A 64,709-nucleotide genomic window follows, 5' to 3' on the forward strand; every position below is an offset into this window, starting at 1 on the left:
CCTCCCTGTACCTGAAGAGAAATAAAGCATTGCACGTCTGACTTCATAAGTACCTGCGTAATATTGACATATTTCCTCTTGCCCTGGCGCTGTTCTGCTGAAATGTGAGATTCTGTCCCAGTACGGGATGTAGCACGCTGGACATTCCAGACGAGTTCCATGGAAGCGATACTAATAATACTGCATCTTATTATTATTATTATTTGACACAATAATGATGATAATAATAATAATAATAATAATAATAATAATAATACGATATGTATAACAGTTATGGCTGTAGTATTATTTATTTATTTATTTATTATCCAGGGAGACTTACAAAACATAAGAGTTATTAAAGTGCAATACAGCCTAGAATTACAGATCAAAGCATAGTACAATTTACAAGTTCAAAATGACATCAGTGCACTAGAGGACAGGCATGAACGGGGGAATTCAAGTGAAATCACCAGGTATCCCATTTCAAATGTGTTTCAAAACTTGGGTAATCAGATTAAACTCAATTAATTAATTAATTATATATCCCTCAACACCTGGGCCCCACTAACTGGTTAAAGATAACCATATTTCACAAACCCATGAATTCAATTAACAATTCAATACAATCGTTTCCAAGAATAATTCATACAACATTGACACATTTTAAATCTATTATCTTTATAAAAAATGTTGTTTCTCATGGTGTATCATGGTGTTTCCGTGTTGCAGTGTAATAAAGCACAGGAAACCATAGGAAACCATTGTAACTCTATGGTTGAACTCGAACAAACTCATGTTAAATCAATTCTATGGCACATTTACCAGGGTCAACTATGGCTGGGTAACTTAGTTCTGCAGAGTAATCTGTAAGGTACAGTGTTCCCATGATAACAGCACAATATACAGACACAATCAGGATTGACATGGTGGAGACGTGCTCACACAGCTCTGGCATCCGAGAGAGGGTAACTGCATCAATAATAAAATCAAATTAAACAAAACCCTTACAGATTTCTGGCTGCTGTTTAATAGTGGATGGAACCCTTGCTCTCCTGTAATGACACACACAACACACACATACACACATTTGTTTTTCTATCCTTGTGGGGACTTGCCATAGACATAATGATTTTTATACTGTACAAACTATAGATTCTATCCCCTAACCCTAACCCTAAACCTTACCCTCACACAAAACTTTCTGCATTTTTACATTTTCACTAAAACATAATTCAGTATGTTTTTTAAGCAATTTGACTCATGGGGACTCTAGACAAAGTCCTCACATTTCACATTTATAGGATAATAACCTAGTAATTACCAGTTTGTAACCTAAAAAAAAGTCCCCATATATCACGAAAACCTGTACACACACACACACACATGCTCACACACGCACATGCACATGCACACACACACACACAGCTCCATTACTGCACTGTCAGACTGGCTCCATAGTCAGATGGGTTAATGTTAGTAATGTTGCTTTAGTAATATTACTCATTTTGAAGTCCTGCATCCCCTCAGTACAGTAGGGGCTCAGGGATTTAATCCAAACAGCACTTTCTATTCAAACCTTATCTTGACTGTGGAAGGCTTATGTCCTAGATTTGTACATACTTGAAAACACCCCTCACATGCTTGATGGATGTCTTTACAAGGCACTCACCCTCACAACCACACCAGAAAAGTACAAGGAGCCATGCAACAAGCAGAACACTGGACATGTACTTACACTGTTGAGATGCATTGGAGGCATCAATACATATTGCCCTATACAGATAAGACCTTACCTGTTTTAGAGGTACATTAAATGGCACTGATTAGACGAGTCACCAAGCAACCATGTTTTAAGTGAAGGGTGTGAATATTTCTGACCATAAATGGATAAAAGTTTCAGAATATAAAAAAAACTGAACCGTTTGTAGTAACAAGGATTGTACAGTGATTTTAACAGGCAGTGTTGGATTTCCACATTAATAGAAGTTTACCATCTAGTGGTTTGACACTGTACTGCGGCTATATGTCATTTCTACTGTAGGCTTATTTCGTTTTCAGATGTAGTTTTCCTGGGAAACATTTTCATACAATACATACATATATACAATATACAATAAGCATACCTTCCTGTATAAGACAGCTAACAAGTGCAGACATAATACCGTTAAGTCCCAGGTACCTGCTAAATGGTGGTGCAGCCATTAGAGAAGTAACAGTGAAAATGACAATGCCACCTTTCAGAATTCAGTATTTTATTTAATGCTGTATGAGTACTGTTTCAAACATTTATGCTGGTTAATAGTTAGTGTTTTATAAAGCTTAACAAGCATAACTACAACAGATGCCATGCCACATGCCACAGCTTTAAGAAATTTTAGATCTTCTTTGCTGCTGCATCATACAGTTACACTACCTGGAGGAGAGGCAACCAGTAAGCCTAGGCCTTAAGTCATGGACACCCAGAGATTTATTTTCTACTATAACAATCTGCCATCCATATGAATTTTAGTTTTAGTTTTTTGGTTTACTTAACTTAATTAAATTTATTGATGGTTTATTTATTTATTTAGTTTTTTGTTTGTTCTCAAACTGTAAAGTGTCTGTGGCTACCCAGCGAAGGGCACTATACTAAATTAGAACATAAGAACATAAGAAAGTGTACAAACGAGAGGAGGCCATTCGACCCATCATGCTCGTTTCGTGTCCATTAATATCTAAGTGATCCAAGGATCCTATCCAGTCTATTTTTAAATGTTCCCAAATTTTCAGCTTCTACCACATCGCTGGGGAGTTTGTTCAGATTGTGACAACTCTCTGTGTGAAGAAGTGTCTCCTGTTTTCCATTGAATGCCTTGAAGCTCAATTTCCATTTGTGTCCCCGGGTGCGTGTGTCCCTGCTGATCTGGAAAAGCTCCTCTGGTTTGATGTGGTCGATTTCTTTCATGATTTTGAAGACTTGAATCAAGTCCCCACGTAGTCTCCTCTGTTCCAGGGTGAAAAGGTTCAGTTCCTCAGTCTCTCAGTAGGACGTTCCCTTCAGACCTGGAATAAGTCTGGTTGCTCTCCTCTCAACTGCCTCTAGAGCAGCGATATCCTTGAAGCCAAATAGATTGATTGATTGATTGATGTACTTGTCTATCTATTATCATATTATTACTATCAGTGTGGTTATTATTGTATTACTAGTTCAGCCACATAACTTCTGCCACTTCTACAAATGGTAATACAATTTCTGCTACTATTAATACAGTAATGTAAGAGCAAGGCCAATTAAAATTCCACACTGAGGGTAAGAGAATATCAAAGTGTGCACAAGGGGTCAATTGCAACGAACTTGCAGTTAGTACGGAGCTGCTTATTATTGATCTTGAGATCATCCCGAGCTGCGCATGAATTCAGTATCCATTGCATTGAAAAAATAAGCGGAACAAGGTTGGAGACTAGCTGATCCATAGTTTATTATGCTACCAAACAGGAAGTGAAATCAATTAAGAGGGCGCGTCTCAACTAGGAAATCTGAGCGATTGTTTGCAGTGTATTATAATTTTAAAGTACATTTATTAGCAAAGTCAATAACACTTTTTCTTCAGAATTATCTTTTTTTTTTTTTTTTAACTCAAGACAATTGTGTACGGCACAAAAATACACAGTTAAAGCTAAATTGCATTTCCCATTACATTACATACGACACTGATCTGAATTATAACCAATGCGCATGGGGAGCTTCGGACCTGGCACCTCCAACATTGCAGCCCAACAATCCTCCCCTGTACAAGAGGTGTGGTCTCGAATTGGAGCTCAATGCTGAACCACAGCCCTGCCCTGGGCACGGTATACTAATATTCACTGAACAAAAATATATATACAACATGCGACATTTTCAAAGATTTTACTGAGTTACAGTTCATATAAGGACATCAGTCATGTAATGAGTTCACTAGGCCCTAATCTATGGATTTCAAGTCTCAGGTTTTGAGGGAGCATGCAACTGACATGCTGACTGCAGGAATGTACACCAGAGCTGCAGGCGGGTCAAGACCCTGGTGAGGACAACGAGATGAGCTTCCCTGAGAAGCTTTCTGACAGTTTGTGCAGAAATTCTCATCAGCTGTCTAGTGGCTGGTCTCAGACGATCCTGGAGAGAAAAGAAGCTGGATGTGGAGTCCTGGGCTGCCGTGGTACACGTGGTCTGCGGTTGTGAGGCCGGTTGGACGTACTTGCCAAATTCTCATAAAAGATGTTGGCTTATGGTAGAGAAATGAACATTCAATTCTCTGGGAACAGCTCTGACATTCGGGCAGTCAGCAGCTGATTGCAGACTACCTCAACACTCGAGACATCTTTGGCATTGTGTTGTGTGACAAAAGTGAACATTTGAATATGTGGCCTTTTATTGTCCCTATGTAATTACACAAGCACCTGTGTAATGCTTGGGCTGTTTAATCAGCTTCTTGATGCCATACCTGTCAGGTGGATGGATTTTCATGGCCAAGGAAAAATGCTCACTAACAGGGATGTAAACGAATTTGTGCACGAATTTTGAGAATAAAAGAATAATAAATTTATTATACGAGTGGAAAATTTCTGGGATCTTTCATTTCAGCTCATGAAACATGGGACCAACACTTTACATGTTACATATAGTTTTGTTCAGTATACTATATGCAGAAGTGGGCTATAGGCTACATACAGCCCATTATAATGTATCATTTCAAATATATTATTCATATAATATTGTGTTAAAATAAATGTACAGTTTACAATATATTCTCAGTTATTTCATAATATTGAATACATTTCCACTGGTTATTTAAAAAAAAAAAAAAGTTAGCTGTGGTGTTAATTTGATCCATGTACACCAGAGCATTCGCTACTCATTACAAATATGTTGTCAATGTTAAAAACTAAAATGCAAATTATTTTATATGTAAAAAAACAAAGATTTGTGATTTTGAATAAAACATTTTGTAATTTTTCACATTTAGTTCCCTTTAGTACGGTACTATCCATATTAAGTCCGTATCTGGAGCAGGACTAAGTTAGTCGCGTACATCGTCTCCTCTAGAGGCAGCAGCAGTGATTTTGGGGCTCGTTGCAATGCAGACCTTGTTTAGTCCACAGCTGGATACGAACTTCAGTCGCCGACTTTGTTGCAATGGGTATTAAATGTGAACAAGTTTAGTACGGAGCTGCGCACTAACCACGGGATAATCTACACTTAGTACGCAGCTTTCAGTTCGTTGCAATTGACCCTGGAAGATTATCTGTGTGTTCAGTGTATCAGCTGTCAGACTGGCTTCAGTCACTGATCTGTTTCATCTACAGAGACAACAGGAGGCAGAATCACAAGGTCCTTATTCTCATTCCAGGTGCAGAAGAAAGGATAGATCTTCTCTCCCTCAGTGAAGTGCATGTCAGTGAAGGTGTAGATATGAGCCCTGGACTCCACTCTGTAAAAGGAGACCTGCCTCTCCTCAATATCCACACACACCCCCAGCTTCCTGGGCAGCAGATTCTGAGGGAGGGGGGTCTTAGGGTCAGTGCGAGCAAAGAAAGAAGAGGAGTCAAGGAGTTCCAGACCCCAGTAGCCCTGTTGGGGAGTGAATTTGAGGTCTCCTTTCCTCTGGTTAGACCCTCTTATGACTCCTATTACCCACTGTGTAATCACTTCCACCACCCAGTAGTGTCTCCCTGAGGTGAAGCTCTCTCTGCTCACAACACAGTCCCAGGAATCAAATCTCTGTGGATTGTCAGGGAGATCCTGCCTCTTTCCATATCTCACTCTCTTCCCATCCTCAGACAGGGTCAGGTCACAGCGTGCTGTATCAGGGTCCAGAGTCACATCAGCTGTGGGAAAACAATAGAAAACATTGGGAGTACAGACACAATTCCAGCACACTGTGCTTTTAAAGCTGCTTCTGCTCTGTGAACAACCTAAACACAGACATGAGCTGTGTGTGCTGCTCCTGCAAGGGCTCTGAGCGACTCTACAGCACTGTCTCAGTGACAGGGGGTCAGTGAGGATTATTAAGGGCTCTGAGCGGCTCTACAGCACTGTCTCAGTGACAGGGGGTCAGTGAGGATTATTAAGGGCTCTGAGCGACTCTACAGCACTGTCTCAGTGACAGGGGGTCAGTGAGGATTATTAAGGGCTCTGAGTGGCTCTAGAGCACTGTCTCAGTGACAGGGGGTCAGTGAGGATTATTAAGGGCTCTGAGCGACTCTACAGCACTGTCTCAGTGACAGGGGGTCAGTGAGGATTATTAAGGGCTCTGAGCGGCTCTACAGCACTGTCTCAGTGACAGGGGGTCAGTGAGGATTATTTAGGGCTCTGAGCGGCTCTACAGCACTGTCTCAGTGACAGGGGGTCAGTGAGGATTATTAAGGGCTCTGAGCGACTCTACAGCACTGTCTCAGTGACAGGGGGTCAGTGAGGATTATTAAGGGCTCTGAGCGACTCTACAGCACTGTCTCAGTGACAGGGGGTCAGTGAGGATTATTAAGGGCTCTGAGCGACTCTACAGCACTGTCTCAGTGACAGGGGGTCAGTGAGGATTATTAAGGGCTCTGAGTGACTCTACAGCACTGTCTCAGTGACAGGGGGTCAGTGAGGATTATTAAGGGCTCTGATCTGAGGGAACAGAGTCAGAGATGATCCTCCTGAAAAGAGACTCTCAGCAACAGACTTCAGGAGTCGTGACTGTTAGAGACACAATCACTGTTGGGTATTCAGTGCTGGAGAAGGGAGACCTCATCTGGACAGAGAGGGAAACTACAGTCTGTCCATTCAAGACAACATCTTAATAGTCAATAGAGCAGGATTGCTTAAAAAAAAGAAAATATAATATTACAGAATCTTAATGCTAGTAAGATGTTTGTGTGTCATAGTATGGTGTGGAGACATAGAGAGAGAGGGTGGGGAGAGGTGCAGTGAAAGAAACAATTCTTCAGTGGGGCTTCATCAAAGCAGACAGAGTCAGTGGAGATGTGTTAATGTATTAATCAGTAAAAGGAGAGCTGCACAAAGTCATGCAGCACACAATCACTACACACATCTTTAAAAAACTACACCATGGGCTCCCTTACATCGGCACAACTTGGTCTATTTAGGAACCTAAAAGCTGCCACATTAGAGATGAGCATCATACCCACTAAGAGACTATACCACCCTGTAGACCCAGAGAAGATATGAATATGTATTTTGTGATTTATCAATTTCCACACTGCGTGAAGTACAGTCACAATTTTCTACTTTATTATTACCATTACCACTATATCACCATTTCTCCACCCAGATACACCCCTTGGGTGGTACCCTAATAATGAGGAACCATGTTTGTTATCATATAATTATCAAATTGGTAACTCTTTACAATAAGTTCCCCTTATGCTGCCATCTTCCTCTGCAAACCAGGCTGAGAAGGGTGGGTACCATCCAGGTCATCTGTGTGTGTGTGGCGTGCTTTACATTTATGATTTATACCTTATTCATGGCTTAAGAGTTTTCATCACACATTACGTAAGCTAATTAGTGAATTAGTTGACCCTTGGAAGTGCCCGATATAGTAGAAACTGTTCATGACTTACCAACGCATTACTAGTGCTCCTTATGCATTAGTTAACAGTAATAGGGTCTTGTTAACACATTTTGGCATACCTGTGGAAACTTGGAAACTGTCCATTCCAACCAATGGTTTGCAAATGCTTATTAGGCAGTGTTTTTAATGTTTTAATTTAGTTTAAATGTTTTAATTTATATTTAATTTATTTAACTATACTGGTATAAATAATGCAACCCAGTCTCACGGGAGAAACATCAACAGGCTAAGGTTATGTGCCGATAAAATACTACATAAACCTAACGAACAAAATAATAATAATAATAATAATAATAATAATAATAATAATAAAGCTATGTCTTCAACAATCTATCAATGAGGGTAATTATTTCCTAATTTATTTTTTAATAATTATATTCAAATGCAAGATTATGCCATGCAGTAAGATCGGCAAATATGATGATGATGATAATAATAATAATAATATGAAGATGATGATGATGTTAGGTGGGTAGGTATATAGCCTAATATTAGAGAATATAGGGAGCATGTCAATCCAACAATTGGCCCCCGGCGACAATTTGCCCTCATCATTATACGTTCTCCACTTGAGCATTTGGCATTAACAATCGTACATATTGCATTTCCATTGTATTTTTGTAGTTCCAATGTACATTTTTATTACATAAAACATGATCAGATATACATACACTACCAGTAAAATGTTTTAGACCATCCCCATTTTGCCAGTTTTTATTGAAATGTAAGCAGTACAAGTCCAGTTAATAACCTGAAATGGTACAAAGGTAAGCAGTAAATTGCCAGAGGTTTTAAAAAAAAGTTTGTTACCAAAAACTGAAAAATAATGTACATTTCAGAGTGATATACTGTGTTACTACACCCTCTTAAGCATTATTTGGCTGTGTTATGTGCAGCTCCTGTGCATAGAAGTGACACTGTATTCCTACAATGCGCACATCGTTTGAAAGCTTATTCTCTTGGCTACTAGCGCGTTTCATTCTCAAACACATCCGATTTATAGTTTAGGTGTCGCCAGGGTGTGTGTTGCTTCTACCAAAATGTGGATGGTCTTGTTTTGATCAGTAGACTGTCTAGTTACAGAATATGTCATAATTGTCAATATTTTAGGAGATTTTGTATTCCTACTGTGGGGTGGGGTATAAAAAAACAATTTTTCACATGAGAGACTGCTTCACATTGTTAGAAAGCTGAGAGTCTCAGCTTTCAAGGGATACCAAACACTTGGCAAACAACACAACAGTGAAGAGTACACATGGGATTAAAGAGAAGCACACGGATTTGGTGCCCTTTTAAGGGGACCAGAGGGGTTTGTCAGCTTAAGGGGTACAATTCCATGATTTATTCCATGATCTCCAATTGTTTATTTGTTCTATACTTTAATTTCAGAGTACATTGAAACATTAAACTGCATACATTTAAATAAAAACTGGAAAGATTGAGGTGTTCTAAAACTTTTGAACGGTAGTGTATATATGCTCTAATATTAGCCTATATACCTACCCACCTAACATCATTATCATATTATTATATTATTATTATTATTATTATTATTATTATTATTATTATTATCATCATATTTACCAATCTTACTGCATGGCATAATCTTGCATTTGAATATGACTATTAAAAAATACGTAAGGAAATAAATTACCCTTATTGATAGATTATCCAAGAAATAGCTTTATTATTATTATTATTATTATTATTATTATTATTATTATTGTGTTTGGTAGGTTTATGTAGCTTTTTATTGGCACATTTATTCCTTCTCTGTGGACCAGGAAGAGGGTCCAGAAAACAGTGCAGTGCCTAAACCTTAGCCTGTTGATGTTTCTCCCATGAGACTGGGTTGGATTGGTTGGAATGGACAGTTTCCAAGTTTCCACAGGTACGCCAAAATGTGTTAACAAGACCCTATTACTGTTAACTAATGCATAAAGAGCACTAGTAATGCGTTGGTAAGTCATGAACAGTTTCTACTACATCAGGCACTTCCAAGGGTCAACTAATTCACTAATTAGCTTACGTAATGTGTGATGAAAACTCTTAAGCCATCAATAAGGCATAAATCATAAATGTAAAGCAAGCCACACACACACAGATGAATCGGATGGTACCCACCCTTGTCAGCCTGGTTTGCAGAGGAAGATGGCAGCATGGAGTTCAGCAAGTAAGTAAGTAAGTCATACATCCATTACAGCCCTGTTCACTCATCTCAACACTTACTACTACAACTTTGTTGTGAGAATATAATAATTCCTGTTAAATATTTGGGCTAAGTCATTGCCCCACAAATTAATAATGATCTCATTAACCATGATGCACACATTTCCCAGAAAACATCTAATACACCATTTGCTGATTAATTAGTTAACATGAATAAGCACTGAACATGTTTAAAAAATTAATTATCCATCCATCCATCCATCCATTCTTGAAACCGCTTATCCTGGTGAGGGTCGCAGGAAGCCGGAGCCGATCTCAGGATTTACAAACATCTAAATACACTCACCTAAAGGATTATTAGGAACACCTGTTCAATTTCTCATTAATGCAATTATCTAACCAACCAATCACATGGCAGTTGCTTCAATGCATTTAGGGGTGTGGTCCTGGTCAAGACAATCTCCTGAACTCCAAACTGAATGTCTGAATGGGAAAGAAAGGTGATTTAAGCAATTTTGAGCGTGGCATGGTTGTTGGTGCCAGACGGGCCGGTCTGAGTATTTCACAATCTGCTCAGTTACTGGGATTTTCACGCACAACCATTTCTAGGGTTTACAAAGAATGGTGTGAAAAGGGAAAAACATCCAGTATGCGGCAGTCCTGTGGGTGAAAATGCCTTGTTGATGCTAGAGGTCAGAGGAGAATGGGCCGACTGATTCAAGCTGATAGAAGAGCAACTTTGACTGAAATAACCACTCGTTACAACCGAGGTATGCAGCAAAGCATTTGTGAAGCCACAACACGTACAACCTTGAGGCGGATGGGCTACAACAGCAGAAGACCCCACCGGGTACCACTCATCTCCACTACAAATAGGAAAAAGAGGCTACAATTTGCACAAGCTCACCAAAATTGGACAGTTGAAGACTGGAAAAATGTTGCCTGGTCTGATGAGTCTCGATTTCTGTTGAGACATTCAGATGGTAGAGTCAGAATTTGGCATAAACAGAATGAGAACATGGATCCATCATGCCTTGTTACCACTGTGCAGGCTGGTGGTGGTGGTGTAATGGTGTGGGGGATGTTTTCTTGGCACACTTTAGGCCCCTTAGTGCCAGTTGGGCATCGTTTAAATGCCACGGCCTACCTGAGCATTGTTTCTGACCATGTCCATCCCTTTATGACCACCATGTACCCATCCTCTGATGGCTACTTCCAGCAGGATAATGCACCATGTCACAAAGGTCGAATCATTTCAAATTGGTTTCTTGAACATGACAATGAGTTCACTGTACTAAACTGGCCCCCACAGTCACCAGATCTCAACCCAATAGAGCATCTTTGGGATGTGGTGGAACGGGAGCTTCGTGCCCTGGATGTGCATCCCACAAATCTCCATCAACTGCAAGATGCTATCCTATCAATATGGGCCAACATTTCTAAAGAATGCTTTCAGCACCTTGTTGAATCAATGCCACGTAGAATTAAGGCAGTTCTGAAGGCGAAAGGGGGTCAAACACAGTATTAATATGGTGTTCCTAATAATCCTTTAGGTGAGTGTATGTCGTCCTTGAAATGAGTCATGTTTACTGCCTGTTAGTTACATGCAGAAAAACCAACCAAAACATTAATTCATGTAGAAGTTAATTCATTAGTTACCATTACTGAATTACTTTTCATGACTTGTTGATGCATTAGTTACTGGCTTGTTCATGTTAACTAAAATATTAGTTAATGTCTGATAAGGGGTATTTATTGTAAAGTGTTACCAATTTGATTATATATATATATATATATATATACACAGTGAGGGAAAAAAGTATTTGATCTCCTGCTGATTTTGTAAGTTTGCCCACTGACAAAGAAATGATCAGTCTATAATTTTAATGGTAGGTGTATTTTAACAGTGAGAGACAGAATAACACCAAAAAAATCCAGAAAAACGCATTTCAAAAAAGTTATACATTGATTTGCATGTTAATGAGTGAAATAAGTATTTGAGCCCCTATCAATCAGCAAGATTTCTGGCTCCCAGGTGTCTTTTATACAGGTAACGAGCTGAGATTAGGAGCACTCTCTTAAAGGGAGCGCTCCTAATCTCAGCTCGTTACCTGTATAAAAGACACCTGTCCACAGAAGCAATCAATCAATCAGATTCCAAACTCTCCACCATGGCCAAGACCAAAGAGCTGTCCAAGGATGTCAGGGACAAGACTGTAGATCTACACAAGGCTGGAATGGGCTACAAGACCATCGCCAAGCAGCTTGGTGAGAAGGTGACAACAGTTGGTGCGATTATTCGCAAATGGAAGACACACAAAATAACTGTCAGTCTCCCTTGGTCTGGGGCTCCATGCAAGATCTCACCTCGTGGAGTTTCAATGATCATGAGAACGGTGAGGAATCAGCCCAGAACTACACGGGAGGATCTTGTTCATGATCTCAAGGCAGCTGGGACCATAGTCACCAAGAAAACAATTGGTAACACACTACGCCGTGAAGGACTGAAATCCTGCAGCGCCCGCAAGGTCCCCCTGCTCAAGAAAGCACATGTACAGGCCCGTCTGAAGTTTGCCAATGAACATCTGAATGATTCAGAGGAGAACTGGGTGAAAGTGTTGTGGTCAGATGAGACCAAAATCGAGCTCTTTGGCATCAACTCAACTCGCCGTGTTTGGAGGAGGATTAATGACCCCAAGAACACCATCCCCACCGTCAAACATGGAGGTGGAAACATTATGCTTTGGGGGTGTTTTTCTGCTAAGGGGACAGGATAACTGCACCGCATCAAAGGGACGATGGACGGGGCCATGTACCGTCAAATCTTGGGTGAGAACCTCCTTCCCTCAGCCAGGGCATTGAAAATGGGTCGTGGATGGGTATTCCAGCATGACAATGACCCAAAACACACAGCCAAGGCAACAAAGGAGTGGCTCAAGAAGAAGCACATTAAGGTCCTGGAGTGGCCTAGCCAGTCTCCAGACCTTAATCCCATAGAAAATCTGTGGAGGGAGCTGAAGGTTCAAGTTGCCAAACGTCAGCCTCGAAACCTTAATGACTTGGAGAGGATCTGCAAAGAGGAGTGGGACAAAATCCCTCCTGAGATGTGTGCACACCTGGTGGCCAACTACAAGTACGTCTGACCTCTGTGATTGCCAACAAGGGTTTTGCCAGCAAGTACAAAGTCGAAGGGGTCAAATACTTATTTCCCTCATTAACATGCAAATCAATTTATAACTTTTTTGAAATGTGTTTTTCTGGATTTTTTTTGTTGTTATTCTGTCTCTCACTGTTAAAATACACCTACCATTAAAATTATAGACTGATCATTTCTTTGTCAGTGGGCAAAGGTACAAAATCAGCAGGGGATCAAATACTTTTTTCCCTCACTGTATAAACACTCACCTAAAGGATTATTAGGAACACCATACTAATACTGTGTTTGACCCCCTTTCGCCTTCTGAACTGCCTTAATTCTACGTGGCATTGATTCAACAAGGTGCTGAAAGCATTCTTTAGAAATGTTGGCCCATATTGATAGGATAGCATCTTGCAGTTGATGGAGATTTGTGGGATGCACATCCAGGGCACGAAGCTCCCGTTCCACCACATCCCAAAGATGCTCTATTGGGTTGAGATCTGGTGACTGTGGGGGCCAGTTTAGTACAGTGAACTCATTGTCATGTTCAAGAAACCAATTTGAAATGATTCGACCTTTGTGACATGGTGCATTATCCTGCTGGAAGTAGCCATCAGAGGATGGGTACATGGTGGTCATAAAGGGATGGACATGGTCAGAAACAATGCTCAGGTAGGCCATGGCATTTAAACGATGCCCAATTGGCACTAAGGGGCCTAAAGTGTGCCAAGAAAACATCCCCCACACCCTTACACCACCACCACCAGCCTGCACAGTGGTAACAAGGCATGATGGATCCATGTTCTCATTCTGTTTACGCCAAATTCTGACTCTACCATCTGAATGTCTCAACAGAAATCAAGACTCATCAGACCAGGCAACATTTTTCCCCGTCTTCAACTGTCCAATTTTGGTGAGCTTGTGCAAATTGTAGCCTCTTTTTCCTATTTGTAGTGGAGATGAGTGGTACCTGGTGGGGTCTTCTGCTGTTGTAGCCCATCCGCCTCAAGGTTGTACGTGTTGTGGCTTCACAAATGCTTTGCTGCATACCTCGGTTGTAACGAGTGGTTATTTCAGTCAAAGTTGCTCTTCTATCAGCTTGAATCAGTCGGCCCATTCTCCTCTGACCTCTAGCATCAACAAGGCATTTTCGCCCACAGGACTGCCGCATACTGGATGTTTTTCCCTTTTCACACCATTCTTTGTAAACCCTAGAAATGGTTGTGCGTGAAAATCCCAGTAACTGAGCAGATTGTGAAATACTCAGACCGGCCCGTCTGGCACCAACAACCATGCCACTCTCAAAATTGCTTAAATCACCTTTCTTTCCCATTCAGACATACAGTTTGGAGTTCAGTTGATTGTCTTGACCAGGACCACACCCCTAAATGCATTGAAGCAACTGCCATGTGATTGGTTGGTTAGATAATTGCATTAATGAGAAATTGAACAGGTGTTCCTAATAATCCTTTAGGTGAGTGTATATATATATGATAAAAAAACTAGGTTCCTCACTATTAGGGTACCACCCTCATTTAAAACTAAATTTTGCTTACAAAATAAACACTGACCACCTTGCAATTCATACATCTTAATTTATTCCATGATTAGATGGTGTCATTCAGCACAATAACAATAGGTTGCGTATGCAACCATGGTTATCTGAGAAAATAAACACTGCCTAAGGGGGAGGGGTTACAGAATTACCAAACCATCGCATGGGAGGAGGCAGTGAGCTGGTAAGATGGCCTGCCCTGAGGCGTACCTACTAGGAGCCATACCAACTCTATGATAGAAGCCACAGGTGCCCCTTGTGGCCAAATCCGGGCTACCCAAATGCGAAGACTGCAGTCACACTGAACTGAGAAGAAATAACAAATGGTGTTTCCACGTGGCAACAAGAAAACTTGTGCCTACCGCAAAGCCTAGTAATAGCGGCCTACTACTCTACTAGCAGGGCTGGGAGCGGGGCCAATACCAAGTCCACACCATAAAAGCACAGGGTGCAGTCTCACACCCTGTGCTCAACATACAGCGGGCTAACCAGACTGGATAGCCACTGCGGGATAGTTCAATTAAATAATGGAACTATATACACAGCGGGGCAACAAGAGCCAACTCAAGTGCCTTCCACTGGACACCGCAGCAGTGGCCCCCTGCACATCTAGCATAGCTAGAGCAGGGCCACAGACTGCTGCAAAGGAACTATATAGATAGCGAGGCACAACGTGCCCTCATAAACAACAGGAGCAGTCGTCCACGCTCAACTTAATAAGGAGCGGACAAGCTCAACTGTCTATACCAGGGGTAGTCAATAGGCGGCCCATGGGTCAAATCCGGCACACCAGACACTTTTGACTGGACTGCAAGAATAATTTTATATATTTATTTTAAGTAATGTTACGGAGGCTGCAGACGACGCACTAGCCGATATAGTATGACGGGCACAAGGGTCAATGGCAGCTTTGATAGACAAATGTCTTCGATACGTTCCAGCGCACGTGCTGAAAATCCCTCCCCCTTGGGCAGTGCTTCTAACTCGAAAGATAGCCAATGTTAACAAAGTAACACACACAGCAATTTAGCATTAACAATTAACTTAAGCAGCATGTCTTTGGGATGTGGGAAGAAACCAGATACCCGACAGCAAACCCACAAGGCAACAAGGAGAACAGGCCCTCTCCACACAGGCAGACACCTGTGGACAGTTGCATAAACATAGACTAAGTCTTTGTCTAAGTATAATTATAAGTCATACTAACGATAGACACTCGGTTAAAACCGGGATCCCATCTTTTCATCACACACTTTTCATCACAAACATTTAACCACCCCACACAGGTCCCCTTGGTTAAAGGAAGAATATTGACGTACAATTCAAAAAGATGCACCAAAGAGCAGTTTATTCACACAACAGAATATAATTAATAAGTTTAAAACCGACAGTTTAAAAGCCCCTTTTAGTGTGGCTTTTGCAATTCAGAAGTAAACATCTCTGCATATGTGAATTTCTCCCACATATCCAATCTTATGTGTTACTAAATATTTTAATTAAATACATCAGTGGCGAACTGTCAGGGCCTTCAAAGTATTCAGAGAAGGCCCTGGAATCCTCAGATGAAAAAAAAAAAAACCGTAATGAATTCTATAAATAAAATAAAATAAAATTCCGCAAACTTGTTTCTTGTTTTCTGTCCATGCACTGTGCATTTGAATGTTTTTTTGTTGGGAAAAAATACAACAAATCAGATATTTTTCTACGGACTCTCTGGGGAGAATATCGTTCATCCAGGGTATTTTATTTCCTCAATAGAATGCCCGGCCCATTAAACTGAATGAGAGGGCATGTTTGGATTGACAACTTGATCAACCAATCATATTTGGATTTGTAGCCAATGGGCGTATTATTTCAGATTTCCCACAGCTCCAGGGTATTCTAGAAGACCTGCTTACGTTAAGACACCTAGCTTAGTGCTGCTAACTAGCGATTGATAGCGGACATTGAAAATGGCAACAGGTGGAGATGATATTGACGCAGTAGGGGGATATGATATTGTCACGGATTTATTATGAAAAGATGGACATGGATTTCGTCTTCAAGTGAACGTCATTGGTGAGTGAAACTGATTTTGTATTGCTTGTTTTGTTACAATGTTGCATCTCGTTGAACTGGTTGCATTTTGTTTCCACACACTTGTTGAATGATTGTTGTTCATAACCACCGTGACCGTGACGTCCGATAGTGTGTGTGTGTGTGTGTGTGTGTGTGTGTGTGTGTGTGTGTGCGCACGTAACTAGAACAACGCGATTTTCGAAGATGGAGCAGTAAAATTATATTTTGCCTAAAGTGGAAAAATGGCCAGGGACGCCCCTTATTTTTTGTTAGTGATTTATTTTTTTTGAGGGGGGTGGAGGTATAGAAGGCCCAGTCCTGAAAGGCATGGTTCGCCACTGAAATACATCTAGGGCATATGTAAACTCTTCAAAATTAATAAGTTATAAATACTTTCTCGTCCAACTGCTGGACCCGCAGTGTATTCATTAGGCTATTCTGAATATAATAGAGCCAACAATCTGGGCTTTCTAATATCATTAGTCATTGTGAAAGATTTATAATCATGATGATTCCTGAAACTCATGATTTTCTACACATCATTTATTCATATATTATTAGCATATCATTTTAAATTTTATTAGTAGATTTGGCTGCCTATCCTGAAAGTTTGGAATTTGTTTGGAATTAAATATTTTGTATTAGGTGTAGGGCTGACAGCAGTCTTGTTGGTGTTAGAATTAAGACTGCTGTTGGCACTACAATTCAGCATCTATACAGGACTGAAGGTGCCCTTCACCCTTCAGCCAGCTGTCCACGGGCACACGGAATAAAGACACTGCCAGGTTGCGAAATGTAACACAAACAGCCCTGTTGAAAAGCAAGTTTTTGCTTTTTTCCAAACAAAAGGGGTGTGATAAAATAAAGTTAACCACATCAATATGCGTCAATTGTGCAATCTGTAAAAGATGGGCAGAAACAATAAAGGAATATGATCAATTACATTTTAGGAAACATCCGGGTACTGGTGGAAGACTTCCCTCAAAACTCAAATGGACAACAGGATTGGATATTGAAATCATTGGGGAGGAGACTACATGTTTTGGGGATTGCCAGTGGGCGGGGCAGCGGAACAGCCATCAGACTGGCTTCAGGATTCACTGATCTCTTTCATCTACAGAGTCAAAAGGAGGCACAATCACAAGGTCTCCATCTGTATCCCAAGTCCTGAAGACTGGATAGATCTTCTCTCCCTCAGTGAACTGCATGTCAGTGAAGGTGTAGATATGAGCCCTGGACTCCACTCTGTAAAAGGAGACCTGCCTCTCCTCAATATCCACACACACCCCCAGCATCCTGGGCAGCAGAGTCTGAGGGAGGGGGGTCTCAGGGTCAGTGAGAGCAGAGAGAGCAGAGGAGTCACATTTTAGACCCCAGTAGCCGTGCTGGGGAGTGAAGCTGAAACCTCCTCTCCTCTGGGCAGACTCTCTGGTGACTCCTATTCTACACTTTCCATTCACCTCCACCACCCAGTAGTGTCTCCCTGAGGTGAAGCTCTCTCTGCTCACAACACAGTACCAGTAATCAAATCTCTGTGGATTGTCAAGGATATCCTCTCTTTCTCCATATTTCACTCTCTTCCCATCCTCAGACAGGAACAGTCTACAGTGTGCTGTATCAGGGTCCAGAGTCACATCAGCTGTGGGAATACAATAGAAAACATTGGGAGTACAGACACAATTCCAGCACACTGTGCTTTTAAAGCTGCCTTCTGCTTTGTGAACAACCTAAACACTGACATGAGCTGTGTGTGCTGCTCCCTGCAAGGGCTTTGACAGACTCTACAGCACTGTTTTAGCTGAAATAGGAGCATTTACACTGCCATTTCTGACCCAGAAGGGTGGACACCAGTAGTGGAGCCAAAGAGGGGGCGGTCACCCACCCTGGCCCCAAATATTAAGGTTAGAGTGCCCTTCAAGTGGATATCAACTCAGTAGAAAGGGCAAATAAAATGGTGTATTTTTACATTGAGCATTTAGTAGCGAACTATGTGGCTGATGAATACTCGTCTTTTGTAGTACTTTACAGTCATCTACCGACTTACGTCTACTCGTCGGGTCCAGGATAATTCGTCCCCGACAATTCGTCCACGACAATTCACCCTGGCATCAATTCATCCCGACGACAATTCGCCCCCATCATTATATGTTCTCCATTTGAGCATTTGTAACCATGAGTGCATTCACTTATTACAGAGCCACAGAACACACACATATAGCAGGCAGGCTATATATATATATATAAATACACACAGACACACAGCTATTTTGTGTGGGTGTTCTATGGCTCTGTAATAAGTGAATGCACTCATGGTTACAAATGCTCAAGTGGAGAACGTATAATGATGGGGACGAATTGTCGTCGGGGACAAATTGTTATGGGGCGAATTGATGTAGAGACCAATTATTGCGGGGACGAATTGTTGCCAGGACCAATTATCGTTGGAACGAATTGTCGCAGGGGCGAATTGACGAGGATGAATTGTCATGGACCTGACGTCTTCAGTGAAGCCACCTTCTTTTTGCCACAATATACAGGATGGCTGAAGCTGCCATAACTAAATATGCCTATACAGGTAGTATTTACACTCAATCTTCTTTCTTGCTTTTTTCTTTCAAACTCCTAACTTCCCCACGTGGTCTCGCTCCCAAACGCCCTTTATATAGTGTGCGATTGCGTCACAATTTAATCTGATTTCACGCATTCGGATTTAATGAAATCCAACGAAATCGAACACAATCGGATTTCATGAAATCGGATTTCATGGAAATTTAAGTTTATTGTGGCCTTTATAAACAAATAAATAATTGAATCTACAGTGTTAAAAAAGATTTTGGAAAAAAGACTGGGATACACTGAAAGAGATACAGAAATGTAGGAAGTACATTCATTTTAACCAAGTTAGTATGACCAATTAGCGAAAGAGGCAATGTAGACCAGCGTATAAAATCTTGTTTTACCTGTTCTAATAAAAAGGAAAACATTAATTTAAAAACATCAGCAAATGACTTTGTAACAGTAATTCCAAGGTATGTTAATTTGTTTTTCACAATCTTAAAGGGCAAATCTGAATATTGCAAATGTACAGCAGCCAGGTAAACTGGGAATAATTCACTTTACACGGATCACTCCCTGCACCTGTTGGCTACAACAGAATAAAGCTGCAAATAGCAAAAAGAAGCAGAGATAAAGGACAACCTTGCCTAGTACCACGGTATAGAGAAAAATATTTAGATTTTATATTATTAGTGTGCACCGAGGCAACTGGCGATTCATAAAGCAATTTGATCCAAGTAATAAATTACTCCCCAAAACCAAACCTTTAAGTGTATAAAATAAATAGCCCCACTCCACCCAATCAAAGCCCTTCTCTGCATCTAACGAAATAAGAACCTCAGGCACAGGTTGTGAATATGATATATATCAAATATTAAATTAACGTCTTATATTTAAAAAGGAATGTCTTGATAAAACCAGTCAAAAGAGATGATGGAAGCTAGGACCGATTCAAGTCTGCGGGCCAAGGCTTTCACCAGAATCGTGACATCGGTGTTATGTCATGATAGGAACTCCATTGAAATGGATCCTTATTTCTTTTCAGTAACAAAGATGTTGATGCCAGATAAAAAGTATGGGGGAGAGAATATGCCTCAAATGATTCAGAAAACACTGAGACTAAAAAAAAGGAAAGTGCTAGGATTTCTTTAAAAAATCAGCTGGGAACCCTTCCGGACCAGGGGATTTTCCACTCTACATTGATTTAATTGCCTCCACTATCTCCTCAAGAGATAGAGGCTTCTCAAAGTCATTTAATAATTCAGGTGTTACAGATGGGATGTCAAGGTTGTGAAAAAACATATCTATAAGTGATTGTTCAGTCACAAATTCAGAGGTATATACATTTAAATAATATTTTTGGAACTGCTCATTAATATCTGTCTGGTCAGTTGAAACAGAACCTGATTCAGTCCAGAGTCCAGTAATTAGATAAGAGGCATTAGATCAGCGCAGTTGATGAGCTAGGAGTTTGCTAGCCTCTTCAGCATGTTCATATAAGGACGTTCGGTATCTAATCAGTTGTTTCTCAACTTGATGAGTAGAGAGCAGATCAAATTCAGTTTTAAATTTCAACCTCTCCTTGAACAGACTGGGACTGGGAGACATGGCATACTGTTGATCTAGCTGGAGAATGAGATCAGTTAACTCCAGCTGTCTCTCCTTGCAAATGCTTATTGTTATGGGCAGAAAAAGCAATGAACCGACCACACAAATAAGCCTTAAAAGACCATAAGAACATAAAAAGTTTACAAACGGGAGGAGGCCATTCAACCCATCGTGCTCGTTTGGTGTCCATTAATAACTGAGTGATCCAAGGATCCTATCCAGTCTATTTTTAAATGTTCCCAAACTTTCAGCTTCTACCACATCGCTGGGGAGTTTTTTCAGATTGTGACAACTCTCTGTGTGAAGAAGCGTCTCCTGTTTCATGTCTTGAATGCCTTGAAGCCCAATTTCCATTTGTGTCCCCGGGTGCGTGTGTCCCTGCTGATCTGGAAAAGCTCCTCTGGTTTGATGTGGTCTATGCCTTTCATAATTTTGAAGACTTGGATCAAGTCCCCACGTAGTCTCCTCTGTTCCAGGGTGAAAAGGTTCAGGTCCTCAGTCTCTCAGTAGGACGTTCCCTTCAGACCTGGAATAAGTCTGGTTGCTCTCCTCTGAACTGCCTCTAGAGCAACGATATCTTTCTTGAAGTGTGGAGCCCAGAACTGTACACAGTATCCAGATGAGCTCTAACTAGTGCATTGTACAGTCTGAACATCACTGCCCTTGTTCTCAGTTCTACACTTTTGACAATATACCCTAGCATTCGGTTTGCCTATTTTATTGCTTCCCCACATTGTTTGGATGGAGAAAGTGAGGAGACCTAGGAGTCTACGTGGACTTTCCCATCCATTACTTCATCTAGTTCTATTCCTCCCATAGTGTAATTATAGTGGACATTTCTGTTACCTGCATCCATTAACTTGCACTTGTCCACATTGAATTTCATCTGCCAGGTGTCGGCCCACACCTGAATATTATCTAAGTCCCTTTGAATAGCCTGTGCTGCCGAGATTGTATCTGCTGGGCCACCTAATTTAGTATCATCTGCAAATTTGACAAGTTTGCTAACTATCCCAGAGTCCAGATCATTAATATAGATTAGAAAAAGCAAAGGCCCTTGTACTGATCCCTGTGGAACTCCACTAACAACCTCACTCCAGTTAGAAGTGACTCCTCTAATCGACACCCTCTGTTTCCTATACATCAACCAGTTCATAATCCATCTACTTACATTACCCTGAATGCCTACAGCTTCCAATTTGAGGATCAGTCTTTGGTGTGGAACCTTATCAAAAGCTTTCTGAAAATCTAAGTATATCATATCATATGCTTTCACATGATCTACAGCTGCAGTTGCATGTTCAAAAAATTCTAATTAGTAAGACATGATCTGCCTCATCTAAACCCATGTTGACTATCTCCAAGAATATGGTTTTCATTAAGATGCTCCTCTATTTTCTGTCTAATAATTGTATCCAACATTTTACAATTTCCTGGCTCAGTTTTGTCCCCTTTCTTCTGGATTGGTATGACATTTGCTGTCTTCCAGTCAGTTGGCACATCCCCTGTTCTAAGCGTCATTTGGAATATTTGAGTTAGTGGCCTAAAAATATTTTCCCTCATTTTCCCTCATACTATTGGTTAGTGTTTGTATATAGTTTAGATCGATTTTATAATCATGCATCACCTTTATTATAAGTTTGGTATTTTGATGTAAACCTATTTGGGAATATGTTCAGGGATGTATGTTTTTAATGTTTCTTTTGTCACCTTTATTCTCTAATGGTTGGGTCTATTGGGTGGGGCTAATCTTACAACAGAGCTGTGTGGTGGTTAACAGCTGCCAGTTTGTGGTCCTGTTTCAAGGATTTGTTTATTTTTGTTTGTCTGAAATTAGTGACCAAAAGACAATAAATGTCCCTGTTTTTGAAGCCTTGTTTGTAACTGTCTGACTTTGGGACCACCACACTTCTATTAAACCATTTTGGCCAATGTTTTTGGTCCTCAATTTGCTAAGTTTTGGTACAAAGTAGTATATTCTTAAAATATAACCATCCGTTTTCAACTGACTCTGTATCCAATGGGCTCCAGTCTAACTCTTCTAAGTGCCGCCTCATACCTTCAAGGTTTGCTTTTCTAACATTGTAGACCATTGTTTTAGACTTGGACCTTGTTTTTTGAAAGAATGCCTCAAAGCTAACAATATTGTGGTCACAGTTTATCATTGGTTCTCTAACTACTGTCCCTCTGACTCGATCTTGGTCATTTGAAAAGATCAAGTCAATACATGCACTCTTCCTGGTTGGTTCCCTGACAAATTGAGTTAGAAAGCAGTCATTTACCATCTTAACCATTTCTATTTCTGCTTCTGTAGTCCCGACTGGGCTTTCCCCGTCTATGTTTGGGAAATTGAAATCCCCCATCATAACACCCACTTCCTTGTTACATGCAGTCCTGATTACACTGTACAATGCAACATCTTTCTGAATATCTGAGTTGGGTGGTCTGTAACACACTCCTACCACTAATCCTCCAGATCTCTTGTTCAAGAGTTTGACCCACAAAGATTCTGTTCCGTTACTGGGATCTAATTCCAGTTCTTCTGCCTCAATGTAATTTTTCACATATAATGCTACCTCCTCTTCGATTTTGCCTGTCTATCCTAAACTGTGTGTATCCTTTCAACTTGTATTCACAGACCATCGTTTTCTGTAAGCCATGTTTCCGTCACTCCTACAACAACATCATAGTCACACGCCAGCACTGTGGGTTCTAGGTTTATCATCTTGTTCCTTATACTCCTGGCATCGAGGTAAAAACATTTCAGGACTTTCTTACTAGCAGTTTCCCTTGGTTTTCTTTCCTCAGTGGAACATCTCCCATTGTCAGAGCTCCCTGCCCCCCTGGTCCCTAGTTTAAAAGATTCTCAATTTCACTGCACATACACTCTCACAATGCATTAGCCCCCCATCTGTTTCGATGTAGACCATCTGATTTGTACAGGTCCCATCTATCCCAGAAGAAAGACCAATGCTCCATAAACCTAAACCCCTCTTCCCTACACCACGATTTCAACCACCTGTTAAATTTTCTAATCTCTGTCTGTCTCTCTGGACATGGACGTGGTACCGGAGCTATTTCAGAGAAAACTACTGTGGAGGTTCTGCTCTTTAGTTTTGTTCCTAACTCTTTTGTCTTGCAGAACCTCTGCCTTACCTTTTCTTATGTCATTGGTTCCAATGTGGACCATGACCATTGGATTCCCCTGGCCTTGGCCAGTAGCCCATCTACTAGTTTAGGGAGATCTGCAACCTGAGCACCAAGCAGGCAAGATACCATGGTGGGTCTCCTTATCACTAGAACACATTGTGTCATCTACGCCTCTAAGAATTGAATCTCCTACTATAACTACCTCCCTGTTCTGTGGGTGAGTGGGCACCATGGTGCTTTGGTGCTCAACTGCCCTCCCATCACCCTCTGAGCTGTCACTGTCAAATTCAGTGTCCAGCAGTTGGAACCTGTTGGGCATTTCCAGCTCTTGGGATGTCTCCAGGGGTTGTGCATGCCCTTTTCTGTGTTTACAACCTACTGTAACCCAGCAGTTCTGTCCACTTTCCTGCTTCTATATCCCTAATACAGCACAGATCAACAAGCTGAGCCTCAAGATCACAAACTCTGATCTCTAGGATTTCAACACGCTGACAACGTTCACAAATGAAACCTTCTTGGATGAGTTCATCCAGGAAGGCAATCAATCTGCCACCCTGACACTGTAGTGGCCACATGCTTCTAAATGTTAGTGTTTTTTTTTGTTTTTTTTTCCCTAAGTCTCTTGGTTTCAGATCCCTAGTCAACTGCTTAACTTTTTGTGACCGAGAAACAGAGCAGCTCTTTCTCAACAGCTGCTTTAAGTAACTTTTGTCTACCTGCCCCCAACTCACACCTAACTGGCCCCACCTGGCTCCTCCTGCAACAGAATTCCTGCTAGTCCTAGACAAAATCTCCTTTCTACAACCTATTTACTTTCACCAACTCAGCAGCTGAACTGAACTTGACTTCAATTTAGGCAAACAATGCAAAAAAAACATTCCTGTTGGCAGCGGTGGGATTTGAATACACACCTCTAAAGAGAGTGGAGCCTTAATCTAGCACCTTAGACCGCTCGGCCACTACCTCCCACACAGTAGAATGAGGTACCTCTTCCAACCTATTAGTCTTAAAAAAATATCTGACCAGAAATGAATTATACAAATGTATCATCCGACAGTAACAAGGTGTTGAAATGCCATGGGGATCCAGGTAGCACTTGAGAGGAACAGTTCCAGAATTACAGGAGCGTGATCAGATAACTATACTATGATATGTGCAAATAAAAACAATCTATACATGAGTATGTATGGTGGACAAAAATAATATTCTTTACCCAGTTGGATACAAAAACAGCCATGGGTCAGATACACCATAATCAGAAAGTAAGGATTTTATCCATAGAGCTGATTTGGAGGGCGAAGCAGGTTTTAAAGAGGAGAGATCTAAAGTAGGATCTAACCAACAATTAAAATCCCCACCCAAAATTAAATGATGCATGTTGAAATCAGGGAGGACAAAAACTGAAAAAAAAAATTACTATCACCCAAATTCATTGCGTATGCAGATTGAAAAATGGACAAAGTCGACCAAAATGTTCCTTAACTTGTAAAACAAAACAATAAAGTAATGCTACCAGTTTCATTTGGGATTATTTCAGTTTCTTGTGCACTGAAGAGGGCCAGGCAGATGACAACTGCAGAACTGCAGAAAATGTCTAAAAGATATTCAGGAAAAAGAAGCCAATGCATCCAATTTGTTTAAACATGTATCAGACGACTTTCGGACCTGTCAAACGGATTGTAAAATTATTAAGCTTTCTACTTTATTTAAATAACAATAAAAACTAAAACATTATTGCCATTTATTTTATTTGTATAGATGATGCTAGTGAATTATAATGTTTTGTTATTTAGATTACATACTGCACCACTAGCAGGATCTGGGTTGAAAGAAGATGGAAAGGGTAACACTAACTACTGTACTAGTTTTCTGTAGTTTAACTCTGAGCACATTATTAAATCACCTACTGCACTTGCAGAACACAGCACAAGAGCACGGTGCTTAGTTATACAGCACTGTAGCAGTTGCAGGACAGAAGCACTAAATAATTAGTGTTTGGGTTGAGTATACCTGAAAAGCATGCAGTTGGAATGCAAAGGAATGTTTTAAAATCCACTGAAATTAAATCAATATAATGTAAAAATGTCCTTACACATTTAGGATCATGTCAAAGTCCCAGACACAGCCAGCAAAACAAACAAACAAAACAAAGTGGACATGCCTGTGTGTCTACCACCATTTAAACAATTGCAGCTTATTTTATATCTTTTGAAAATTATTTCTCTCTCTCATATACATATATTTTCCTACTGGCAATTTCAAAGAACTTGTTGGATTCCTCCGATATTTTGTATTCCGTGTATAAATCTGCTGCTCGTAGATTCAATGGTATTGGTGGGGTTTAGCTGAGCATGAGTGAGAGTCTGGAAGAGCGCTACTGCATCTGCTATGTCTGCCTGCTGTGATTGTAACATGATTCAGTTTTCAAAGTTCTCTCTTGTCGGCTAATTGAACATACACTCACCTAAAGGATTATTAGGAACACCTGTTCAATTTCTCATTAATGCAATTATCTAACCAACCAATCACATGGCAGTTGCTTCAATGCATTTAGGGGTGTGGTCCTGGTCAAGACAATCTCCTGAACTCCAAACTGAATGTCTGAATGGGAAAGAAAGGTGATTTAAGCAATTTTGAGCGTGGCATGGTTGTTGGTGCCAGACGGGCTGGTATTTCACAATCTGGGATTTTCACGCACAACCATTTCTAGGGTTTACAAAGAATGGTGTGAAAAGGGAAAAACATCCAGTATGCGGCAGTCCTGTGGGCGAAAATGCCTTGTTGATGCTAGAGGTCAGAGGAGAATGGGCCGACTGATTCAAGCTGATAGAAGAGCAACTTTGACTGAAATAACCACTCGTTACAACCGAGGTATGCAGCAAAGCATTTGTGAAGCCACAACACGTACAACCTTGAGGCGGATGGGCTACAACAGCAGAAGACCCCACCGGGTACCACTCATCTCCACTACAAATAGGAAAAAGAGGCTACAATTTGCACAAGCTCACCAAAATTGGACAGTTGAAGACTGGAAAAATGTTGCCTGGTCTGATGAGTCTCGATTTCTGTTGAGACATTCAGATGGTAGAGTCAGAATTTGGCGTAAACAGAATGACAACATGGATCCATCATGCCTTGTTACCACTGTGCAGGCTGGTGGTGGTGGTGTAATGGTGTGGGGGATGTTTTCTTGGCACACTTTAGGCCCCTTAGTGCCAATTGGGCATCGTTTAAATGCCACGGCCTACCTGAGCATTGTTTCTGACCATGTCCATCCCTTTATGACCACCATGTACCCCTCCTCTGATGGCTACTTCCAGCAGGATAATGCACCATGTCACAAAGGTCGAATCATTTCAAATTGGTTTCTTGAACATGACAATGAGTTCACTGTACTAAACTGGCCCCCACAGTCACCAGATCTCAACCCAATAGAGCATCTTTGGGATGTGGTGGAACGGGAGCTTCGTGCCCTGGATGTGCATCCCACAAATCTCCATCAACTGCAAGATGCTATCCTATCAATATGGGCCAACATTTCTAAAGAATGCTTTCAGCACCTTGTTGAATCAATGCCACGTAGAATTAAGGCAGTTCTGAAGGCGAAAGGGGGTCAAACACAGTATTAGTATGGTGTTCCTAATAATCCTTTAGGTGAGTGTATATTCCACTGCATTCATACTTTCAAATTACGATTTCTCATTTCTTTCTTCTCTCATCACCATAAATGTTGTATTGTTGAATAAAAAAATTATCCTAAACTTTAGTTATTAATTATGTCTAAATATATACACAAACACGTTTCTTTCTAGACTCCACCATATTCTCCTGTCCTTTTCACTAATCTCGTGATATCAACTGTACTACAGTAAACGTACTGCTGTAAAAATGTTTTAAAAAATCCAGGTGAACATATTGTTGTAAAAGTATGTTTTACATTCTGGAATCAGACCAATGATTACGGTGACCGACTCGCTGTCAATACTGGGCTAGAAACAGTGTGTCTATGTCAGAGAAGGGAATTGAAAACTGAAGAGCAGGAAAATGTATTCCAAAAGGCGTGGTGAGTTATTTGCTAATTCTGCTGTGTTTCTCTGTCACGTACCACAGAACACGGGAACTGGGGGACCCAGTTGCGGTGCGTGGTGGAGGTGGTCAGACAGGCATGGGTCGAATACCGGCAGGATAGGGCAAACAAGGGCAAGGCAAAGACGTGGTCATGGTCACGGGCAAGGGTTGGGCGATTAGGCAAACAAAGTATCAGGGGAAGTCCAAAGTCATGTTCATGGTCGTGAGCGACTCCAGTCAGTCTGGGACGTGCTGCAGTAGGTGCGCAGAAACCTACCGATTTCCTGGATCGCGAGGCTGACATTCATGTTTAGTGCCTTGAAAAAGGCAGACCAGACACAGGAGGTGAACTGGGGACCTCTGTCGGAAACAATGTCCTCTGGCGGCCCGTAGATGCAGCACATCTGGTTGAACAGCATCTCTGCCATCTCGAGAGCAGTGGGGAGTCCCTTCAGAGGAATGAGACGGCAGCCTTTGGAGAATCGATCGATTGCTACTAGGATGGTGGTGTAGCCCTGTGATTTGGGGAGATAGGAGATGAAATCCACGGCTACATGTGATCACGGACAGTGAGGGACAGAAAGCGGCTCAAGCAGACCTGCAGAGATGTCTGGAGGCTTTGGGCTGTGCGCAGGTGGAGCAGGCACCGACGAACCTGGTGACGTCATGCATAAAACCGGGCCACCAGAATTTTCCCCAAACCAAGGCAACAGTGCGACTGACACCTGGGTGACTGGAGGCAGGAGTCGAGTGGATCCACCGCAGCAAGTGGGGATGCACTGATGACAGGACATAGGTCCGGTTTGCTGGACAGGTGGAAGGAGCCGGATCAGAGGCGAGTCCGTGGTCCTAGATGCTCCACTGAATGGGAGCCAGAATGCAGGAGGGAGACAGAATGGATTCTATGAACTGAGGAGCAGGAGAGGAGTCGAACTGGCAAGAGAGGGAGTCCGCCTTGACGTTCTTCGATTCCGGGCAGTAGGTGAGCGTGAACTAGAATCTGGTGAAGAAGATCACCAATCGCATCTGAAAGGTGTTAAGTAGTTTTGCTGACTGGATGTACTCCAAGTTCTGGTGGTCAGTCAGAACCAGGAAGGGATGCGCGGTGCCCTCCAGCCAGTGTCTCCACTCCTCAAAAGCCAGCTTGACAGTGAGGAGCTCATGGTTGCCGATGTCATAGTTGCACTCCGCCAGTGACAGCTTTCAGAACACAGCGCAGGGGTGAACCTTTTTCGGCTGTCCATGTTGCTGGGAAAGCACAGCGCCTTGTCTTGAGGACAGTGACGGAGTCCGTCCAATTGAAAGTCCAGGGGGATCCCTTTAACAAAGAAGTTAGTGGAGAGGCAACAGAACTGAAGTTGCAGTTAAACCGCCGATAAAAGTTGGCAAAGCCCAGGAAGTGCTGCAGCTCCTTCACGGTGCGGGGCTGCGGCCAGTCGGTGACAGCGCTCACCTTATCTAGGTCCATGTGCACGCAGCTGGAAACTCAGGAAACCCACTGCTGGTGGTGGAACTCGCACTTCTCTGCCTTGACGTAAAGCCCGTTGTGTAGCAGAAACTGGAGCACCTGGCGCACCTCGGAAACATGTTCAGAGAGGGAGGCAGAGTAAATCAAGATGTCGTCAATATAAACGATGATGAAGCATTGCAGGAAGGATCTCAGAGCCTCATTCACAAATGCCTGGAAGACAGAAGAAGCATTGGCAAGACCGAACGGCATGACCAAACCAGCCTTCTTCCATTCATCCCCCTCTTGAATCCGGATGAGGTTGTATGCATTGTGCAGGTCCCCTGCGCTTTCTTCTCCAGAAAGTTGTCACCGGCAGAGCGCAACTATGACATCGGCTGGAGAAACTGTGGATTAATAAGGGCTCTGACCTGAGTGAACAGAGTCAAAAATGATCCTCCTGAAAAGAGACTCTCAGCAACAGTCTTCAGGAGTCTTTGACTGTTAGTAATACAATCATTGGCATCATCTTGTTAGCCTCTTTTTAAAAGCTTCACTCACTTAAATAAACCTCTTTTACCATTGATACTTCAACTGGAATTCAGAAACTCCTAAAATATGAAAGCTCAGTTTAGAGAACCCACAGGTGTCTCTCCTGTCATTCCCTAACCCTGGGGTGACTGGCTCTGCCACACTCAGTCTGCAGCCCTCAAAAACACACTCACAGAAGCATAGCTGTGCTGAACAGGGCCTGGTCCAATATCTACAGTTCACTGACAAGGCCTGAAGTAGACCATCCAGGACAGTCCCCATCACAGCGTCCAAAAGAACAGACACTGCAGCCTCTGGTCTCTCTCTGTAGCTTTAAGGTGGCAGTGCTGGCTGTTTGCCATGGCCACTGGAGTGGAGGAGCAGATGACACCAGATTTTTTATTGTTATTACTCAATTTCTTAGCAGACACCCTTATCCAGTGTAACTTACAGTTGTTACAGTACATTGTTTTTGCATTTTACCCATTTATGCAGCTGGGAATTTACTGGAGCAATCTAGGTAAAGAACCTTGCTCAATGATACAACAGCAGTGTCCCACACCTGTGATTGAAGCCACGACTCTCCGCTCCAGAGTCTAGAGCCCTATCCACTACTCCACATTACTGCTTTATTTATGCTTCTGTGTCTGTCTCTCTGTGAATGTCCATGGGTGTCATACGCAGACGTATAGGTGTCTGCCAACATACTTGCAAGTAACATTAATGTGTGCATAGAAGGCAGTTTCGCATTTACCAAATCAGAATCTATAGAAAAAACAAACAAACATAGAAATGGAAACCTGTTTACTATGAAACACTTTTTGTGTCATACATAATTTCGTGCAAGAACGCTCTTCTGTGCACAAAAAACACATACCCAAAGGAACAATATCTGTAATTCATTGCATGGAATAAATTAAATTACAAAATGAAATGCAACTTTTATATTTTGTGCACAAAATGTATTTTTCCTTACATCATTTTGTGGACATAATGCATACTCGGGTGTTCATTCCATCCATGGAAGGCAAAGAACATTTTACTTTTTTGTAGGACAAAATACTCATTGTGTGCACAAAACGGGCATATTTCGTGGGACAAAATGAATTATGTGCACGAAATTGTGTAGGACACAAATGGCATCCCATAGTTTTGCGAGACCTCTGCACATGTCCAGGCCAGGTGAGGGGAGTACAGTCTGTTAGTGCAACAAATGAGCGATTGGCCCTGGCTCTCAGAATCTCCCTACTCAACCAATCAGCGTTTGTTTGACACACAGCGTAGTTGAGATTTTCAAGGAGTGCGCATTGGCTCCTCTGTGAGTTATGCTTACCCAAAAACCCATTCTCTGTGTCACTATGCAGAGACATTTACACATATCTTCACAGAAGCATAAATCAGGCTTCAGACTGGAAAGGAGGAAGCCAGTCAGCAGGTGTGCTCCATTGACCCTGTATTGCCAGGCAACACTATATGAACTATACAGCCAACACACATTTTATTGCAACAACATGCAATTACATGTGCAGTGACCAATAAGAAAATGCAAACAGTCACGGGGATGCAGGACCAAATATGCTACAGTGTTGGGGATCCACTGATATAAAGCTCAGTGTGACATTATACTCATTATATATTTATTACGGATGATACCATATGTTTGTGACAGCACTGCCCTCTGGTAAGCCCCTCTACTGAACATTAAACTGGTTCTAAACACGTGACTGAGACAGAACTCCACACAGCAGAAGACATGATTTAAAGATCCAAAGGAGTGTCATTGTGGGTGGGGTAGAGAGAACTGTGGTATAGCTCTGATCATCCTATAATTAACCAGTAAATACAAACCTTGATTTAAATAAAGCCCCCCCAGACCCCAAAGACCCACTGTCCACAGCAGAGCTCTGTGCATCTCAGCAGCAGAGTGTCCCTGTATCTCTCTCTTCATCAGGAGACAGACCTACCTGCTGCACTGCACAGCCACTGCCATTCTGCAACAAAGACACAGACAGGATTAACTCCAGTCACACACTGCGCTCCACACTGGTGATACAGTGGGGGGAGCTGGTGTCAGTCAGTGGTGTGATTGTATTCACAGAGCACATACCTGATTTAAGAAGGAACCTCAAAGCTTCTGTAAAGATGAAAGAGGGAGAGCATTATTATAGACAGTACTGATACTGAATGGTACCAGTGACTCCAATGGGATTCATACTGGAATAAACACACAGCTTCTACTGGCCGTGTGCAGCATTGTGATAGCGAGTGTGAAGAGACTAGTAGTGAGACATGTCACACTTAAGCAATAGTTCCCAATGCAATTCAATGAGAGGTGCATTCCTCCAGTGGTCTGCAGGGACTAAAGGGGAACTCCACCAAAAATCCATATTTTATGGTTATTCTAGAAGTAGAAACATATTCTGTGGAGTGTGCTTTTTGTAAAGTCATTATTTTATTCCAGGCACTGCCATGTAGGCTACAGCGCAGTGCGAACTGTGCACACGTGCCTGGATGGTGAAATAAACTTTCCATGTCTACAAACCTTGAGAAAAAATGGGGTAATATGGACATCGAACAAGCATTATGGATATCGGTTCCCCTTTAAGAGCAGATACAGTAACCTGTGTGCAGTAATGGTGGATAGTGTGGCCTTAATGGAAACATTACGTATAATGAAAGCATTTTCACTGTGACAAACTTGTCATTATGCAGCATTGTATAAAAGTCTGAAACTCGAATTGATAAAATAAAAAGTGTCAATACGTCTCTTAGAATAATACTGTTAAATTCAGCAATTTTAATTGTTTCTATAGATGATCAAATTATGAAATAACTGAAGCGTGTAATAAACAACAACAAACCCAGCAAATATCCAGCCAAACTCAATCGAGCTCCACTACACAGTGTATTGGATTAGCCAATAGTATACTGGATCCCGCCCACTAGCTTGTCACAGTGAAATGTAAAAAATAACAAAGAACAAAGTGCACTGAAAATGTTTTATCTATTTTAAATCGGGAAATAAATAAATTAATAAATAAATGTTGACAAATTTATAAATAACTGTTTAACTAAATGCCCAGCGATGGACTGGTGTCCCATCCTTGGTGTATTCCTGCCTTGCATCCTATGCCTGCCGGGATTGGTTCGAAGATGGATGGATGGATGGATGGATAAATGAATAAATAAATGCTGAAATAAATAAATAAACCGTTGTCCATGTATTGATTTATTTCACATTTATTGATTGATTTTAACATTTATTGATTAATATTTTTATTTCAACATTTATGTACTTATTTATTTAATTTATTTAATTCTGTGTGTATTTATTTTTAATTTTGGCAACTCACCCTGTTCTTTAGGCAGAAAGAAATGTCCAGCTGCAAATAAAGCACAATCACACACTCAAAAACAAAATGTAACTTTAAACACAGCTTTTATACTCATTACTTCTGTCAAACATGTAAGATGTATGAATAAAACAAACATATATGATACCTCACATTTCTTTGTTTTAGATTTAGAATCTAAAGATTAACAGGAATCCTACATAGTTTGATTTTAATATAACCTTTTTAAGGTTTAACTGATTTTTGTCAGCTTTAATTGACTGCAGAATGGCTACAGAAGGTATTCCCATCATTCTCTTTCTTGATGCACTTACCCTTGACTGTACACTGGGTCTCCTTCTCTGTAAACAGACAGAGAAAGGATCAGTAATGCTGGTTTCAGGCTTCTGCACCTTCATCGTCTGTATTGTAATTAATAAAGAGCAACACCCAAATGGTGAAACAAAAACAAAAAACTAGGAAGAAGGATGTGAAATTCCAATTAATCAAATTATACTATAAATTAATACAATAACAACAATATTTAATACGATTATATTTTTGCCATGAAGATTTTGTTTAAACAACACATACTTAAAAAAATACTTAGAGAAGGATATGACTCTAATATAGGTTACATGGTGTAAATGTTACACAACAATACATTTTGAAACTGTTGTACATTGTGTTGCTGTGACCATGCTGCTCCTCAACTTTGCACATTAATACTAGAACTGTTCAGTGAATGTAACCTGATTTTAAAGTTAAAAAATCATATAATGATTATAAATACAATATATAATGTAAGTGACAAAGGGTGACAGAGAGTAAGAGGATGTGAAATGATGTGGAGAAGAGCTCACCTGAACCCTGACTTGACCCCTGACCCCTGACCCCTGACCCTGAGCAGGCTCTCCTGAACACACTGGCATGAGTGGTGAGGGATCAGACAACACCATTAACTGAGCTTTGTGCTCCCTGTCTGTCTCACACCTCAGCTGTCTGAGAATCAGGAGTCAGTTCATCATAATCAGAACACAATATGAATGCAATCTTCTGATTTAATTACATAGCACACCGTGATATGAGCCCCAAATGCTACAAATGCTATCTGTAGTCTATAAATGTTAAAGGAAGAACTGTAAAAGGACTTCAGAAACGGTCAGATCCATCTGAAGAGAGCAGTGTTCCTAAATTAGACAGTTTATATCTTAATTTGAAAGGATGAGTGTTGTGGGTTGATAGTAGGGTTGGCAGTGCTCTGGGTTTGCTGGCTCCAGCGTGGCTCCAGAGGTTCAGCTCCAGCTCCAGGGTGGCTCCGGAGCTGATGGAGGCCACCTGCTCCGGCTCCAGGCCAGCTCCAGCAGCCCCAGCTCCAGCTCCGGAGCAGCTCTGGTGCAGCTACACACTGTGGCTCCGGCTCCAGCTGCTTTTAACCAGCTCCAGCTCCAGAGACACAAGAAACTGTGCAAACTATGGGATCATTATTTAAAAAATGTATTTTTAAGTTGTGTTGCTGTTGTGTGGAGGACAGTAATGTTAAGACTGTACAATGCACCAGTTAGAGCTCATCTGGATGCTGTGTACAGTTCTGGGCTCCACACTTCAAGAAGGATATCGCTGCTCTAGAGGCAGTTCAGAGGAGAGCAACCAGACTTATTCCAGGTCTGAAGGGAACGTCCTACTGAGAGACTGAGGGAACTGAACCTTTTCACCCTGGAACAGAGGAGACTATGTGGGGACTTGATCCAAGTCTTCAAAATCATGAAAGGCATCGACCACATCAAACCAGAGGAGATTTTCCAGATCAACAGGGACACACGCACCCGGGGACAAAAATGGAAATTGGGCTTCAAGGCATTCAACACAGAAAACAGGAGACACTTCTTCACACAGAGAGTCGTCACAATCTGGAACAAACTCCCCAGCGATGTGGTAGAAGCTGAAAATTTGGGAACATTTAAAAATAGACTGGATAGGATCCTTGGATCACTTAGTTATTAATGGACACCAATCGAGCATTATGCGTTGAATGGCCTCCTCTCGTTTGTAAACTTCCTTATGTTTCTTATTCCTCTACCAGAGATTCCCACGGATGTCACAAGAGACCACATCCCTAACTGTATGCGACCATTTGAGCCTTCACAATGTATTCAAGGACAAATGTCAATAGACACTATTTCAGTGTCTTGAAACTTAATGTGTGTCAGGCTTTGCAACGAGTGAAGTGATGGAACAGCACATGGATGTTGGACAACATTGTCAAGAAATGGAGAGGGAATCCACTTAAGATAGAATTAGTAAAGATGCGGGCTCAAGCTATATCTGGAATTTCTCAGTTTGAAGCAGATAATGGCACTACTGATTTGCTAATAGGACAATCCACCATCCCAAGCAAATCAAAAGAGGAAGGCTGGGCTACATGATAAACTATGAGACTGAATAAATTAACTATCTGCTTGACATTTTCAATCAGGGGGCCAAAACAAGTTTCCAGTTACATTAAACAAGAAATGACAAAGGACAACTACTTTTCAAAACAGAGAAGTGAAGAAGAGCCAGACAAATCAGTGGCTATGTTTCACGACTAGCCGCTGCTGATTGACCATCAAGAGCTGGAAGCATTGGGAGAGGAGGAGGATTGCCTTACACCGTGCAAGGCAGTCTATGACCAAATTGACCTTAGTCCCCTCTCATGTACGATCAAAACAATCTCTGCCATTTAGCCACAACAAGAGGTCTAAAAAACTAAATTAGTTAAAGGACATTGCAGACATTTATCATCTCCCAATTTCAGTACCTAAAACAAGAAGGGACTCCTACCTACATTCCTTAGACACTCGTTAGCACATGTTCATGTGTGGACTGAATCTGCATTATTTTGCTGTCAGTGGTTGATAGACAGATGGGCCACCATTTATGTTATTTACTAGTTTGTTCAATTTTAAAGATTTATATTTAGAAAGCTTGTATTAATAACAAAAAGTGTGACTGTAAATAGTATCTTACTTTATGACCCCCAACACACAACAATAGCTATGAAGTTACATATTTTGTTAATTCAAGAAAACTGGACTTAATATACGGGAGAGAGAGTGGAGCTGCTCTGTGACCTCCAAACCCGGCTCCAGCACTCCCAGCTCCAGTCGTAGCACAACTAACAAAAACTGCCCAGCTCCCCACTGGCCCTGGGTCCTGCACGGCCAGCCCTAGTTGATAGTGGTTGAGATTGACAGAAACCCCACTTCCAGGATAGATCTGCCTGAATATAATCTTCTCCAAACAGAGTAATCTTTTAATCTACAGTTCTTGACTTGCTGATTGAACACTGGACCTTCTGTCAAGAGTATGGTGCACTGTTCTAATTATGACCTGTCATACACTGGTATTTTAATTTCATCACACCACAAGCATCTTGACATACAAATGAATATGATCACTTACCACCCATTCGTCTCCACTGGATCAGCAGAAGAGCAGCTGCTGCCACAGTGAGAGCGGCCATTAGGAATAAAGACACCATCCACCCAGAGGGGTCAGGGAAGAAGTCCCCTGGAGAACAGAACAGCAGCATTAACCCACAGGAACTGACACACATCTTCAGGCCTGGATGCCTCACAATGAAGCCAGAAACCAGTAGGATGAGAGTATGGGTGTGTCAAAAGCATCTCAGACCAGCTCATAGCTGCTCAGCTGGTGAGTCTGAGTGTCCTGGCTGGCAATGGACAGACACTGCTGTGTCTCTGTGCCACTGCCAGTAGTGGACTGGCCATCTGCACTAGAGAGTGACATGAAGACGGGATGGGGGAAAAAAAAAACCATGTTCAGTTTTGCGGGATTGGACGGTACAGGACTGAAGCTCATGGGACAGGGCAGGACTAGGAAAAAAATTAAAATAAAGCTCTCGGGACGGGCAAGAACGGGATTTAAGCTAACGGTAATGGGCAGGAACACGACTGTTCCCAACAGACCGAAAGAGATTTTTTTCTTATTTGAAAAGTTATTAAACGCTACATACTGAATGAACACTGATAGGTCACACTGTTTTAATTCTAGCCAATCAATATCTGATCTCGTAATTTTAAACCAATTCACTTAACCAATGAAACACAGCCTTGTATTTTCAACCGCGGCACATTATTTAAAACTGTCACAGTGATCGTTAGGTGTGTAGGACATAAAATAAAGAATGTGCTAACAAAAGTTTAAAGTAACAGAGTCACATATAAAGCAATACGTGGGAAAAGTAATGTTTTTTAGTAATTTAATCCGGTACTACGGTAATGCCTTACCCTTTCAGGTTTTACGAGGTTAAAAGCAACCTTTTCTCATATTATTATTATTACTATTATTATTATTTAAAGGGCTCATGAAATTTCATTCAGAATATTTTTATTTTTGTATATGCTGATATTATCTAATTGTCCGAACAGTGGAAAATATTGTGATATTAAATTTCAGTTCATGTCGCCCACCCCTAATTCTAGCATGAATACATTGTAGCGTAAGGTACACTTATAAATTTCAATTAAAGAAGTGAATTTATAGTATCACCTTATCACGAATCCTGGAATCTTGTAGAACTCAATTTCTGTAATAATTGGACGCAGACACCAATTCCAAAGATATAAATTGTCAAATGTATTTAAAAACAAAGACTAAATGTAGCACTACACTAATTATACAAAAGGGAAAAACTAATTAAAAATCAACTCTAGATCAACAAATCAAAGACAAATCACTTCCATGACCAAATCAAAGACCATGGGATCGCATATGATATCACACAAATCGTTAAACAAAAAAGGTTATAAACACATTGACTACAATACCGGTTAGTAAGACGAAGGTGAGTCTCTCATTAGTATTGTTAGTCGGAAATTAAATAACTAAGCAGGTTGGCATTTATGTCAGGTAACTTCTCGTTATATATACACTCACCTAAAGGATTATTAGGAACACCATACTAATACTGTGTTTGACCCCCTTTCGCCTTCAGAACTGCCTTCATTCTACGTGGCATTGATTCAACAAGGTGCTGAAAGCATTCTTTAGAAATGTTGGCCCATATTGATAGGATAGCATCTTGCAGTTGATGGAGATTTGTGGGATGCACATCCAGAGCACGAAGCTCCCGTTCCACCACATCCCAAAGATGCTCTATTGGGTTGAGATCTGGTGACTGTGGGGGCCAGTTTAGTACAGTGAACTCATTGTCATGTTCAAGAAACCAATTTGAAATGATTCGACCTTTGTGACATGGTGCATTATCCTGCTGGAAGTAGCCATCAGAGGATGGGTACATGGTGGTCATAAAGGGATGGACATGGTCAGAAACAATGCTCAGGTAGGCCGTGGCATTTAAACGATGCCCAACTGGCACTAAGGGGCCTAAAGTGTGCCAAGAAAACATCCCCCACACCATTACACCACCACCACCAGCCTGCACAGTGGTAACAAGGCATGATGGATCCATGTTCTCATTCTGTTTACGCCAAATTCTGACTCTACCATCTGAATGTCTCAACAGAAATCGAGACTCATCAGACCAGGCAACATTTTTCCAGTCTTCAACTGTCCAATTTTGGTGAGCTTGTGCAAATTGTAGCCTCTTTTTCCTATTTGTAGTGGAGATGAGTGGTACCCGGTGGGGTCTTCTGCTGTTGTAGCCAATCCGCCTCAAGGTTGTACGTGTTGTGGCTTCACAAATGCTTTGCTGTATACCTCGGTTGTAACGAGTGGTTATTTCAGTAAAAGTTGCTCTTCTATCAGCTTGAATCAGTCGGCCCATTCTCCTCTGACCTCTAGCATCAACAAGGCATTTCCGCCCACAGGACTTCCGCATACTGGATGTTTTTCCCTTTTCACACCATTCTTTGTAAACCCTAGAAATGGTTGTGCGTGAAAATCCCAGTAACTGAGCAGATTGTGAAATACTCAGACCGGCCCGTCTGGCACCAACAACCATGCCACGCTCAAAATTGCTTAAATCACCTTTCTTTCCCATTCAGACATTCAGTTTGGAGTTCAGGAGATTGTCTTGACCAGGACCACACCCCTAAATGCATTGAAGCAACTGCCATGTGATTGGTTGGTTAGATAATTGCATTAATGAGAAATCGAACAGGTGTTCCTAATAATCTTTTAGGTAAGTGTATATCAGTCTCATTTACGTTTAGGTGCCGAGAAAGATCCTATCATTACTTGTTACCACAATTTCACTTAACTGATTATTATTCAATGACTAAGGATAGGCAGGGCCACCAATAATCTAACGTCTATTAACTTGTGTCAATTTCAGACTAAACAGTTAAACAGGAATGAGAAGATATTTCTCGGCGTTGACAGATTTTATTTCTAAAATTATCAACAAAACAGTTTAATGTAACACACATTTATATTTAAGAAAACTAAATGATATTACACATTCTAGAGTTATGAATCACAGATTGACATTTCTAATTGATTTCTCAAATGTCATGAATCATGAACTCCAAACTGTTAAACTTATCTGAACTTCGTCGCAGAGAGGCCTCTCTGTCTTCGGGCTCAGATAACAGCACACGGCACGAGGTCCGTGTGGTTTGGAACAAAGGCAGTCTAGTTCGGCTTTGTCCAAGAACTTCCACTCAGTCGACGCACCTGGAAGTTGGGGTTTCGCGAAACAAAGTCTTTTCCAAACAGATTTTCCACTGGTTTGAAGGCTCCAAGGTTGTGCACAAAATCTTCTTTGTAAGCAGGGTTCCACCGTAGTTACTTGAAGACAAAGTCTTTGAGGAAAGCAGGGCCCTGTTTGTTCCAAGTGTCAAGTTTCTTAAGACTCAATAGCTATTTAAATGACTGTCACTTTGATGTAAACCAGTCCCACGCTTTAAGGAAATCTGATAACTTTGGGGGGAGAGGTCTTCTTTAGATCAGTGCTTCAGCTCAGAGCCAAAATGCTCTTATCAAAATACACCCAACATAACGCTACAACATGATCGATTACATTTTGAAAATATATAGCTAAACATAACTTTATAGATTCTGTAATGGAGTAAGAGGTTCATGCTAAGTATAGAATTAATAGGTACAGCTGGTAGCTTATTGAAATTCACTATATAGATTTTTATTTGTTTTAGAAAAGTAATGGTACTGGATGGGAATGATTTTTTATATATATATATATATATATATATAAAATACACACACACATACATACATATACATATATAAAGGGATGGGCAAAGATACATCAAAATGTATTTTAAAATAAAATACCTTAATTATAAGTGTTTCAAAATAAACTCCAAAATACAGCAGCCACACCATGTATCAAAATAAACTACTGTATTTTTGTATTTTAAAAATACTTTTACAAGGGAGCATGGAATCACTTTGCAAACCTTCCTTCTATCAGCCTATTTGCTCTATCCCTTCACCAGTAAATCTGACATATGCAACAAGTTAACAGATCAAATATTCACATGTCCCTGTGATCACCCAGATGAAGGTTAGTTTTAAAGTAACCAATAGTTTAATGTTTAACTAACAGTTTGCTAATGACTCAGAATTGTATCCTAATTTAGTTACTTGGTGTTTGGTAATGAAGGGCCTACTTTGCATCAGTGACATTGACTCAATGAAAAACAAGTCATTCATAAGAAGACAACTGATGCCACCTTTATTCATAGCAACTATTTTCTAAGTAATTAATCATTTGATTGTTAAATCATAACTATAACAATAAATTATATGTCAAGCAGTCATTCATGCAATGGTATGCAAAATCATGATCCTACTAAACAACTACTTCAATTAGGGTACAATCATTTAGCATTCAATTGTTTATTTATCAATCATTGGACACCTATTTGGAAGTTGAAAACAAAAATGTTAGCACTTTGTCAACAATTATTAAATGATCAATAGGTTTTGATTTTAAATGTAGCCAAAAAACGGAATCAGAAAGTAGCAACAGAACTTGTCAAGGAGTATTAACCCAACTCCAACCACAATCTATTGAGAGCCTTAATAGTGTAGTAAGAACATTTACTTAAACTCCAATAGAGAATACTACAATAGAGATACTACAGACCAGGTATTCCAAAACAGTTAAAAAGTTCTACCAAAAACAGTCAAACTTATGTGTGTGTGTGTGTGTGAGAGAGTAAGCGTGTGATTGAGTGAGCGTGTGGGTGTGTGTGAGAGAGTAAGGGTGTGATTGAGTGAGCGTGTGGGTGTGTGTGAGAGAGTAAGTGTGTGATTGAGTGAGCGTGTGGGTGTGTGTGAGAGAGTAAGCGTGTGATTGAGTGAGCGTGTGGGTGTGTGTGAGAGAGTAAGCGTGTGATTGAGTGAGCGTGTGGGTGTGTGAGAGAGTAAGTGTGTGATTGAGTGAGCGTGTGGGTGTGTGTGAGAGAGTAAGCGTGTGATTGAGTGAGCGTGTGGGTGTGTGTGAGAGAGTAAGCGTGTGATTGAGTGAGCGTGTGGGTGTGTGTGAGAGAGTAAGCGTGTGATTGAGTGAGCGTGTGGGTGTGTGTGAGAGAGTAAGCGTGTGATTGAGTAAGCGTGTGGGTGTGTGTGAGAGAGTAAGCGTGTGATTGAGTGAGCGTGTGGGTGTGTGTGAGAGAGTAAGCGTGTGATTGAGTGAGCGTGTGGGTGTGTGTGAGAGAGGGAGTGTATTGAATGAGTGTGTGTGCCCTGTGGCACACATTGCAGAGGTCTCTTTTCTCACGTTGACCTTCTTCTTCGGCTTTAGATCAATTAGGGCTGGGTGATATGGCCAAAAATGTTATCACAATAAATATATATATATCAGTCAATATCAATAAGTATCATGATAAATGTCAAATCATTACTTCTTTCAAGTTTAAAGGCTGATTTTTGCCCCTGAGTGAAAGTTGAAGAAACCAGACGGTTAATTGTGGTTTTAAACTATTCTTTGCGGTCAGGACATGCCAAACACTTGCCAAACACTCGATTTCACAAATCTGAGGTAGAACAGTCAAAACAATAAATGATAACATATTTTTTAACATAAAAATATGCATGAGTAAAATCCCTTATCAGTCCTTTTTCCTCAACAAAATAAATATCTGCAGTCTGATGTATAACAGCACCGCAGAGACAATCAGTATGAAGGCGAACACGATTTAGTTAACGTGTGTCCATTTACAAGTAAAATGAATCTAGGTTTCCCTCTAAAATATGAAGGACTGGTTTATAAATGCGTCTATAAACGCCATGCACACTTTAGTTAAATTAAACCAGCTATATTGTAGCTGCCGTTACTGTACGATTAATCGTGAAACGTGTGTATTTTGTTTCAACTGTAACTTGCCCTGGTTAACGATCTAATAAGTACATTATAAATAATACGGCAAAAAGTATCGTTTACATTACAAATCTGTAGTAAGAGTAATAAGTACAGGGAGTCAAGTTGTGCCGTTTAAAATACATATATACTCGCACATATCTTGATGATGATCGCAATTATAACAATAATAATGAATAGCAAATATTTTATTGTTGCACATGGAGACGTTTCCTTACAGTAACGTAATGCGTGTCTGAAAATAATATTGTCTATACACATTTAGCTCTTCTTAATATCTCTTAACAGAAAAGTGTATTTATTACACGGTCTCCAATGATGTAAAGCAGACACACAAGTCCTTTCCACATCAGGCTCTATCGCTCGTAGTGTTGTTTTCGGTTTTTGTGTTTTTAAAGTGAAACAAACCAAACCCACAATCGCTCTGCTCCTCCACAACAAATGATCTTCCGACGCGGCACTGAGCCGCCGGTCCGAGGCGCAGTGATTCAGTGTGTGCTCCTCTGCACGGCTACTGTCACTCCTCCGCGTTGCTGCTGTGTCAGAGGTGAACTGGACTGCTGTACCGAATTATCGACATTATCGAAAATGTATCTAAACGTCTTTATATTGTTATCGAGATAAGTAATTACCGCGATAATTATTGTCATCGGTTTATCGCCCAGCCCTAAGATCAATTTTCTGTTCTGATCTCTGGGCAAACTGAGTAGGCACCAATCAGAGGCAGCATTTTTATGATGTTATAAGATTGTTCCAGTAATTGTTTAGAATAAATATATTTTACTAATATGTTAAAAGAACTGAACACCCGTTTAAAGCTTTAGCTTTAGGATTACTTTATGATATAGGTTTAAACTGTGGGATAAATGTTTGTTAGCTATAGATATAAATAAAGTTTTTTTAAGTTTATGCTAGAGCAGTATGGGTAAGACAGGAAGTATATTGATAGGAAGAGAAGTGGTAGTTGGCAAGAAAGGAGATACACGTGTGTGGAGTGTGTTAATAAAACCTGTTTATAATAACCAGTCGGAATCCAGCCAAATTATTATTAAAGGAGGGATCTCTTCACCACCTCCGGACCCCAACATTACAATGTCATCATGTAGAGTATTTTACAGTATTTTGAAACTACAAAATACAAAACACTAAAGTATTTTGATACAAAATATGAAGCCATTTTCATCAACCCTATCAAATACAAAATTACAAAATCCTATTTTGTATTTGAAATATATATATACAGTGAGGGAAAAAAAGTATTTGATCCCCTGCTGATTTTGTACGTTTGCCCACTGACAAATAAATGATCAGTCTATAATTTTAATGGTAGGTGTATTTTAACAGTGAGAGACGGAATAACAACCAAAAAATCCAGAAAAAAGCATTTCAAAAAAGTTATACATTGATTTGCATGTTAATGAGGGAAATAAGTATTTGATCCCCTATCAATCAGCAAGATTTCTGGCTCCCAGGTGTCTTTTATACCGGTTAACGAGCTAAGCTCAGCTCGTTACCTGTATAAAAGACACCTGTCCACAGAAGCCATCAATCAATCAGATTCCAAACTCTCCACCATGGCCAAGACCAAAGAGCTGTCCAAGGATGTCAGGGACAAGATTGTAGACCTACACAAGGCTGGAATGGGCTACAAGACCATCACCAAGCAGCTTGGTGAGAAGGTGACAACATGAATGAACATCTGAATGATTCAGAGGAGAACTGGGTGAAAGTGTTGTGGTCAGATGAGACCAAAATCGAGCTCTTTGGCATCAACTCAACTCGCCGTGTTTGGAGGAGGAGGAATGACCCCAAGAACACCATCCCCACCGTCAAACATGGAGGTGGAAACATTATGCTTTGGGGGTGTTTTTCTGCTAAGGGGACAGGACAAGTGCACCGCATCAAAGGGACGATGGACGGGGCCATGTACCGTCAAATCTTGGGTGAGAACCTCCTTCCCTCAGCCAGGGCATTGAAAATGGGTCGTGGATGGGTATTCCAGCATGACAATGACCCAAAACACACAGCCAAGGCAACAAAGGAGTGGCTCAAGAAGAAGCTCATTAAGGTCCTGGAGTGGCCTAGCCAGTCTCCAGACCTTAATCCCATAGAACATCTGTGGAGGGAGCTGAAGGTTCGAGTTGCCAAACGTCAGCCTTGAAACCTTAATGACTTGTAGAGGATCTGCTAAGAGGAGTGGGACAAAATCCCTCCTGAGATGTGTGCAAACCTGGTGGCCAACTCCAAGAAACGTCTGACCTCTGTGATTGCCAACAAGCGTTTTGCCACCAAGTACTAAGTCAGGCTTATTCAATTAAGCTCATAACTCAGCTATAATAGATGCTACTGCTATACATGTGATGTCTATGGATAAAGAATAGCTTCAGCTATGCATGTATTATGTACTTATAATACAATACATATATTATATAAGTGGGAAATGTTTAATGTAAAAAATAGAAACAGAATTAGATTCTTTTTTCAGCAATGGAAAACAGAAGCTGATCCGAGTTTGGGTATCCCCTGTCAGCCCCCCTGTGGTGCAACTGTTTAAAACAAAGACTCACAGTCCACTGGATCACAGGCAGAATAATCACACACCTTTGCCAATTGTCCTTCTGGACACTGCAAACCCTCAATATAGCCCTACTGCTTTGAGCAGGAACTGTGAGAACTGTAAGGTCAGCAGAATACATAACAATATATAGCAACTTCCTTTGCTCAGTGGCATGTCTGAGGGACCTGAATAACTCAGGTGAAATAGAATATCAATGTTCGCCAAGCATTGTTTGCATTATTTCAGTGTTATGTATATAGTTTATTGAAAAGCAATGCATATTTCAATACCTAAGGCTTTGAAGAGCATGTTCTAAGTGTCAAAACTGTTCACTATAACTGTGTGGGGTGTGAGATCAATAATACAAATTTAAAAAATGAATTCTGTTTCTTATTTTTTTTTACTCAGATACTGTCTTATAAGTACATTATACATGAAAAATGCATTTAGCAGAGGTTGTTCTTAAAAAATAGATATAAAACACTGTGGTTAATAAGCAAATGCATATTGTTTAATCAGCTAGAATTTAAAAGTGGAAAAACTGACAGAGTTTAAACATTTAAACTTTAATTGTTAATATTTAAACATTTACTAAATAAAATTAAATGTAACATCCCTACCAGATAGCTAGGCTGACTGTAACAGTAAGATGATACCAGACAGATAGTTTATTGATTAATGTACATGCCAGCCATATCAGTCATTTCAAGCCCTATTCGTCAACATTTCTTGAAAAGGAACTACACCATATATATTTCATATTTTTTTATCATATTTTTAGATATGTACTCAAGCAAGATTTTAATATTTCTTGTAGTATGCAGCATTATGGTTAATAAATTATTACTTTTGGATATGTCTGTTTAAGCTGAAGTCTAAACTTTTACATTACATTCAACAGCTGCCTTTTATTAATTAATAATAATTCAGCCTTACTATAAGGTATTGTTTCCAATATGTTGTTATATTTTTAATCTTTATCTAAAACACCATGAATTACAACTAGCCTACATTTTAGTGCAATGTTACTTGTTCAGCCATGACAATTCAGTATGTGTGTATAACTTATGACAGCTTACAGTGTGTGTGTATTCTGTAGCATTGATAATAGTACAGCATTACTATAAAACAATAGTGGTGATGCAGCGAGTTGTTGCTGAGGGCAGGTCTGGCAGGAACACCTGAGGCCTCAGTGGCTCCATCACTGGATGTCAAGTCTTTCATTGGGCCTCAAGGCTCCCTCAGTAACCACTAGCAGTGCTGCACTGCCAGAGAGACAAACCCCCAGAGCCTCTCAGTGCCAGACACACAGACACAGACACACTGCAGCACAGCTGCTGGTCACACTGGTCTCTTCCTTTCCTTCAGATACACCTTCAGCCACTGGAAGCACTCCAGTTACAGAGATTTCAGTAGCTTAGAGCACAGAGCAATGCCAATGTTACATAATAGCAGGGGTCACCAACCAGTCAATCGCAAGCTACCACTTGATCATTAGAAAAAACAAGTGAAATAGTGTCTTCCCCCCCCCAAACCTGGAAGAAAGTACCATCAGCACCCGCTCCCCCCACCGGAACCCTGGTCAAGGAGATCTCCGGCTTAGATCATTACACAAAGTAGCTCTCATTATAAAAAAGGCTGGGAACCCCTGCATAACAGAATGTACACCGTAATGATTAATGTAGCCTCAACTATGAAAACGAATAAAAAAAATATATAATACTCACTGGATATGTGGAGTCGGGAGCCCCAGTCTGGTCCTGACAATGCACTTCTGATCAGGCAGGTGAAGACATTGGACTCCTGTCTGACTGGGATGGAGCTGCTGACAGTGAGACGCTCCTGACTGTCTCTCTGCACTGTGGTGTTGGACAGTGATGTGACGTCGTGTCCGTCCCTGTCTGTCCAGATCACTGCAGGCTCAGGGTACCAGCCCTCTGACCTGCACTCCAGCCGGGTCTGACCTCCTTCAGAGTGGAGGGACACTGAGGGTTGCATCCCCATACCTGACAACAGTTACAACAGCTTTTCAGAGAACTTAAAAGTAGTGTACTAGACTACAAAATATAAAATGTTTCTTCAGTATCAGTCTTTTATCGTGAAATAGAAATCAATGGAAATGTCTATGAAATTATATTAATGTCATCTAATTCTCAATCAAGTTTTAAGAAACAGGATATTGAGCAGCTAGATTAGAAATCACACATGGTCTTCTGACACTGTCAGCTTCATAACATTTTGAAAATTGTATTCTGTCAGCAACATTAAGTTCATATTTTGTATAAAGATTTCTACAATTAGGTTATGCACTGACATTTGTATCATCTAAAGCAGTGGTTCCCAAACCTTCTGGGTGGCGCCCCCCCAAAAAACATTTGGGTCACAGCTATTTGGCCATTTACATTAGAATCTGTTCATGCATGAACCTATTCTTACTCCATCTAGTACGGATGAGCCGGAATCAACAGTTAAAAAAGATACAGTAACGCTCTCTTTCCATTTTATACAATTTTGCTAGTTATTTTATATATATATATATACATACACACTCACCTAAAGGATTATTAGGAACACCATATTAATACTGTGTTTGACCCCCTTTCGCCTTCAGAACTGCCTTCATTCTACGTGGCATTGATTCAACAAGGTGCTGAAAGCATTCTTTAGAAATGTTGGCCCATATTGATAGGATAGCATCTTGCAGTTGATGGAGATTTGTGGGATGCACATCCAGGGCACGAAGCTCCCGTTCCACCACATCCCAAAGATGCTCTATTGGGTTGAGATCTGGTGACTGTGGGGGCCAGTTTAGTACAGTGAACTCATTGTCATGTTCAAGAAACCAATTTGAAATGATTCGACCTTTGTGACATGGTGCATTATCCTGCTGGAAGTAGCCATCAGAGGATGGGTACATGGTGGTCATAAAGGGATGGACATGGTCAGGAACAATGCTCATTTAAACGATGCCCAACTGGCACTAAGGGGCCTAAAGTGTGCCAAGAAAACATCCCCCACACCATTACACCACCACCACCAGCCTGCACAGTGGTAACAAGGCATGATGGATCCATGTTCTCATTCTGTTTACGCCAAATTCTGACTCTACCATCTGAATGTCTCAACAGAAATCGAGACTCATCAGACCAGGCAACATTTTTCCAGTCTTCAACTGTCCAATTTTGGTGAGCTTGTGCAAATTGTAGCCTCTTTTTCCTATTTGTAGTGGAGATGAGTGGTACCCGGTGGGGTCTTCTGCTGTTGTAGCCCATCCGCCTCAAGGTTGTACGTGTTGTGGCTTCACAAATGCTTTGCTGCATACCTCGGTTGTAACGAGTGGTTATTTCAGTCAAAGTTGCTCTTCTATCAGCTTGAATCAGTCGGCCCATTCTCCTCTGACCTCTAGCATCAACAAGGCATTTTCGCCCACAGGACTGCCGCATACTGGATGTTTTTCCCTTTTCACACCATTCTTTGTAAACCCTAGAAATGGTTGTGCGTGAAAATCCCAGTAACTGAGCAGATTGTGAAATACTCAGACCGGCCCGTCTGGCACCAACAAACATGCCACGCTCAAAATTGCTTAAATCACCTTTCTTTCCCATTCAGACATTCAGTTTGGAGTTCAGGAGATTGTCTTGACCAGAACCACACCCCTAAATGCATTGAAGCAACTGCCATGTGATTGGTTGGTTAGATAATTGCATTAATGAGAAACTGAACAGGTGTTCCTAATAATCCTTTAGGTCAGTGTGTATATATATATATATATATATATATATATATATATATATATATATATATATAAAAAAAAAAGGATGAAACCGAAGTCGAAAGTTTAGTGAATCTGACATTCGATAGTTAAATAATAATAATAATAATAATAATAATAATAATAATAATATTATTATTATTATTGATTTTATTTTAAAGCCTGTGCGGTTGAATTATTTATTAAAGTTGTTGTGTTAGATAAAATAAAGTTCAGAAAATTTTGCAAAAATTGTCACATTGTATTATCTCACAATTATTGTATTTTTTGTTAATGCGTTTCCAAAATATTGCAGCACAATATCCTGGCGAGCTCATTTCCCACTCGATGTCATTTTGGCCTGCAAGTTATTCTAATGTATTACCGTAATTATCACCTCATATAAACTGCTGTGTTTTGATTTGAAACTACCAATCAGCGGCTTCACAGACGCTGCTGCCTGACAATCCTCTATTCTGATTGGCCAGGACTGGAGATGGAGGAATTCAATAACTGAGACCCAGTTTCCAATCCTGTGAGTCGGACAGTACAGTTTGTCTTTAATGTGTGTAAGTGTAGAAAAAGTCGTTTCACAGTCGTTTCACTCGATGCAAAAGATATCAGTTTATCCAATGCGATTTCAGCGGGGCGGCAATCAACAATTTTGACTTTTTACACATTCAGCTCTTTCCCTGCACCCCCCCAAAAGGAACCACAAATCTATAGGATAATTATATTTTTGATTAACTATATTAGTAGCTGAAATAATATTTTGCCATTTTCTTACAAATATTTGTTTGAACAGTAAAAAAAAATCTAGAATAAAATCTGCTGTAAACACTGATATTTGTAATTTAGTCCAGAGATACAAAACCAACTTTTCTGATGGAGATCTGTATAGGTGTTTCTGGCTACACACCTGTCAACACTGGCTGTGTTTACATGCTGATAAATAAGTCATGACAACACACAGTGGAACAAAAATGTGTATGAAACCCCAACACATCTCTGCTCAATACATTCACTGGTTGTATTTAAACCTCTACTCTCACTCACCTCTGCCTTCCTTCGCCCCGTGTTCAAATCAGCACCAGGGTCCAACATTCCCACGAATTCTATGCCACTGGGCTGATTTTTATACATTTTGATGTGGAGAGACTTGACAGCTGTTTGGCTATAAGTCAGTGCTACCTGACTACAGCCCATTCCCAGGAGAGTCCTGTGAGCTGCTGTGGCTTCAGTCCCAGTGTAGTCAGACACCAGACTGCAGTGTGTGGAGACGCCATAGACAGCAACAGCAGCTGCACACAAAGCCTGCTCAGAGCTGCTATGAAGTGCACAAAACTCACCTTTTACTAACACTTTAATGTGAGTTTCATCTTCCATCAGTGCAGATCGTACCAAACAGTAATAATCCCCATCATCAGAGCCGCGCACATCTTTAAGTCTCAGAGACACGTTGCCTTTCTTCAGCTCCTCTTGGAAAAGCTCAGCCCTGCCCTTGTAGGAGGGCATCTGATTAGAAAAGTCATAGCGGTCATATCGAAATAAACAGACAGGAGTCACAGATGTCTCCCTGAACCACCTGATCTCCATGTCCTCGGCGCTGATGTTGGGTGAGAGGTAACAGGGCAGAACAGCGTCTTCTCCAGCCAAGACAACAACAGGGTCAGCTGGACCAAGAACCTCAAACCTCTCTGGAGAGACAATAACACACAGTCCAACACACAGGGGCTATTTATTTTATATTGACAAAAATATACAGACATTAGAGAGAAACTTGAGCACTATGACAATTACAACTGACAATTTGTGATATGAATCTCTATTTATGGCCTGAGAGAATTATCCAGAGAAATGGATTTGGGCTGAGCCTCTGTCTACAGCATGTGAGCATTTAATTGAATATAAAGATTACATTTTCCTCTTTAGAACTATTTATTAAGGAATGGGTAAAATACCCCATACCCCACCACACAATGCTAAGAAAACCTTGAAGAGACAGACAGGTTAAATAGGCAGGGGACTCTCCAGTAAAAAAATTAAACAAGAGGAACTTTTATCCATTCATTAATTAAACAAATACAAACTGGCTCAATAGCCGCAAATCAAAATAACAACTTAGAAAGTATAAATACATTAAGTAGCAACATCAGCCTCTGTTAGCCCAGATGTTACTGCTGATTCTGCTGTTTTCACAGCTCACAATTGCCTTCATAATGTACAGTTCTACTGGCCTTCAATTCCATGCCCTTCCACAGCTCTCTACACAGGGCTGAATGTCTATTTGCATAGCTTTTTAAAATTGGGGAGATTCCTCAATCTAGCTAAACAGAATTACAGCTTTTTTTAAATGGAGCTTAATCCAAACCACTCTCTGGATATATAGGAGATCTCACTGGCTCATAAGGACTGCTCACCAGCTCATACCACCATCAGTAAAGACTGGTCTAGAAGGACTCCTGTTAACTGTATTTCAGTAACATGCATTTAAATTTAATTTCAGATTGTAATGTTATTTGTAGGAAGATACAGATGGGTGACAAATTAAAGGAAAAACTCAAATTAATAAGCAGAGGAACATAATGAATACAGATGCCTCCAAACAATTGTACTGCATGGACAATTAAGCAATTAACATCCTAGCATGCTCTGGGGCATGTATACAAATGCTGAGCAGGCCCAGTTGACCTTGATTTTGGATTAAGGTGGCAAGAGGGGAGTTCAGTTGTTCAAAAAACATATGCACTGGTCTACAGAGTTGTGGAAAAAAGTGATGGTCAGATGAGACACCCTTCACCATATTCTCAACAAGTGGGCGAGTGCATGTGTGGCAACACCAAGAGAAAAGTACAGGCCTGACTGCTTGACCCCTACAGTGAGGGAGTCCGGGGGCTCTGTTATGCTGTGGGGGACATTTTCCTGGCATGGTTTGTGTCCACTTGTACCCTTAGAGGGAAGGGTCATTGCAAATCATTAAAGTTATTCTGAGTGATCACATTTATCCTATGGTGAAACATTTCTATCGTGGTGGCCCAACACCTTACGGAGACACTTTATGTTGGTTTTTCGTTTAATTTGTCACCTGTCTGCATCTTCTCAGCATGCCTTCACTGGCCTGAACTTGAATGCACAGCATTTCTTCAGTCACTGGTGTGAGCTGTGCAGTGACTGTGTCTCTGGTGCAGAAGCTGAAGCTGAGCTGCGCTGGGCTGCTGTGCTGTGTTGAAGCCCTGCTGTTGAGTGTCTGAGCTCAGTTCATTATGGAGAATAAAAGTGTCCTCACTGTACCTGATCCTGACACTGAGGTCTGCTGGAGCAGCAGGACAATCACACAGAGCCACTCTGATCGGTCAGACTTCATCCCTGGGACAGACAGACAGACAGACTCACAGGCCAATCCCAGCTGGAGAGCAGTGAAAGTGTCAGGGGGCTGTGGGAGGGGCTCCGCTGCAGCAGACAGGAGAGCAGAGAGGAAAACAGATTCAGACTAATGATCACTGAGACAGAGAAGAGTCTTTTATTGTTCAGTATTTCCAATTTGGTGACTGTCTGTAACTCTGAAACAACTGTCTATTCTTGACAAATAGGTGGAACGGCTTTTACTTATTTTAAATACAAGAATGGTGCCATCTTTGTTAGGACCCATAAATGCATATTATGATTGAACATATTTTTAAAAATTTAGCATGGATTAAAAAATATCTATATTATTAATTTATACTCAAAGGTCCAGATTTAGTTTTACCCATGATTTATCCACAGATGTTTATTCTTATTTTACTGGTGCTACCTGTGTTTGGACACAATGAGTATATATTATTATTACTATTAATAAAGTTTACTCGTTCATGAGACTGAAATGTGAGTTGTGAGCAATTAAGACCTCAATTGGAACAAATAACAGCAGGGCAGGGGGTACTCCAGGACCGGTTTAAAAACCACTGCTCTAAACTGTTGTGTGGCCTGTGTGCGACCACTGCGCTCCTCCAGTGCCAGAAGGCTAACTCTGCCTCCTCTGCACTCTCCTTCCTCCAGAGCCGCTGCTTCTCATTCCTGAACCCTAAATGGTGGAACTTGTAGAATGTATTATGTTTTGAATTGCACTGTCTTAAATAAATTGGATTTTGTAATTTTTAATATGATTTATGCCTTGAACTACACTCTATTTTTATTTATTTTTTCACTTTGTATTGTGCTTATATTTTGTAAGTCGCACTGGATAAGGCTGTCTGCTAAAAAAATATTATTATTAATAATAATAATAATAATAATAACAATGTGCTGCCCTGGTGTGCCCACTCTGTGGCCTCTTGTTGGGCTCTTGGTGACAGTAACCCTGTAATAGATGAAGCCAGTATTGATAATGCATGTATGAATGGTTACATCCATGTGTACTCCAAGACTGAAGTGTAGGTGTCTCTTCACTGCCTTTTAAAATGTATTGTGGATTGAAATGAATATATGTATTATCACATCGATTTGGACTGTCCTAAGTAAAACAGTACCGAATTAAACCGTTACAATCCACCAGTTTGTTAATTCGTTGAAGCATCACAAACTCTGAGGTTTTCTTGCTCAATGCACAGACAATTAGGCTCGGTATGCAGATGTTTCTACAGCTGTAAATCTGTTGCTATTTCAGAGATACGCATTTCTTCAATGCACACCCAGTAAGGCGACACTGCAGCACTCCATCCTTCAGCTTGTTTGTTAATATGACATCATAAATTATGTGCGTTTTTAATTCAATCAATGATATAAGCAGTAGTACACATCGTGCACACATTTAGATGTAAATATTGCTGTTTTTAGATAAGGAATGCAAATGTATAACGGCATTCAAAACATTATGAAAGTCTACATACAGGGCAACATGAAAATGACAAAACTAGTTGTTACATTTGCTTTTGTAGTTTCCTTTAAAAAAAATAGGGAATGATGTTATATAATACGACATTTTGTGAATGCTTTGCTCGCTCCTTTAAAAAACAGACTATGGAAATACACAGGATACAGGAAAGCGCTGCTGTTTGGATCAATGCGTTAACACTGATATGAAACGAATTCGGTCGAAAGAAAATAAATATTGAATTAAAAAATTATGAGATTCACCTTCATGGAGGCTGTTGGCGTTAGAGCCGCTGTGCTCTCAGGAGCGTGACGTCACAGAGGCGGTCGGGCGGCTGTGTGTCTGTAATCCAGTACCGAGACAAGGAGGAGCTGAAGCGCAGATTCACTCAGTAATGGCGCCGCAGCTGCGCACACAGGCAGCACTTCTCCTTCACTGTCTCTGTCTCTCTCTCTGTGTCTGTAATCCAGTACCGAGACAAGGAGGAGCTGAAGCGCAGATTCACTCAGTAATGGCGCCGCAGCTGCGCACACAGGCAGCACTTCTCCTTCACTGTCTCTGTCTCTCTCTCTGTGTCTGTAATCCAGTACCGAGACAAGGAGGAGCTGAAGCGCAGATTCACTCAGTAATGGCGCCGCAGCTGCACACACAGGCAGCACTTCTCCTTCACTGTCTCTGTCTCTCTCTCTGTGTCTGTAATCCAGTACCGAGACAAGGAGGAGCTGAAGCGCAGATTCACTCAGTAATGGCGCCGCAGCTGCGCACACGGGCTGAGCGCCGCTACTGGCTGCGTGTCCAACCGCTCCCTGTATGGCTGTCAGATGTCCAGGCAGCAGCAAAGCAACGGCGTGGGTTTAGCAGGGACTGTAGGGACAAGTGGCTACTAATGTCAAGCGAGCGTTGAATTGTCCCAATAACTGTGATGCATCTGACACATCGAGTCATTGTATGTGTATGTGATTGTCGCGGCTGTGCGGTGTGAATCGGGTCGCAGTGAACGAGTCAATATAGCGTACTGCTACCGATGTCACATGTGAGCGCAGAGTTATTAAAGTTTAAATGTAATGGCACCCTGGGACTTGTAGGTGTTTGGAGATCCTTATCTTTGGTTGGGGGCGCAATCAGCAGACAAGAGAACTTCAAATCCCATAATGCATCACTCACAACGCGGTGACGTCAGGGACCATGTGGGGAGTGTTTTTAATCACTGAGGCGAGAGTGTGTGAGAATAAGGTAATTCTCTGGGTTTAAAATAAAGAAAGAACCCACTCATTCTTAGATGGTGTATATTGTGCCTATTTAAAACACAAGAATAAATATAATCAGTTTAATATTTACTTTAATATGGTGTGTAAAAGGCGAACTCGAGCAGTGTGTTATGTGTTTGAGATTGAATGGACAGTGTGACTATTCAGGAGGCTGAATAAACGCATTATTATATAGGCTAGGCCTGTTTTATTTAGAAGTTAATTTAAAAAGCGGGGGCGATGTTAAAATACATTCAGTGGTGTATGTCCTCGGTGGCTCGCTGTTGTTTCACAGCAACATCACGATGTGTGAGTGTATGGAGTGAATTCACTGTCAAAGGTCGAGAGCAAAAACACAACTTGTGCGTGTAAAACGGCATTTTCTACACTGGCGGGTTTTTTTTTGCACTATGAATTGAATGAGTTGTTCTTGTTAGTGAGCTACATACACCCTTAAAGGCAACATTACGCTACTTCAGTAACTTAAGTTTCACCCCCTTGGACTTTTCCACAATTCATTGTGTTACAACATTAAATCAGAATGAATTTAATCAGGAGTTTTGCCACTGGACAACACAGAAAATGCCCATAATGTCAAAGTGAAAGATATAATCTGCAGGTTGTTCTAAATTAATTACAAATACAAAACAGGAAATACTTGAACGCATAAGTAATCACCCCCTTTGCTATGACACACCTTTGAGCTGTGGTGAAACCAATTGTCTTTAGAAGTCATCCAAGGGGGGTGAATATTCTTGAGAGCCACTGTAGACTCTTATTCATGACCCCATACTCAAAACCAGCACCATGGCCCATAGCATGCTTCAATACTGCAAGTCTGTTTAATACCCAATAGATTTGTTACTACATGTATGGGAAAAACAAATACCCAATAATTTCCTATTAATTTGTCTACATAGGTGAAGAAACCAATTATATCAGACATTAATTCATACAACGCAATACTACAGTATTATATACATATTTTTAAAATATGCAAGTTATGACAAAACAATAGAGAGCTAACCATTGTCATATAGCAAACTCTCCATCCATGTTATATTCCATTACTACAAGCATGCAGATTTGAATGTGAATTAAGCTGCCTATCTAGACTTGTATTTGTTGCATTTAGCTGTGATTATGTCTTCATATTCCTCAAAAGTTTCCATGGAAAGGTCTTGCTCAGTCAGGCTGAAACAAGTAGCTCTCTGTTTTGACGTCATCTTTGGTGAAGATCACGGATTCAGTGCTCCACAATTCTCCCTTGTGTGGCAGCAGGAGCATGAGCACTTAACCAGAGAAGTTCAGCCTCTATTCGCCGTCAAGAAATAATCGCCTGAATTAGTGAAACCAGCTATGAGGAATAGGGCACAGGAGTCACTGATCTGAATGCAGAATCACAAGCTCTTTATACTCATTCCAGCTGTAGAAGAATGGATAACCCTTCTTAAACTGCATGTCAGTGAAGGTGTAGATATGAGCCCTGTACTCCACAGAGGAGACCTGCCTCTCCTCAATATCCACACACACCCCCAGCTTCCTGGGCAGCAGAGTCTGAGGGAGGGGGGTCTGAGGGGCAGTGAGAGCAGAGAAAGAAGAGTCACAGTGCAGAGCCCAGTAGCCCTGCTGGGGAGTGACGCTGAAGTCTCTCGTCTTTGAAAACTCTCTGGTGACTCCTATTCTACACCCTCCATTCACCTCCACCACCCAGTAGTGTCTCCCTGAGGTGAAGCTCTCTCTGTTCACAACACCGGCATCCACAAATCTCTGCTGATTGTCAGTGAGATCCTGCCACTCTCCACATCTCACTCTCTTCCCATCCTCAGACAGGGTCAGTTCACAGTGTGCTGTATCAGGGTCCAGAGTCACATCAGCTGTGGGAATACAATATTATTTTTATTTATTTATTTCTTAGCAGATGTCCTTATCCAGGGTGACATACAAAATATAAGAACAATAAAAAGTGCAATAATACAGTACAGTTCAAACCATAGTGCAATTTACAAGTTCCAATGTACACAAGTGTATGCAAGATATATAGTAAACAATACAAGTCCAACAACCTAGACTGAAAAAGCTAATAAGAGCAGACAAAATGTGAAGTCATAGTTAAGAGCTAAGGGACAGGGGGCATAGGGGAAATTAAAAATAAACAATGCGAGTACCAGTGTTGGTGTCAATTCTAGTTCAGTTCTTTATCCCTTTAATTATTCTTTCATTTATTCTTTTCCTTTAATTATCAATTCATTATCATGCACAACACGTATCACATACAACCAGTTGATGAGTATGTGCAAAGCAAGAACTGCGCTCAGGTGGAAAGTAATCCAGTTTATCATCCAAAGGCACAACCTCCAAGTCATCATCCTGGTTTTCATAGTCAGCCCTTTGTGGGACTGGGAACATGGTGAAAGCGTGGTGAAGGCTTTCACCATGTTGGTGGCATTGTCAGTTACAATGCTAGTCACCTTTTCAGCAATGGTGTACACTTCAATGGCTTCCTCGTATGTTCTGAAGATGTTCTCAGCAGTGTGTGCACACTTAAAATGCTTGCAGGCTAACATTCAACTCTTGAAGTCCTTGATGTAATGACCCTTGATGCCAGTCCAATGAAGGACCTCATATCCTTTCTTGACCATAGATCAATTGTTAGATATATATTGAGCAGAGTCTGAATCCCCAGAGATAATAGATCTCTAACAGTTGTGGCAAGTTGTGGGATTTGTGTTTCTGCATTTTGAAAGATTTTAAGGCTGTGATCTCCACAACAGAAAGTGGCATTAGATCCTTGGCAATAAACTGAACAATAAACTGAACTTATTGTCAGTAAGTTTCACTTGGCAAGGATGTGTGGCATCCCACTTCCTGGTGTGCAATATCTGCCCAGGTTCAGAGGTCCCTCCATAGATCTCTGGAAGCTTTTTCTTAAAGTACATAATACAGTTTAATTGATTTTATAATTCCAACCACTACTCAGATATAAATTGTAATATATTGCAGTTACAGTACTTACTTTGAGATGCCTTATGAAGCTTAGGTTTGCTTTTTTTTTTTTATCCACAGACGAGCATTCCACAATGTTTACATGACGATTTCCTTCTTTGTTACCATCACTTAAGTTTTCAAAGTGATCAAACACCAGAAGCTTCCCTGACATTGTGAAAGTGTTGGTCCAAATCAATAGGCAGTGGGTGGTCAGTAAACAAAAATCTTCAGGTCCTCAGCCAGTCCAGTTTCAATCACAAAATCAGGGTTCTCAGTAACAGAATCAGATCAGAAGAGGAAATTTATTAAAAAAGGGTAAAATGATTAAAACAAGGCACATGAAAAGCATTTCTAAATCAAATTCTGAAGTATGAGATGCTGACAATTACAAATTCAATTCCAGCTTAAAATATCTAAATTCCAATTTAATTCCAATTAGAAGAATCACAATTTAAATTAATTAATTTGAATTACAATAATCATTAATAATTCAAATTGGAATTGATCAATTCAAACAATTATAAGTTTTGAGTTGGAATTAGCCCATGAATTTCAATTTAAATTGAATTGACCCCAACCCTGACGAGTACTAGTAATGCCTGTTTTGTACTCTCTGTCTGCCTCCCTACTGTGTGTTTCAAAACCAGACCCCGCCTACATACAAGCCCTTTTTGCAACAGGCCCCCCAACCTGTCACAATATGTTGTTTCACCATAAAGTTGTCCTGTTACTGCCTCTTTGGTCACAGATCCAGAATGGAGGAGAGTGGGGCATCTACAATGTGGGGCTCTCATCTTTCAGCAGAGACAACTGTTCTGGGGTGACAGCGGTTCTGACTGGAAGTGGTTCTGTCTGTCACTCAAGTCCCAGCACATACCAGCTTGAGAAGATGCTTCCATGCAATCAACAGCTCAATCAATGGTGCACTGGAAATTGTGAGATGTAATATCACTGTTTTTTAACAGGTTTAACACATGTATATTGATCACTCACTGTCCATTCGTCTCCACTGGATCAGCAGAGGAGCAGCTGCTGCCACAGTGAGAGCTGCCATTAGGAATAAAGACACCATCCACCCAGAGGGGTCAGGGAAGAAGTCCCCTGGAGAACAGAACAGCAGCATTAACAGGAAGGTGCATATTACTGAGATGATGCAGGTGGCTAGATTTAAAAAAAAAAAGTTAACCAACAAACATTTTTCAGGAGAAAAAAACAACATATTAGCTTAGCTACTACCCATATAGTAGGGGACTCTCTTTTAGGCAGATAATAATTTACATAATAGCTGCCATTTTGGCTCAAGGGGCTTGACATTAACCCTTGTCTGCATAATGCTTCTGGGAAGGTACCAGAGATTCTCTACTCAATACCTGCTCTAATTACAGCCTTATTTATTTAAAATGTAAGGATTTTGTACCCGTTTAAAACAGTCAAGATGTGCATTTATATTTAATACTCACTGGCTATGTGGAGTTGTGGTTCCCAGTTTGCTTGAGGTTCTGCACTTCTAATCAGGCAGGTGAAGACATTGGACTCCTGTCTGACTGGGATGGAGCTCCTCAGACTGAGACGCCCCTCACTGTCTCTCTGCACTGTGGTGCTGGACAGTGATGTGACATTGTGTCCGTCCCTGTCTGTCCAGACCACTGCAGGCTCAGGGTACCAGCCCTCTGACCTGAACTCCAGCCAGGTCTGACCTCCTTCAGAGTGGAGGGACACTGAGGGCTGGCCTGTCAACAGTTACAACAGCTTTCACAACCTTATAAAGGTTTCTTCTATCATGTTTCAAGTTGTAAAATATTCTCATGATTTTAAAAATACAGGCAGTAAAACACACAAAAGTTCTAGTGTTGGGCTCTTTCAAAGGATGTGAAACAATTTAAAGCATCAGTTTCAGAAAACATCTTGAATATGGTAATTAAATTAAGGCAATTAATCTTAAACACTAATCAGATCTGCTCAATGGCAGCAGAATAAATTGTAATATTGAACTACAATACTGTAGTGGGGTGAAACAGTGCATATGAAAATAATCCAGCAACGTAATTAAAAATACAGATTAAGAAAATGCTTGTCATCTTGATTTTTTCTATAATTAAGACATCCTATGAAGATTTACTAGAATTAAACTAGAAAGATTACAGGAGAAAAAGAAATTGAAAAACTACATTACAAAAGAAATAGAAAAACTAAATCTGCTCTTAAAGAAAGTCCAACAGTTCTTAAAGAAATGAGGGAAATTATTTATAGGCCACAAACTCAGATATTCCAAATGACACTTAGAACAGGGGATGTGCCAACTGACTGGAAGACGGCAAATGTCAGACCAATCCACAAGAAAGGGGACAAAACTGAGCCAGGAAATTACAGACCAATCAGTCTCACCTGCATCACCAGTAAGATGTTGGATAAAATGATTAGACAGAAAATAGAGGAGCATCTAAATGAAAACCATATTCTTGGAGATAGTCAACATGGGTTTAGACGAGGCAGATCATGTCTTACTAATGTATTAGATTTTTTTGAACATGCAACTGCAGCTGTAGATCATGTGAAAGCATATGATATGATATACTTAGATTTTCAGAAAGCTTTTGATAAGGTTCCACACCAAAGACTGACTGGACTCTGGGATAGTTAACTTGTCAAATTTGCAGATGATAATCAAATAGGTGGCTCAGCAGTTACAATCTCGGCAGCACAGGCTATTCAAAGGGACTTAGATAATATTCAGTTGTGGGCCGACACCTGGCAGATGAAAGTCAATGTGGACAAGTGCAAGGTAATACATGCAGGTAACAAAAATGTCCACTACAATTACACTATGGGAGGAATAGAACTAGATGAAGTAACGCATGAGAAAGACCTAGGAGTCTATGTGGACGCCTCACTTTCTCCAGCCAAACAATGCGGGGAAGCAATAAAAAAGGCAAACAGGATGTTAGGGTATATTGTCAAAAGTGTAGAGTTTAAAACAAGGGCAGTAATGTTCAGACAGTACAATGCGCTAGTTAGACCTCATCTGGAACTGTGGGCTTCAAGGCATTCAAGACAGAAAACAGGAGACACAACAAACTCCCCAGCAATGTGGTTGAAGCTGAAAATTTGGGAACATTTAAAAATAGACTGGATAGGATCCTTGGATCTCTAAGTTATTAATGTCCACCAGACGAGCACGATGGGTCGAATGGCCTCCTCTCATTTATAAACTTTCTTATATTTCTTATGTTTTTACAGTGAGCATGAGCACAAACACTGATCTGCTTTGTCACCGACTACAGCCCATTCCCAGGAGAGTCCTGTGAGCTGCTGTGGCTTCAGTCCCAGTGTAGTCAGACACCAGACTGCAGTGTGTGGAGACGCCATAGACAGCAACAGCAGCTGCACACACATCCTGCTCAGAGCTGTCAAGGGCATTACCTTCCTGATAAACTCAATCAATTGTACGTACAAAATCCAGGCATTTTGTCCAATGTGTCCCCGATTCACTCCCTTTCTCCTCCTGTTTCTATTACAGAAGATCAGGTGAGAGCTGTCTTTAGTAGACAAAAGAAGAAGAAAGCCACTGGGTCAGACCGTTCAAGCCCTGCTGTGCTCAGTTACTGTGTTAGTAAATTAGCTCCAGTTTCTTCAGTTATTTTTAATAACTCTCTGTCAGTGTAGGGTCCGCAGTGCTTCAAGGAATCCACCATTATTCCTGTGCCCAAATTCTCTAATTTGTCTTAACGACTATAGACCGGTGAGTTAAGGTGAACAAGTTAACATCTAGCCCTCTGTCCATCAGCACAGGTGCCCCGCAAGGTTGTGTACCCCGTTGCTTGTGTACCCCATTGCTTGTTTCTTTGTTCATCAATAATTTTAGATCTCTGGTCAGTTCTGTTAAAATCTAAAAATACGCTGACGATACCACTGTAATTGGCCTTATTTCTGATAATAATGATACTCAGTATCGACTGGAGATGGATAGAGCAGTTACTTGGTGTGCCAGCAATGATCTTAACCTTACTACATGTAAAACTGTAGAGATTATTGTTTATTTTAGGCACACTCAAATCTTAAATGTCCCATTTACATTAACGGTCATCAAATTGCCATTTCGGTATATTTCTTGGCACTTATATCTGCAGCTCCCTGAAGTGATTCTCTTATTTAAAAAGCACAACAGAGACTGTACTTCCTCAGACAGCTCAGAGTAAAGCAGCATCTTCTGGTGAGTATTCTGACTTCTTCAATCACGGTATGGTGTGGAAATACTGATATTCATACAAGGACAAAACTTCAGTGCATTGTCACCAAGGTTGAAAAGATCACTGGTACTTTTTTCTACACTCAACAAACCTTCAATCGTGCCAATAAGATTGTCTCTGACACCACTCATCCAGCTCATCAGCTCTTTCAACTGCTCCCCTCTGGAAGATGGTTCAGATTGTTGACAACTAAAACATTTCGATTCAAAAACAGTTTTTTTCCAGCTGCTATTAGGACACTTAAATGTTAATGTATTCTCTCACTCTCAACTCTAGCTTGTACTTCTTTTTGCTTGAACATTTATATGTTGGTTGTGTGCTGGGTTCAATGTCTTTATCTCGCACTTGGGTTATTGTCCTTGTTAGGTGTATTAGGTGATGTATGTTTATGTATTATGTTTATTGTGTCATGTATGCAAAACGAGCTAATTGTTTATCATTATTTACCGAAGACAATTTCCGCCCGCTTGGCTGTGTGGCAATACATTAAATTAAATTAAATTAAATTTAGCATAGCAGTACAGGGGTGTCTGGATTACTGTCAGTGACAGAGTGTATACGGAGATCAGTGTGAAACTGTATCACAAAACTCACCTCTGACAACCACATCAATAAGAGTCTCATCATACGAGTCTGCAGACAGAACCATACAGTTTTACCGCCCATCATCAGAGCTGCGCACATCCTTCAGTCTCAGGGACACGTTGCCGTTCCTGAACTCCTCTGGCAAAAGCTCAGCCCTGCCCTTGTAGGACGGCATCTGCCTGTCAAAGTCATACCAGCTGTACCGGTATAAACAGACAGGGGCTGAGGGGTCCTCTCTGAACCACCTGATCTCCATGTCCTCAGCACTGATGTTGGGTGAGAGGTAACAGGGCAGAACAGTGTCTTCTCCAGGGTAAACAGCAATGGGGTAACATGGACCAAGAACCTCAAACCTCTCTGGAGAGACAAATAACACATAGATAACTGAGTCTCCCTCAGACATGCAGACATGCAGAGACAATAAAAATCTCTGAGCACCATAATAAATGCAGATGTAGGCATAATATGAAACTCCTCAGCAACTGGCAGATAAAGACACAAGTAATATGCAAACTAGACCATGTTTCACTGAGCTACATTTCAAATACAGAGATCAAATCATAATGTAATTCACTTCAGGACCTGAAAAAATATGGTTTTCTGGAGGAAGTATTGAGGTACAGTGAAGCAGAATAAAACCACGCTTTCCCACACTACTCCATTGCTGTGTCTGCTCTCACTGGTCTGAGCTGTGCAGTGGATGTGTCTCTGGTGCAGAAGCTGAAGCTGAGCTGCGCTGGGCTGCTGTGCTGTGTTGAAGCCCTGCTGTTGAGTGTCTGAGCTCAGTTCATTATGGAGAATAAAAGTGTCCTCACTGTACCTGATCCTGACACTGAGGTCTGCTGGAGCAGCAGGACAATCACACAGAGCCACTCTGATCGGTCAGACTTCATCCCTGGGACAGACAGACAGACAGACTCACAGGCCAATCCCAGCTGGAGAGCAGTGTCAGTGTCAGGGGGCTGTGGGAGGGGACAGCAGAGAGGAAAACAGATTCAGACTAATGATCACTGAGACAAAAGGAGCTTTTTATTATTCAGAATGTCCAGTTTGGTGACTGTAACCAAAACAATTGTTTATTTTAGACAAATAGGGGGAATTACTTACTTTAAATACAAAAATGTTGGCATAAGTATACATTATATATACAAAAAAAAATGTTACCTTTGTATATTTTACTCCAACTGAAATTTGAGATATTCTGTTATATATTTCCATAATAATGTCTGTATTATTGCATTAATTTGTACTCAAAGGTTCATGATGAGCCAATGGAAAGACATTGATGCTGATGTTCAATACAGAATTGGCACTGTTTGTATTTGGATACAATGAGTACACTACCAAAAGTGATTTCTTGACATTTTTTTCAGAAGAAGCATTTTCTTGTAACTATAAAAAATGCTTAGTTACACCAGCTCCACAAGACAAAAAGCTTGATTTATCTGCTGTGAAAATTTTACCAAAGTAGAATGATTTAGATTCTTGTAAGATGCCGATTTTTTTGTATAATAAGAAAAATGCTTCATAATTCCAGCTGCACAAGAAAAAACTTACTGATTTCTCTTGGTATTACAATTTTAACAAAGGTAATTTAGTGAGGTTCTTATCATAACGACTTTCTTGAAACAAGAAAAAAAAATTCGATCAGCTTACACAAGTTAAAACATCTTGTGTTAAAATGAACTTAATTACAGCAGTCATTTTGTACAAGTAAAATATAACTTAACAGTAGGCTACTTCTGTTTCAGGTTAAATTATTATTATTATTATTTATAATAATAACAATTTTCTTATCAGATGCCCGACTTGCAGATTACTTGCACATACAATTACATTACATGAATTCAGTTCTAGCGCATACAAATCTAATATCTACTTAGAAATTAATCACTTTGTTTGCAAATATCACACGGGGTTAAAACGTTTAAGGAATGTTGCAGGAGGGGAACCGGGTTTTGAGGACTGCGAGAAGG

The 64,709-nt window shown here is 40.8% G+C and overlaps 2 protein-coding genes across 3 annotated transcripts; both read right to left on the reverse strand.

Moving 5' to 3' along the window:
- Positions 1 to 271: 271 nt before the first annotated feature.
- On the reverse strand, positions 272 to 54,684 carry LOC136767818 (butyrophilin subfamily 1 member A1). Of its 2 annotated transcripts, none has more exons than XM_066721830.1 (10): positions 53,930 to 54,684; positions 52,106 to 52,264; positions 50,164 to 50,511; positions 46,791 to 47,069; positions 36,638 to 36,745; positions 33,529 to 33,555; positions 33,215 to 33,244; positions 31,969 to 31,995; positions 31,826 to 31,852; positions 272 to 5,829 (listed from the first exon to the last, which is right to left on the reverse strand). In XM_066721830.1, exons 2-10 carry the CDS (start codon positions 52,176 to 52,178, stop codon positions 5,285 to 5,287), a joined length of 1,464 nt encoding a protein of 487 aa, XP_066577927.1. In that variant the 5' UTR covers positions 52,179 to 52,264; positions 53,930 to 54,684; the 3' UTR covers positions 272 to 5,284. The 2 variants fall into 2 exon arrangements, with proteins under 2 accessions (XP_066577927.1, XP_066577928.1); XM_066721831.1 differs by lacking the exon at positions 272 to 5,829 and adding an exon at positions 15,765 to 18,140 and having other exon boundaries at positions 53,930 to 54,683.
- Positions 54,685 to 56,278: 1,594 nt separating this feature from the next.
- On the reverse strand, positions 56,279 to 63,696 carry LOC136767307 (butyrophilin subfamily 1 member A1-like). The gene is made up of 4 exons (XM_066721079.1): positions 63,554 to 63,696; positions 62,808 to 63,090; positions 62,240 to 62,310; positions 56,279 to 56,790 (listed from the first exon to the last, which is right to left on the reverse strand). The coding sequence occupies exons 1-4, from the start codon at positions 63,624 to 63,626 to the stop codon at positions 56,294 to 56,296; spliced, it is 924 nt and encodes a 307-aa protein (XP_066577176.1). The 5' UTR covers positions 63,627 to 63,696; the 3' UTR covers positions 56,279 to 56,293.
- Between the last annotated feature and the right edge of the window lie 1,013 nt (positions 63,697 to 64,709).

The sequence above is a fragment of the Amia ocellicauda genome, chromosome 14 (assembly GCF_036373705.1).
Source record: "Amia ocellicauda isolate fAmiCal2 chromosome 14, fAmiCal2.hap1, whole genome shotgun sequence".
Classification (NCBI taxonomy): domain Eukaryota; kingdom Metazoa; phylum Chordata; class Actinopteri; order Amiiformes; family Amiidae; genus Amia; species Amia ocellicauda.

What these genes read in the sequence shown, in the direction of transcription:
- LOC136767818 (XM_066721830.1), bottom strand. Translation starts at nt 52,178, where the DNA reads ATGAAGTCTGACCGATCAGAGTGGCTCTGTGTGATTGTCCTGCTGCTC. An exon ending in CCAGTGGAGACGAATGGGTG is followed by an intron (nt 33,556 to 36,637) that starts GTAAGTGATCAT and finishes GTCTGTTTACAG; the next exon opens with AGAAGGAGACCCAGTGTACA. An exon ending in GACCCAGTGTACAGTCAAGG is followed by an intron (nt 33,245 to 33,528) that starts GTAAGTGCATCA and finishes CTTTATTTGCAG; the next exon opens with CTGGACATTTCTTTCTGCCT.
- LOC136767307 (XM_066721079.1), bottom strand. Translation starts at nt 63,626, where the DNA reads ATGAAGTCTGACCGATCAGAGTGGCTCTGTGTGATTGTCCTGCTGCTC. An exon ending in CGCAGCTCTGATGATGGGCG is followed by an intron (nt 62,311 to 62,807) that starts GTAAAACTGTAT and finishes ACCATCTTCCAG; the next exon opens with AGGGGAGCAGTTGAAAGAGC. An exon ending in TCTTATTGGCACGATTGAAG is followed by an intron (nt 56,791 to 62,239) that starts GTTTGTTGAGTG and finishes GTATTCCCACAG; the next exon opens with CTGATGTGACTCTGGACCCT.